This window comes from Adiantum capillus-veneris, chromosome 29 (assembly GCF_014529385.1).
Source record: "Adiantum capillus-veneris isolate H3 chromosome 29, ASM1452938v2, whole genome shotgun sequence".
Lineage (NCBI taxonomy): Eukaryota > Viridiplantae > Streptophyta > Polypodiopsida > Polypodiales > Pteridaceae > Adiantum > Adiantum capillus-veneris.
In genome coordinates this window covers 26,605,191-26,677,279 of record NC_140959.1, presented here as the reverse complement: position 1 = coordinate 26,677,279, position 72,089 = coordinate 26,605,191, and the positions used below count along the sequence as shown (strand labels likewise).

The following is a 72,089-nucleotide window of genomic DNA, read 5'->3' as shown; positions in this document are numbered from 1 at the left end:
AAATGATCAAAAAACGGCCGGCCAATAGCCGATGACCGGAATTCAACAGCGGGTTGCCAAGTTCTACTTGGACATGTCTACACAAGGGCAGCTACACATGGGCATATCTACACATGGAAGATTCCCTCTCATGAGAGAGGGCGGCCCATAGAGACTCTTTTTGGCCTATAAAAGGAGTTCTCTTCTACACATGAAATTACTTGAAATTACTGTGTGAATTGGTGGTGAAAGGGAGTGAAGCAAGGCACTGAGAGAATTAGATAGGAGGACAATTAAGGGTTTCCAATCCCTTTGTAATTACATCAAGTTTGAAGAGTAAAGCCATCAAGTGGCTGCTTTTTCGTGGATGTAGCTCACACTTGGGTGAAAACCACGTATATTGTGTGCTCTCTCAGTCTCTCTCTCTCTTATCTCTCTTGTGTGTGAATTATCTCTCTCAATTAATTAACCACTCCTCTATTTAGATGCTCATTAATTCCTAACATTCACAAGTTAAGCCTACGGCCTATTGTATGAATATATTACCCTTACTACCTACCAGAATTATACACCGATCAAACCAATTTTTGCTTTTTGTTTGTCTACTTCGGGGTCAAAGAAGGCGTACAAAAATGGTCTATGAAGGATTGATTTGTTGAATCACATATAATAAGAAGAGGATTTTTGGACAACCAATGCAATAAATCTATACACCCCTAAATTCTCGTTTTTTTCTATCAGAACAGCTATCTTAGTCCACTTAATTTGGGGAGAGAGAGAGAGAGAGAGAGAGAGAGAGAGAGAGAGAGACACACACACACACACACACACACACAGAGCGAGAGAGAGGGAACATTTTTGATCACTTAGAATTATCATTATAATTTTAGTCTTACAGAGACTACATTAGGTGTTGTAAAAGTCCAGCGTCAAACCCCTCTCAGTTTGAAGATACTCAATGACATAGTTCGATTTGGGTAAAAAGTCTCACTCAATATTGTCCATGACGACCTATCAAAGTGGGTGTTACATATATAGGTTGCCCAAAGCCTACAAACCAAAATGTGTCAAGAGTTGACCGTGTGTTGATAGTGCCAAGCAAAGGAGCACATGTGTTGTCTAGATTCTATGATAGTTATATCTTGTACATGAAAAAAAACATGAGGTAGTCTAAAACATTGCCTACTAATAGAGAAGGCTAATCAAATTGACCTTGCATACAAATAATCATATCCATGTAGTGATGCATTCCCATCCCTTTGCAATGAACTTACCAAAGACAATAAGTATAAGTTTTCCGGGAGTACATTTTTTGTGAAGTAGGACACGGTAAAATGTATAGCCTTGCTCAAACATTAAAAAGCTCACCAACAACCTATGATCACAAAATAGATGTATGAGTACACCCACAAAAGACATAAGCATTGTCTTGATAAGAGTATAAAGAGACTTATATAAGCATGGAGATAGCATATCATTTAATTTAAGATTTGTAGCACTTCCCTATAGGCACTGATGGGTGTTCTAGCCGTCAAAATTGCAGCCTCATGGTGTTGCTCTAGTTTTCTATCTTCAACCATAACTTTAATAGCGGTTGAACGTCTAACACAAGACATTGCCACATATAATTTCCCATGGTTGAACCTACGAGATGTTACAAATAGTTCCAAGATTCCAAGAGTTTGACATTGTCCCTTATTCATTGTCATTCCAAATGTAAGCTTTGTCAAAAAAATTGACTCATTGCAAATGGTGGTCTTAAAGACCTTGAAGGAATGGAATCAATTCATTGTATGATCATGTCGTCAAGCTCTTTGCATATAAGCCTTGCTCCATTAGACATGCCATGCTTAGGATCTAGATTATGAAGAAGCATGATTGAATCACTTTCTTCTTCCACCACACTATCAGGGGTGGAAATTGACCACCAAGAACCAAGTTGTTCAAAATTATAGGGTATATAAATGGTGAATCTAATCATCATAAGAAACATTTGAGTGTGCACTTAAATGCTCTTTGCATGAAACTAGAATTTTACACAAGGCTAAACTATTTTATCATGTCAACATCCTAGTTTTTTTGTGCAAGTGTGCCATGCTCTTTACATAAGACATCAAAGTGAAGTGTACGCATGAAAGTATTTGCATATGTAAAATCAATGAGGGACGGAACACAATGTCCCTTGAGAAGCATACTTGAAGGCAATTCAACATCATCAATGCAATTTTCTATTGAGATTATGGCGTATAATGGTAAAAATGCTTCATTGAACAAACCTCTTCTCACTTTTGCCATTCTTTGGTGACTCTTAAATAGGCAAGCTTATAGATTCTGATCGAGGTCATTTTCCAACGAGAGGAGAAAATACCACTAAACTAAAACCATGAAAACTCTACACACATAATCAAGCATCCCTTTAACGCTTTTTGGATTGGATATAGAAATGCCAGACACAAACTTACATACACAAAATCAATCAAATTTGACAACATACTAGGAAAAGAATAATTAAACCAATGTAGAAACAATCAATAGCATAAAAACAAAGAAGAGAAAATATGCACAACAATGACCTAATCTTAGCCCCAAAGTGCATGGCACAAAACTCTTTGCACTTGGGTATATGATAGTTTATTAAAGTAACTTATGCCAATTCTAGGTCCCTCTTTACAAGCATGCCATTCTCATCCACATTTTCATAAAAGGTCCTTTCCACGAGCATTATCATAAACTAACTTATTCTAATATGTACAAACTAATTCATTGAGCAATGTCCATGACAACTATTGTGACAAAAATGTAAGACTACTTCGTAAATCTCTTTCACCTCAAATTTACAAATCAATCATCGACACGTTAATCCAAACCACTAACCGCAAGAATAGCAAGCTGCGAGGAGTGGTAGCCAGAGTGGTGTGAGAGTGCAAAGGGGATAGAGACACAATGTATGGTGGAGCACAAGCTGTGCGGTGTGGTAGTGGGAGTGGTACATGAGTGCGTGCATGCGAGGGGGAAAAAGACACCATGTATGGTGGATAACTTGCTTCTCCTTATTCATATGTAGGGTTATGCGCCTTATGTTAGTAGTGGGTGTCCGTAGGTCAATTAGCACGAACCCCAACAATCTCCCACTTGAAGGCCAACATGGCCCACGTGGCCCATAAGTGTACAACATGTACAAGCATGAAGCATTCAAATGGCTTCACCCTACACCCATCATCTCCATGCAATGTGCAAACCGCTATGAGGATAGGCTCTTCGTGAGAGCGTCTGCAAGATTTTCATTTATATGAGCCTTGACTAGTTCAATGTGCTTGCTAGACAATATGTCACACATCACATGATAACAAACTTCTATGTGTTTTGACTTGGAGTGAAACATGGGGTTCTTTGCTAATGCAGTCACACTCTGACTATCACAATGCAACAGTGGAGTTTGAAGATCTCCCACTGGCAAGCTAATCACATTGCTTCCTTGCTACCGTAAAAAAATGCCACATAATTTGTCTCTATTATGAAAGATGATATATAATTTTGAAGATATGATATCCATGACATGGTCGCTTCAATAAATAGGAAAACATAGCCATACATGGATCTTTGACTCTCCACACAACCCGCACAATCTGCATCCATGTAACCTACAGTGGATGCATCAATATTATTCCTAAAGTGTAAGCACTTGTTTTCCATACCTTTCAAATTTCTCAAGACGTGCTTCACTACTTCCTAGTGCTTTCTCCTAGGATTCGCCATAAATCTACTAACCACTCTCACTACAAAAGCAATGTCCAGTCGCATGGCTACCATGACGTACATAAGATTGCTAATGCTGAAGAATATGGCACTTTGGCCATTTTTGCTTTCTCAGCATCAGACTTGTGAGCATCATTCTTGCTAAATTTTGTATATGCCTACATTGGGATACTCAATGTAGCCTTCCCTCTACATATTAAAACATTGCAAGACCTTGTGGATATACATTTCTTGAGACAACTCCAGTATTCCATGTTTTCTATCCCTCGTGATACGCACACCAAGAAAGTGACTTGCATCTCCCAAATCCTTCACACAAAATTATGTGCTAAGTGAATTTTTGGAAATATCGCCTTTAGACTTCCCAAACATAAGCATATCATTGACATAAAGTATTAAGATGATAAGTGAACCATTTTTCAACTTCTAGTATATAAGTAGTGATCTACTTGGCTCCTTTCATATCCTTGGGAATACATGTACTTGTCAAACTTCATGTACCATTGCCTTGAGCCTTGTTTTAGGCCATACAATGCCTTACGGAATCTATACACTAGTTCCACCCTCATAGGCTTCTCAAGTTTGACTTCAAAAACCTATGGCACCATTATCAAGATCCCCATGAATAAATGTCGTCTTCACATCCATCTGGACCAATTCCATGTCCTCAAGTGGATACTAGTGCAAACACAAGATGCGATGTAGTCATATTTACCACCGGAGAAAAGATTTCATCAATATCCATGTCTTTCTTTTGCTTGAAACCCTTAGCAACCAATCTAGCTTATACTTAGACTCGGGATCCTTTGGCGTGTACTTCTTCTTGTACACCCATTTGCAAGGCAAGGCTTGTTTAATCCTCTGGCAACTCTTTCAATTTCCAAGTTTCATTAGCCATAATCTAGTTGTACTTAATTTGCATTGCCTGCTCCCACTTCATGCTATCTTCCATCTCTATAGCCTCTTGGTACTAGGTAGGCTCTCCGCACTCAATGACCAATAGATAGTCTTATCCTAGCTAAAATCGCTTAGGGATACAATATACATATGTAGATTTCCTCAATGTTTGAGTGTTGGACTCTGCTCTTTCAAGAGCATCATGAGCTCTCTCTGGAGCATTACTAGAGATAGGTACATTGCTAGTAGATGGAACTATTTGTGCAACTAGATTTGAAGCTACGTCCTTGAATTTCACTCTACATTAATCAACCTCTTTTGTGGGTTGTCTGTGCATCTAAAGGCCATTAAATATCAATTGTGAGCTGCAAATAATTTTCTGAGATTTTGAGTGTCCAAGATGGTAACCCATCTCTCCATCTGCACCATAGCCAATGAAAATGCATTTATGTTACTTGGGCTCTAGCTTCTTTCTAAGCTCTTTAGGCACATGTGAGAATGCCTCACATCCAAACACACCTAATCTGTCATAATTACACTTCTTGCCCGTTCACATCTCGTGTGGAATCTTGTAGTTCAATGGTGTGCTAGGCGACCTATTGATTATATGCATCGCTATCATAATAGATTCTTCCCAAGAATATTGAGGTAAATTTTCCATAGATAGAATGGAAGTGACTCTCTCGTATATATTCCTATTCATTTACTCAACAACTCCGTTTTGAGCAAATGTGTATGTTGTAGTAAACTATCATCAAATTCTTGTTTTGCTATAGATGTCCTTAAACTTAGTCGAGATTTCGGAGAGGGGGAATGGGGGAACATGCCCGGAACAAACACAAGGGCCTCTCTATAGCTCAAGATATCCACAACACCCCTATCCTCTCGAAAAACACCTTCAAAAATACACTTTATGCTAGTAGACCACCGCCTGCCCAATTCTTATAGCTCACACACTCCACAAATCCACCACACAACGCACACCTGATGCCACGGTCTGTCTCCACCCTTACACACGCTCACAACCACTCAATCTCACTCCCTCACACAAAACACCGTCGGTCCGGGGAGGCACACACTTCCACACTGCCGGCACCGAGGGAAAACACCAGAGCAAGAGAAAGAGAAGGGGGGAAGGGAAAACAACAACAAAGTCGGGCAACAGTGGCTCGATTGCACTTCACAAAGCATGTGCACAGGCTTACAACGCCATCAACATGGCCATTTTCACGAGAAAATACAAAGGGCTTTGACAGGCACACTCCTCTGTCAGAGAGTTCCACTTTGTAGGCTTCAAACGGCACTAAAAAGCCCAGAAAAAAGCCCTTAATTTGATGAAAGTTTGACTTTTATAGGGGGGTCTTCAACTTTGGAAACTGCTCTTACATTTGAACATCTGGCATCTCAATTTTAGCATCTTTTGGAAGGGGTAACTGTCTTGATTTTTTACTCTGCTCTCTCTTCCTCACTTTGCACTTGGGGGGGATGCAATAGCGACCCCCTAGGCCTCTTTTAATTTATTCTTCATTTTTTATCCCTTCTGGGAGCTTAGCTTACACTGCCTCCTTGGCCCTACTTTGGTTCTCTTTGTTCGACTCCCACTTGCCTTCTCTCTCTCTCTCTCTCTCTCTCTCTCTCTCTCTCTCTCTCTCTCTCCTCCTTCCCTTTGGTCTGGCTTCCACCTTGCTCTTGCCTTGGCTTGTCCTTGCTCGGCAATGGTCCTTGACTTCTCCTTGTACACATGGCGGCCCTATGTAAGGTTTCCAGTTTTTGAAACCTTAAAGGTTGTATAAAGCTTAATCAAACTGATATGATTATTGAAAAATCAATGTAGAATTGTCCGACCATGGCAAATATTGGTATTTTTGGAATCTTAAGCACAACAAACCCCGGCCTAGAAATTTTCAGAATTGAATTCCGATAAAAACTGGCATAGTTATGACCCCTGGAAGTTTACACTGTGAATTGAGTAAAATAGGTAAAATTGAAGGGTTGCAGTAATCATTTCAGCATAGACTTTATTAAAGGCCTCCTAGATATTTACAAGATATTTACTAGTTAAGCAAAAATAGGTCAAAATATAACATAATTGATATTTTAAAAGCTGGCAGGTAATGGGAGGGTCATCACTGACCTGCCAGGGACTCATTTAGCAGCAGGGATCGTTTTTTGACCTGTAGGGGGGCTGCTTGAACTACAAGCAACTGCTTTTTTAAGCCTGTGAGAGCTTAAGAGTGCCAGAAAACTATAAATAGGACCCCTAGCTTCACATTTTACACAGACTCGGAGCCTTGATACACTCTCTCTCATCTAGAGAGACCGCTACGCAGAAATCATTAGAAATTAATCTCTAATTGATTAACCTAAACGGTAATTAGTCTAATCCTTCTTAATTAGCAAGGTTAGATTAAGCTATTTTGTTAATAAATCAAAGATTAGGTCTATGTATACTCATAAACCTCTCTTAATTAATTAATCTCTGCTGATTATTAGAATTAAGCTTAGTAATACTAAGCTAATTAATTATCCTATTATAATAGGGCCGAAATAGTTTTTGGACTTTTAAAAGGTTGTTCCGTTTCCGCTGCGAGTCAGGACTAGGTCTTCTTCTAAGGCTATAGACCCAAGCCATTGTCAATGGTAAAGGTCTATTCCTTGGATTTTTCCTGTTTAGAGACTCCGATTTTTATCAGACCTAGAGACCTGTCAAGGACCCCATCCCGATCTCGGTATAGGCAGGTTGGGGACCTTACACCCTCGGGCTCTCTCTCTCTCTCTCTCTCTCTCTCTCTCTCTCTCTCTCTCTCTCTCTCTCTCTCACATTGTGGGACTGGCCCCTTGGCACCTAATCTCCTGGCCCTTCGTAATCTCTGTGGGACTGTCCTCCTCTTTATGCTGGGGCGGGGGGCATTAGCGACATCGCTATTGCCTCCCCCCTTTTACCTTTCAAAAGGTAGGGCTAGTTCCAATGGCCACGGGCACAAGCGCCTGCCACGTCATCACTGTACTATAGCCACAGAATCACCACCGGATCCCCACGCGGGTGCGCACCGCCTATGCCGCCCCTCCTGGCCAAAATGCCACCGGGCTCCGCCCCCGCCGCTCGCGCATAGCACTGGAAGCGCCACCAAGCTCTCACGCCATAGCTCACGGGAGTCTAAGCTCCCCACACTCCACCTTGTGATTCAAGAGGGCCACATAGCCCTGCCCATATAGTGTGCGCAATTTATGCCGCCTTGCGCATGCGCGATTAACCCATGCCACGTGTCGGCCCCTCGTTCCACTGCACCCTCATGGGTTCCCAAGCCTTCACAAAAAATTTCAACAAGATCTCTCATCCCCTACTTCGGCAACACACCACCATTTCTCCTTCTCTTTGCTCCCATGCCCGATGGCCGAGCCAAAAAGCCATATCAAATCTACACCGTGTCAAGCACAAACCGTGAAAATCTCATCGCTTTTTGACTTCTTTGAGCTTGCTATCCGCGGCCATAAGAAACAAAGAAAATTATCTGCAAACTCTCCACCGCCAAATGCTCCCAACTTCAGCTTGCTGTATCTTTGCTCACCAAGCATCCGATTGACGGGCCGTTGATTTGTGCTACCTTCACATGATGCACACTATCTCCAAGAACCTTGGCGAGGCCAAAAAGATGCCAGATGGCGCATCCTCCAATGCGGTTGACTTGGCTTATAACTAGCCCCCGGAAAATCTTCAACTAATCATAACTTGCTAACCAGAGCTCCGATCTGCAATCCGAGAAAATAGCCACGCTCCATAATTGGAGCTCTATACATACGTCCACTCACACTTGCCTGGGCCACATGTACCCAGCTGCCCTGCCTGTCGGGGATCTGCTACACACTCTATCTTTGAACTACAATATCTTGAGCACCAGGGCTCCGTTTGAACAGCTGTTTGGACCATCTTCTAGAACACAATGAACACTACATTCCCGAGCACTAACCAGGCACTTCGGGCATCTTGTTATCTCATCCCATATGGACTGGGGGGAAGGGGAAACAACAACAAAGCGGCTTGATTGCACTTCACAAAGCATGTACACAGGCTTACAAAACCATCACCATGGCCATTTTCACAAGAAAATACAAAGGGATTTGATAGGCACACTCCTCTGGCAGAGAGTTCCACTTTGCTGGTTTCAAATGGCACCAAAAAGCCTAGAAAAAAGCCCCTAATTTGATGAAAATTTGACTTTTATAGGGGGGATCTTCAACTTTGGAAACCACTTTACATTTGAACATCTGGCATCTCAATTTTAGCATCTTTTGGAAGGGGTAGCCGCCTTGCTTTTTTCCTATGCTCTCTCTTCCTCTCTTTGCACTTGGGGGGGCGGGGGGGGGGGGGTGCAATAGCGAGGTTGCTATTGCCCCCAAGGCTTCTTTTTTATTTATTCTTCCTTCATTTTTTATTCCTTCTGGGGAGCTTAGCTTACATTGCCTCCTTGGCCCTGCTTTGGTTCTCCCACTTGCCTTCTCTCTCTCTCTCTCTCTCTCTCTATTTCTCTCTCCTCCTTCCCTTTGGTCTGGCTTCCACCTTGCTCTTGCCTTGTCTTATCCTTGCTCGACAATGGTCCTTGCCTTCTCCTTGTACACATGGCGGCCCTTGGGTTCTCTCTCTCTCTCTCTCTCTCTCTCTCTCTCTCTCTCTCTCTCTCTCTCTCTCTCTCTCTCTCTCTCTCTCTCGCACACTGCGGGACCGCCCCCTTGGCACCTAATCTCCCGGATACTATGGCCCTCTCTTCATCTCTGTGGGACTGTCCTCCTCTTTATGCCTGGGCAGGGGGCATTAGCGACATCGCTATTGCCTCCCCCCTTTTACCTTCAAAAAGTAGGGCTTCCAATTGCCGCGGGCACCCAATGGCCGCGGGCACACTGCCATGTCATCATTGTACTATAGCCATAGAATCACAACTGGCTCCCCCCACGTGGGCATGTACTGCCTTTGCTGTGCCTCCTGGCCAAAACGCCGCCAGGCTCCGCCCCCGCCGCTCGCACATAGCGCTGGAAGCGCCGCCAATCTCTCACGCCATAGCTCACGGGAGTCTAAGCTCCCCACACTCCACCTTGTGATTCAAGAGGGCCACATGGCCTTGCCCATATAATGTGAGCAATTTATGCCACCCTGCACACATGCGGGATTAACCCATGGAACATGTTGGCCCCTCGTTCCATTGCACCCTCATGGGTTCCCAAGCCTTCACAAAAAAATTCAACAAGATCTCTCATCCCCTACTTTGGCAACACACCACCATTGCTCCCTCTCTTTGCTCCCATGCCCGATGGCCGAGCCAAAAAGCCGTATCAAATCTACACCGTGTCAAGCACGGGCCGTGAAAATCTCATTGCTTTCTAACTTCTCTGAGCTTGCTATCCACGGCCATAAAAAACAAAGAAAATTATCTGCAAACTCTCCATCGCCAAATGCTCCCAACTTCATCCTGCTGTATCTTGCTCACCAAGCATCCGATTGACGTGCCGTCGATTTGTGCTACCTTCAAATGATGCACACTATCTCCAAGAACCTTGGCGAGGCCAAAAAGATTCCAGATGGTGCCTGCTCTAGTGCAGTTGACTTGGCTCATAACTGGCCCCTGAAAAATCTTCAACTGATCATAACTTGCTAACTAGAGCTCCCATCTGCAATCCGAGAGAACAAGCACGCTCCATAATCCTAGCTCTACACATGAGTCCACTGACACTTTCCTGGGCCACTTGTCCGCAGCTACCCTGCCCGTCGGGGATCTGCTACACACTATAATGCAATATCTTGAGCAGCGGGGCTACGTTTGACCAGCCGTCTGGACCATCTTCTAGAGAACACTGAACACTATATCCCCGAGCACTAACTTGGCATGTCGGGCACCTTGATCTCTCATCCCATATGGACTCATCTTGAAGATTTTTGGCCTAAAAAACCACTTTAGACATACATTTTCGCTGCCACTAGTCTGCCCAGCACCTTGGTTCCTGCCCTAGACTTCTGCAATGTACCTATCTGCTACCTCAGCCTGGCATAGACCATTTTATAGCTTAGACCAACTTTGGCTACACCAACGTACTTTGCCCCTTTGTTGTCAATGCGCAAAGCCTTCAACTTCTTGCCTGACTAGTTTTTTTCCGTAGCTAGGAACTTCTAGAAGCACTAAAGTCTTTGTCTTTCCCCTTCAAGAGGTAGACCCACATTGTTTGAGTAGAGTCATCTATGAAAGTCAGGAAATATAATGTCCCCCTAGAGACTTATGCGGCATAGGTCCACATAGATCACTATAAACCAAATCTAGGAGATTCTCTAACTCCGTGTTCAATGGCAAAGTGGTAAGCCTAGTCTTGTATATGCAATTCTCAGACAAACTAAAATCAGAATAGCTTAACACAATGATATAGCCAAAACGTTGTAAATGTTTCATTCCCTTCTCACTCATATGACTAAGCTGAGTATGCCACAACTCAGTAGAGGCTGCTCGCCTACATAGATAGAGTTCTCTTTCAAAGAAGAGACAATGACTTTTTGGCCTGTTAGTATGACCAAGTTATCTTTTTAATCATCCAGGGACCATTTCCAAACACTGTAGTGTATCCAAGATCATCAAGCTGTCCTACTGAAACCAAGCTCTTAGTTAGCTTTGGCACATGTCTAAGACGTCATAACATGAACTTAATACTGTTGCGTGTATGCAACTTCACGTCTCTAATTCCACATATCTCAAATTCATGAGAATCACCCAGCTTAACTGAACCATTTGTAGAAGCATAAATGGAGAACCACTCCTTGTGGGAGACATGAAAATGGAACTTGGGTCAATAATCCAATTATGTGAATAGAATTCATCAAGAGCTAACAACACTTCTGGGCTCAAATTCGAAGTGCAATAGGACATGTGATGACTGCAACACAGACTCAAGTAATGAGCTATCCCTTGTTCTTTGTATATGTACACAAGAATAAGGTGTCAGTGGCCTGAGCGATCGAGCAAGGCACAGATGCATGTACCCCAACAACATGCAGTCACTAAGCCAACGCACATGGCCCTTAAGAAAAAAAATTAATGCATACAAAGAAGTCTAACTAGTGACTAAACATAATCTAAAGTCACCATTTTGGAAATGTTTAATCGTAGGTAAATGATATATCATGATCGCACCCCAATCCCCTTGCACATAGAGCTCAGTTTGATCTAGAAGGGTGGAAAGCAGTATACACATGCACATGAGATATCCACATCTATCTGTGAGTTTTTATGTATCCCACAACATCATCAAAAACCCAATCATGATGCAAAACAACCCCACCACTTTGATCAACCATATGCCATAACTTCACATGTAGGTGCAAAACATTTTTTTTCTATTGCTAGATGCACACATGACATAAAAAAGAGAGTGTTTGAACTCATATAAATACATCAAGTGCATCCCTATACTAGAGACTATTGCCTTGTCACATCACTTTGCCCATATGAAACTCATGGTAACAACGTGACACAAAAAAAAGCCATTTATGCAAAACTACTCATACACTTTGGGTTAGATAGCCACATATAAGTTTATGGATGTTAAACACATGGAATCAACTAACCAAAACAAACCATAAAACATATAGGAAACTCACATTAAACCCACATCTCTATATGGTACCCCACCTAAGTAGCACCTTCACATGTATAGGTAATCTTGTACAAAGAATGATTCATAACTCACACTCATGAAGTGAAAATGGGGATCTAAAAACATTTATCAACATACCTAATCAAGATCTTGATTTGGCTTAGTGGGTTTGTCCATCAGACAAGTCTATATAGTGGCTCTCTAGGAGCCTGTGCAGTGGGCAATGGCAGTAAGATTTATTCTGATCATAAATCTTCACTCAAGCGGAATTTTCACATGGCTCATAGAGAAAAAACTTAATAGCAAATGAATCAATGATCTTCACTCAAGATTTATTCTGATCATAAATCTTCACTCAAGCGGAATTTTCACATGGCTCATAGAGATAAAACTTAATAGCAAATGAATCAAAGATTCTTTAAGATGGATTCAATAATTAGTTCGTCCAATAAGACTTGTAAATGATTGCACACGAACAAACTACAAGTTTGAGAAATGAATGGATGACCAAGCTTATGTAAAGTTACCTAAATGGTCACAAAAAAAGGTTTTCAATTCTAGAAAAATGAAAATGGTTAGCTTACAGGCTTGATATTTCCAACTCGTTGGTCAAAAGTTATGCCTATCAGATAAGCATATGACCACCTCTTATGGAGACACTTATTATTCACAGCATGAATTTGAGTAGCTTGAGGACATTACCAAGGTTCCTCAAATATGCGGATAAGTTGCTACCCAAAGATAAGGAACTCTGTACGCATATACATCATTTTTTTATGAATTTTGATAAGTAATGAATTGCAGCTATATGATCCAATGCATATGAGTATGCAAATGAATTTGCATACTCATCTGAGTTGAACACCAAAGAAGACACTGATGTACAAATGATTTCAAAAAGCAAGACTTTATCTTTATTTCTCTTATGTGATCATTAAAGTTTTAAATTTTGAAATTTTTTATGTAAGAAGACATGCTTGTGGCAGACTATGCCCCTCATGCACCACATAGACTAGCCATTTACGGTGGGAAAGCTCTATAAGCTACTGCATGGAAACGTGCTTGCCATGGACTATGTATCTCAAGTACTGAGTAGAGTAGCCACTTGCTACAGTAGAGGGTTGTTACCCAAATGAATTGTTGGGATTAAAGCCCAAGTGGCCTCTTATACGGATATGGCTGGCCGCCCGCTTAACTCACTTATCACTAACTCTTTGTATATACTCACTTATACTTGTGTGGATAATAAGGTTTTTGGAGATAACCCTTCAAACAGAAATCTCTGCGTACTGTGTAAGCTCTTTGTGTATCTGTGTGTGTGTGAGTCGATCCACGATGCGCTCCACGTCTTCAATTGGTATCAGAGCCAAGTTCAGTGCGTATTTGCGTAATCGCACGCGCGCGCACTTTTCGGGTAGATTCTGGATCTGAAGCTTGAAATTTCACACTCGGAGTTTCGGGAGTGTTTCCACAGGTGACCTGCGATTTTACCCCCATTTCGAAGCCGTTTATGCCCTCAGAATTTCGTTATGAGCACTACAGCAGAAGATAGATTTCAGTCGCATAGAAATCCGTCTTGTGTAGATTGGCAAGCAGGAGGTGGTCAGCATCGATATCGGCATCGACATACATCACTCATTTGTCTTCAAAGCATCATCTATAGACTAGGTACACATATATATCATTAGATATATATATTGCAGTCTGCATTGCTATTTCTTGTGTTTGCCAGGTTCCAGGGGAGGTGTGGCCATACGACGGCTTGACACCACTGGCATGTATTGCAGATTGATGTACTGTGATTGTGGGTCTGCTAGTTGTGAGTCACGCTAGCAGACAGACCGTCGCAGCGGTCATAGGACAATGATTGGTCTATTGTAGGATGTATGCTAGTTCTGGACAGTTTGCTGAGCCATCTGTGAGGGTCGTGTGTGAGGTTTTTTGAAGCCAAGCACTGGGGGCTGGGTTACCCAGTGTGAGGTGGATTAGGTTGCTGGAGTTCCCCTCTACACGCATCCTCTTCGGCGACTTTTATCCCATAGGATGTATGACTTTGTGTAGACACTGGATTGCATCTTATGCGTCAGGCCGTTGAGGCATTGTTTAGGGTTCAGTCTTGAGATAGATATAGGTTCTGTGATCGCCCAGATAGGAGATAGTTTATGCTTACAGGAGAGCATATTACAGGTATTCTTAGATTTGTCAGTGGTTAGCTATTTATGATTGTTTTTGAGCTATCTTTTGGTTTCCAGAGCTCAGTTTACAGGGGAGACTCTGTCAAAATTTTTCACAATACTGACAGTTCTTGAGGAGAGGTGTTCAGTTTGTTGTTTGCAGCTTGTTTACTGTGTACAAAGGCTAGTTTACAGGGGAAACTCTGTCGGATTTTTCCCAAAAGTAAACCGTTTGGCAGATATGCAATCTTCTCAAAGTGAGACTCTTTACAACATAAAGAAGCTGGATGGCACAAACTTTCCATTCTGGAAGAAGCAGATTTGACAGGTTTTGATGCAGAAAAAACAAGTGAAGCCACTGAAGCTCAAAGGGGAGAGACCAGAAGGTATGGCTGAAGATGAGTGGGAAGATCTCATTAGGAAAAATATGAACCCTCTAGGGGACCTTTGGGATTAAGGTTAATTAGAGGCCAGCCAATAGGAAGAGGGTGGTGGACACACTCTATACCCTCAAAAAAGTAGGGGGACAAGGTAGCCTTACACCTCTTAATGGCCTCTTACCTAGTGAGAAGGTAAGGGAGGTGGCTATGGGAAAGGGGGGGGGGGGGGGGGGGGGGGGACCACTTTGACCTTTTTTCCCCCACTTTTTGGCCTGGATTTAAAAATACACTAAAAATTTGAAATTTTCAAAAAATTTAAAATTTCAAGTTTTCCCTCCTTAAAAGGTCCCCTAACCTATTTCATGGTCAAAAAACTATTTTTGACCTCCAAAAGTAAAAAATGTGCACTAAAAAATTTCAAAACATTAAAATTTTTCAAATAAATTCAAAACATCATTTTCCATCTTCCAAAGTCTTTCCAAACCTATTCTATAGCTAAAAAGTGATTTTCTCTCTCTACAAACCCTTTTCCAAGCTCTCCATGGCTGCAACAACCACATGCACCCCCTATAGTCCAACATTATCTCTCTACTAGCTTTCTCCCATCTCCATTGTAGCACCAAGCAAGCTTCTCCCCCATCTCTTCCCCTTGCCCACCACATAGTTCCACACCAAGCTAGCTCTTCTCCCTTCTCTCACCTCCATTACAGCATGAAACAAGATTCTCCTCCTTCTACTTTCATTCACTCGCACTACATGGAAACCTCTACTCCCAAAGGTGGAAAAAGCATCAACTCACATGACTTGCATACCACAAGAACAGGAGGTGTGAATAGTGCATGGGCATTGCAAGGATTCATCTTCAACATAAAGATAGAATGGTGAGAAAACTACCCTTGTAGCTTACATTCAAAGCTTAAGATCATCTCCATCTTTAAGTTTATCATGCTGGAGGGAATTAACCTCTTTATGGCTTTCAATGTTTAGGCTTCACACCTCATAACATTGGGTGGTGCTATTTTGTTGATGGCTTTGGTGCGCCATCTATAGTTTTGTAGCATGTGATTGAGTCTCACAATGTAAGTAAGTTGTGTTATCTATGGAGAGTCATCAAAGATTTTTCTTATAATTTATTCTTTGTATAGTTGTCATTAGATTATTAGAATGATATCATTTTGTACTTTATAACTTTGTGCTCACATAATCTGTTGTTTACTTACAGAGTCAACTTGTTTTGGGAGGACATGAGCAAGCAACCATGTGCAGAGATGGAAATCACTTTATTTTTGTTCCGTGAGGAACCTTTCACTACCGTGTTAAAAGATTTTGATAAGAATAGTAGGATTTTTGTAGAATCTTGAACCAATAGGTACTCTCTAGGAGCTCTTAGAAAAGCCATCTCTATAGTACTACTATCTTCCCTAGTGTCATAGACACACAAATACTCGTGTATATGAATCTCTAGATGAGAAAGACAAATACTCGTAAGAGAAGCCTAACAGCAACATTATTGTCTCCATTTGTAATTATTTTTATGAGGCTGGATTCCTCTATAAATGCAATATAAATATTTCTTTTTGTTAAATGGTGTCGCATTGAGTGAGAATATTTAATTTAGATTACTGGAGTTTCATACAGATTTGAGAAATAATGTTGATTTTTATGGATATTCTGATTTGCTTGTAAGATGTTTGAAGTTTCAAGTCTTAATCATTCCACCATGAAGAAATTCATGCAATATTTTGATTTCAGTTTAATCACTAATGGTTATTCTTATTAAGTGGATCATAACCTTTGTCAAGATGTTCTCATTTGGTGATGTTGAATATATATCAATAGCAACATTTCAAAAGTTGAGAAAGCTAAATTCTTGCTTTCCAAAATGTTATTGTTTCCATACTATGCCTATGCCAAGCTTGACTTAGAGAAATGACAACTTGAGATGGAGGTGTAGATATATAGGGGTGACTTATTATTGATTCTTGTTTCATCATATATATTATAAAGACTTTGAGTTTCCACCTTTTTGAGTAGTGTTGAGAAGTTTTTGGTATCAAACCTTCTTAAATATCCCTATTCGTTCGCTATTGGTAGCTATTTATTTGGTATTGCTAAAGATCATACCAATAGCTATCACCTTGTGAACTTAATTGTTGAATTGCGGATTTGATTTTTACTATGTAGCTCATTTGGATAGAGAAAGTGTAAATATAAATTATAGATACATGCATTGTTAACATAGAAGATATGTATCACTCGAACCTATATAACTGCTAATCAAGAAACCTTTGGTTGGATACTATAACAATAGGGGTCACATGTGGTTTTAAATACCAAAGAAATGGCTTAACCAAAACATTCCCAAGAACACTAGGTGAACACAAGGAAGTAAAAATTGGCTCCTTGTTTGGTTGATTTCTAGTGCTAAATGTTCTGAGTGCACAAAATTTGTGAGGCCTTTGACCTTGGGAGTTCACTAAAGTATATGTAACATAGCACATGTGTTCAACAGAAGGGAATTTATATTCTTGTAAAGTTACAGAAACATGTGTAGGTAAGGTCTATAAGGGCTACTTTCAATCCATTGTGGTGAACGCACATAGTGAATACTCCGGACATCAAACACTACAACTCTATCTCATGGCCATACATTAAAACAAAGCCCCTATTTTTCATTTTGAAGCCCCAGGGACCCTCAACAAGAGGGACCACAACGGCGCGTAGAATGCCCATCCAGGCACAAATAGGGACCAAGATATTTCCAAGAACAGGGGATGGACACAAGGAAGTAAAAAATGGTTGATAAGTATGATACAAGGTTTAGGTATGTGCCATTTGGGGGGGGGGGGGGGGGGGGGAGTTTGCTATGAATACATTAATTTGCCCAATTCTATCTCATGGCTATGCATCAGAAAAAGCCTATACTTGTCATTTTAGGGCCCCATGGACCCTCAACATGAGGGGCCACAAGGGCGTGCAAATTTTGGATGGCCAATTTGCGCGCCCTTGTGGCCCCTCATGTTGAGGGTCCCTGGGGCCCTAAAATGACAAGTACAAGATTTTTTTTAATGCATGGCATGATACAATGTTTAGCTATTTGCCATTGGGGGGAGGGGAGAGTTTGCTATGAATACATTAATTTGCCCAATTCTATCTGCATCAGAAAGAGCCTATACTTGTCATTTTAGGGCCCCAGGGACCCTCAACATGAGGGGCCACAAGGGCGCGCAAATTGGCCATCCAAAAATTTGCGCGCCCTTGTGGCCCCTCATGTTGAGGGTCCCTGGGGCCCTAAAATGACAAGTACAAGATTTTTTTTAAATGCATGGCCATAATTCAAGTCGTCAGTTTTTTTTTTTTTTTTGGAAGTGTTGAACTTTTAGGCTGCTTTCAAGAGCCTCTAGCGTTCAATTGGCTCCGAACCTGTCTGGGCTTGTCTCACATAAATTTGTTCATCTCGTCGCGCTCTTCGACCATCGTGTGATGCAAAAAAATCATATCCTACTCGGTTTTTTCAAAAATCAACGTGCAAGTTGGCAATTTCTTAAAAAGTGATGTAAAACAGACATTTCTTACTTTTTCCTTAATCTACGGGCTCGAACGGGCATTAAAACCATGGAATCTGAAAATACTCAGAGAACCAATGTTTTTTATTGTGTTAAGGACTGCATTTCCTACATACAAAACTTTCTCAGAATCTCACCCTAACACCTTCAAAAGTGGTTTCTAAGGAGTGCCCTCGATCAAAAATTGAAACTGAAGGAAAACAATCAGAATGAACTCCTAGACTGTGTACAAACTTTAAAATAACCAAAATTTCATTTAAAAGAAAGTTATTGCTAAAAATTTGAAAATAGACCACCCTTGGACTTCCCACAATGATAGAAATCAAAGGGTTCAAGGAGAGGTCTGGTGTCACAAGTGCATGGTAGGAATCTAATCGAGGCTTATTCCGTCAAGATCTCTTATACTTTATTATGTCTTCTCATGTACAATCTTACCAAACAAAAACAAACTTACACTTTAAATGACTACAAATTTTATTTAACTTATCAAACAATATAAAATATGGTAGACCTAGAGTGCTCTTACACATCAACAAACAAAAAAGTCCAAATTTCTTCTCATTAACTTTGATAAATATACATCTGTGAACAACTTCCAAGGAGTAGTGCGGTCATAGTTCTTACATCCATTCCATGACATGGTATGCTCCTGGGGTGACCTATCACATAAAAATATCTTTGGTAGGAGTGCCCTCATGTTAGGAAAGGGTGTGTTGCTGCTGATGAAAAGTTTTTGCGTTGTCCTACTAGGGATCTCTCCATGTTAGCATAATGATTTTTGGTGTAGTGGGAGCCACATTGCCACTGAGGAGAGCTTTGTGCCACCGTAAAAGCTTCATGTTATGCCAGTTCCTTGAGCCATTCTTGCAAACAACGCCACTCAACTAGCATAGCAAGAGGTCACCTTGTAACAAAAACATGTATGAATTCAACATTTGCAAGCTATATAATGAAGACACTTGTTAAGTATATGTTGTACAAATTTGCAAGTATTTCTATCTAACTGGAAATAAACAATACAAAAATATACATTAGGATGAGATTACCACCCCTAATAAGCATGGATTTGAAGCACCTACCTGCAAGATGTAACAAAGAAGACTATTTTAGAGGAAAAGTGGTGACACTTGGCCTCTCTAACCTGTAGCCTTTCACTATTTGTGCATAAAAGCAACCTTTGTGCCAAGCACACAAAACAAGTAGAGGCAACACCTTAGACTTCAAAGTTTATGATAAGAAGAACACAATCAAAAGTAAGAAGTATATTGTTACCTTGCATAAAGGGGTGTTTTATTCAAATATGTGATGGTATTAGCAAGATATTGAAGAATCATCAACATTCATCTCACCGATGGTACGACGTTCCTGGGATGAGCTCTGCTCACTCTCACGTGCGGCCTTCGATGTAAACGTTGCGAACAAGAAAATATGTATGCATACGATTTGTGATGTCCTTGAGCACCATGGTAGCTGTTGCATGAGGAAGCAAAGGATGAAAAGAGAGAGGGGGGAGGGAGAGAGAGGAACATGGGAGAAGACAAGGGGGTAGTGGGGGAGAGAGAGAGAGAGAGAGTGGAGAAGGAGGAGAGAAGGGGGCAGGGAGGGAGAGGGAGGAACATGGGAGGAGAGAAGGGGACAGTGGGGGAGAGGGAGAGAGGGGAGGAGGAGGAGAGAAGGGGACAGGGAGGGAGAGGAGAGGGAGAAAGGAGGGAGGAGGAAGAGAGAAGAAAGGTTTTTTTTTTGGGGGAGTTTTTTTTTGAAAAATTGGACTTTTAGTGCTTGTAAGTTTAAAAAAAGGTCAAAAAATACTTTTTTGATATGGATATATATTGGGGGGGAGTTTTGAGTCAAAAATAAGTAAAACTAACTTTTAAAAAAAAAAGTCAAATTATGGCTCTTAGTGATCCACGTTTTTGATGATGTGGCCACACCTCTTTACTCCCTTCACTTTCAAAAAGCTAGAGAGAGAAGGTGACCTCCTAGGTCCACATCCTACATGTGTCTAAAAAAAAGGCTAGAAAAGCCTACTAAAAACTAGCTTCTTGAATGCCCTTGTCCCCTTAACCCTACACACCATTAGCCTTAATCCCTAAAAATTAAGATTCCTTACAAGGCCCATGCAAGGTTCATATTTCTCCTAATGTTGACGAGTTAGCTTGTTCCACAATCATGCTGACACTAGCAGAAAGTGTTTACTTCAACATAGCAGAAGAGACTACAGCGTATGGCGTATGGCAAAAGCTATGTGATATGTACGAGAAACAAAGTGCTGCTTCTCAGATTTACTGGCTCAAGAAATTGGTGGATTTGAAGATGAAGGAAGGGACAGCCATGTCAAATCATCTCAATGAATTTCACACAATTTTCAGTCAGTTAACAACACCGGAGATAGTCTTTCCAGATTCAGTGAAGGCTATGTTTCTCTTAATCACTTTGCCAGACAGTTGGGATACTTTTCGTACAGCGTTAAGTTATTCTGTCGCGCCAGAAGGTCTTACAAGTGCCAATGTAGAAGGCAGCTTGCTCATAGAGGAAGTGAATAGGAAGAACATTGACAAAGGAAAAGGCAATAGTGCTTTGGTCGTTCGAGGGAGACAACAGTCTAAAGAGAAGAAGGGTAAGAAGGCACAAAACCGAAGTAAGTCTCGTGACTCAAAGTCAAAGGATGACATAGAATGCTACCATTGTGGCAAGAAGGGTCACATGAAGAGAGACTGTACGAAGTGGAAATAAGAAAAAGGCAAAACAAAGAGTTCTGAGCAAGATGAAAAGAAGAGTTCAGTGAAGATTGAAGAGGTGAATGTCACAGGATCTGGTTCAGACAGTGATTCTGGTATAGCAGTTGGTGACATCTTCCTCACAAGCAATCTTGATTCTGTTTTCTTGACTGTAGAGGATGGACATGCTATGAGTGATTGGATTATAGACTCAGGGGCATCTTTACATGTTTCTCCACACAAAGAGTGGTTTACATCATATGTGACTACTAAAGATTATGTCAGACTTGGCAATGAGCAGGTTTGTGACATACTTGGAGTAGGAGATGTGCAGTTGAAGTTTCAGAATGGCTCTTCTTTATGGCTCAAGAATGTCAGACATGTTCCAGCAATTCGAAAGAGCTTGATCAGTACAGGGAAGTTGGATGATGCGGGTTATGTGACAGTCTTTGGGAACAATGCTTGGAAGATCTCCAAAGGTTCGATGACTGTAGCACATGGCATCAAGTCAGGAACTCTGTACACTTTTCATGTTTCAGAGGTTAAAAACCATGTAATCAATGTGATTGAGCAGCCAAGTGTGTCACTGTGGCATCGTAGGTTGGGACATATGTCAAAAAGAGGAATGGAAATACTTTCTCATTATGGTTATTTGCCTGGCTTTTCATTTCAAGATTTCGAGTTTTGTGAGCATTGTGTTTATGGTAAGCAAACACAGGAACCGCACAGATCAAAGAGGAATCATAGGGACGAACGGTTAGCTCTTGTGCACAGTGATCTATGCGGACCAATGCCTAGTGTGTCACTAGGGGGAGCAGTACTTTTGTACATTCATAGATGACTATTCTCGCAAAGTATGGGTTTACTTTTTGAAGCACAAGGATGAGGTGCTCAAGGTCTTTAAGAAATTCTTGTAGCTTGTGGAGAATCAAAGTGGTCAGAAGCTGAAGTGCTTGAGAATTGACAATGGTGGAGAGTACGTTTCCAAAGCTTTTCAAGACTTTTGTGAAGCAAAGTGGTCAGAAGCTGAAGTGCTTGAGAATTGACAATGGTGGAGAGTACGTTTCCAAAGCTTTTCAAGACTTTTGTGAAGCAAAAGGGATTAAGCGGGAACTTACTGCACCATATAATCCTTCACAAAATGGAGTTGCAGAACGTATGAATAGGACCATACAAGAGAAGTTCAGAAGCATGTTGTCAAATGCTGAGTTGCCTAATGGATTCTGGGCGGAAGGAGTGGCTACAACAGTCCATTTGATCAACAGGTCTCCTAGTAGGGTTCTTGATAAGAGTGCAGTGGCCGAGATGCTATGGACAGGCAAGGCACCTTTGTATAAGCATCTCAGAGTCTTTGGTTGTGAAGCTTATAGCCATATTCCTAAGGAGTTCAGGAATAAGTTAGAACCAAAGAGCAAGAAGTGTATATTTCTTGGCTACGGAGAATCGGGCTAGATGGGTTACCGGCTTTGGGATCCTAAGTCCAGAAAGCTTATTCGTAGAAATGATGTGCATTTCACCGAAGCCAAGTTTCACACTAAGCCAGAGAAGACAGAGGAGATCAGAAGAGTTGTCTTCAGGGAAGATGGACCTAGTGCTAGCACATCAAGACAGCATGGTCAGGCTCAGGAACAACCTATAGTGGCTAGAGAGGCAGAATCAGTTGTGGTGAGACGTTCTGAGCGTGTCTCCAAACCACCTGATCGTTATGTGCCATCTCTAAATTATGTCATGCTCACAGATTGCGGAGAACCATCTTGTTACAAGGAAGCATTACAAGTGGTTGACTCGAAAAAATGGCAGTTGGCCATGCAATCAGAGATGACGGCTCTGCATAAAAACCAGACATGGAAGCTAGTTAAATTACCATAGGGAAAAAAGGCTCTACCCTGTAAATGGGTTTACAGGTATAAGATCACCGCTCATGATAGTCAGCCAAAGTACAAAGCAAGGCTTGTTGCCAAGGGATTTAAGCAAGAACAAGGCATTGACTTTGATGAAGTCTTCTCTCCAGTGGTCAAAATGACTACATTGAGATGCTTTCTTGCATTGGTTGCTATATTGGATTTGGTGTTGCACCAAATGGATGTCAAGACAATGTTCTTGCATGGTGATTTAGATGTGGAAATTTACATGCAGCAGCCAGAAGGGTTTGTTGAGAAAGGAAAGGAAGATTTGGTATGCCAATTGTTAAAGAGTCTTTATGGCTTAAAACAATCACCGAGGGCATGGTACCATAAGTTCCACCAGTTTATGCTTTCTCAAGGCTACAAACGTAGTGAGTACGATCACTTTCTATATACAAAGAAGGCTAAGGATGGTAGTTTGCTGATCCTTATTTTTTATGTGGATGACATGTTGATTGCTGGCAAACACTTGGAAGAAATTTCAGCTTTGAAGTCAAAGATGACAAAACGTTTGACATGAAAGACATGGGTGAGGCAAGTCATATACTTGGTATACGCATTGAGAGAGACAGATCAAAGAAGTTGATTTGGTTATCTCAAACATAGTATATTGACAAGGTTTTGCAACGTTTCAATATGGAGAAGGGAAAGGCATTGAGTGTTCCATTGCCACCATATGTGAAACTTAGCAAACAAGATTGTCCTGTGTCTGAGGAAGAAAAGGCTGAAATGGATAAGATTCCATATGCGTCTGCAGTGGGTAGTTTGATGTATGCAATGATTGCTACACGTCCGGATATTGCATTTGTAGTGGGAGTGATTAGTAGATATATGTCAAATCCCGGCAAGAAACATTGGGAGGCAGTGAAAGGTATCATGAGATACTTAAAACATACAAAGAGTATGCGCATATGCTATGGTAGTCAGGATTTGAGTGTCAGAGGATACACTGATTCATATTATGTAGGAGACTTGGATAAGAGGAGATCTATATCAGGCTATGTCTTTACATTGGCTGGAGGTGCCATATCATGGCGATCTCGATTACAAGATTGTGTTACACATTCTACTACAGAAGCTGAGTATGTTGCAACAAATGAGGCATGCAAAGAGGCTATTTGGCTTGGTAGATTGGTAGCAGACTTGGGAATCAAAGTAGATATGCCAGAGTTATATTGTGATAGTCAAAGTGCTATACAATTGGCAAAGAATCCAGTGTTCCATTCAAAGACTAAGCATATTGATGTGAAATATCACTTCATTAGGGAAGTACTTGAAGACAAGTAGATACAACTGCTGAAGATCCACACCAAGGACAATCCTGCTGATCTACTCACAAAAGGACTTCCAGGAGAGGGCTTTGTGCATTGTCGTGAGTTATTGGGCATTGGATAGATGGCAGCCATGTAAATCTTTGTACATTTATGTTCATAGATTTACAGTTACTTAAAGTGGCACATTGGACTTTAAGTGGGAGGTTGTTGGGATTAAAGCCCAAGTGGCCTCTTATACGGATATGGCCGGCCGCCCACCTAACTCACTTATCACTAACTCTTTGTATATTCTCACTTATACTTGTGTGGATAATAAAGTTTTGGGAGATAACCCGTCAAACAGAAATCTCTGCTACTGTGTAAGCTCTTTGTGTATCTCTGTGTGTGTGTGTGAGTCGATCCACGCTCCGCTCCGCGACTTCATGAATATCTACAAGCACTATCCCTAATTTCCTTTAGATGACTTATACTTGAGGATGATTACGATGTAAAGGTAGGGTGATGTCACCAAAATCGATAAGAACCCCATCAAAGTTTAGCTATTGGATTTCATTTTCTAACATTCTACAATGTTTTGAGAAAATAAAAACAAAGTTTGAGGCTTAAAACGTGATTTTCTCTTTTTAGGCTAGAGGAAGAAAATAATTCGTAATGCCTAAATTAGAGATGCAAATGTACTGGGAATGGTCATGCCAGACTCTAGATGAGGTATATGTTTTTTAAACATTCAAGAGTCATTAAGGATATATCTATGAGACTTAAAGATAATTTTAGTTGATTCTCTCTCTCTCTCTCTCTCTCTCTCTCACACACACACACACACACACACACACACACACACACACACACACACACACACACACACACACACACACACACAATATTAGTGAAACTTATATTCAAAGGTACACAATAAGTGAGAAGGATCATGCAAAAGCATGGAGAAACCATAAAACTTTGGAACATTCATGAGGGATTTAAATATTTCCAAGAAATAGTCAAGGATGACTATGATTTCAAGGGAGAGGTAATGTCATCAATTATGATTTTTATGGTATATTTTAATGATTTATGAATGCATTTTATGAAATTTATGCTTAGAACATACTTTAGAAGTCATTTTTCTTGTATAACACAAAGTGTTTCCAAAAATCAAAAAGTGATTTTTGATGTTTTCCTAAAGAGGACAATTTCACAATCGAGAATCTATCCTTGGATTTGAAATTTGGGAAGGTTAATTGCTTGATTTCTAAGGTTAAATACTATGCATGTCTTTTGTAGCTAATGATAGCATGTAGTCTAAGTGTAGTGTTGTATGCTTTTAACTTGAAAAAATTATATCTAAAAGATTACGCAGATACTCTTTTGTTAAAGATCTTTTGTTGCCATATTGAGATGATGTCTTTTACATTTACTAAATCAGGTCCAACATCACACCCGCACTTGTTTGCAGTGAAGTTTGTATACTTTGTGATTGTTCACATATTGAGAACCATATTTAAAAATATGTATTGCTCTCAAGTATTGCAAGTTGAAAGATTGTCATCCTAACATGAAATGTAGCTTAAATACCATATTACCCTTTAGTAAGGCATAGGCTTTAAGCACAATTTTTTCTCATCATTCTTGCAACAACAAAAAGGCTTGTGTGTGATTTAGTAGTAGCATCTACAATATCTACCATGCTTGGTAGCCATTGAGATATGCAACTGAAATAATTTGAATTCTTGTGCATTATGAAACCGTAATTTATATAGCTTTTCTTGGAAAATATCAGCAACATGAAAAATCAGATACATAATAAAAAAATGATTGTACCTTATTCAATGGAAGAAGATATTCCCCAACAATTCTTCCTTTTTCAAGAGAAGAGCTAGTATGAGTGCTTGAATTGTCTCCTTGACTTTATCTTCATGCATAGAGAACACCCGACTCCTTGAGAGCAATTCATTGATGAGATGCTCAAGTTGATGCTTATAATTCTCTTCTTTGGATTCTATCTTGCGAGTATGGATGCTTTGTCGCACATTCTCTTGGTGTTTATGTTGTTACTCTTGTATCTTGATTGCTTAGACACAACATTCAAAGAGGAAATGTGTCACCAAATTTAATTTTGGTTTGCTTTTCTCTTTTTAAAATTTGGCCATTTAAAAGAGAGAAAATAAAAAGAGTGGAAGGACCAAGATTACAAACATGGTTGTAAGGTGTATCTCAAGTCTTTTTGGTACTAAAAGGGTGAATAAATTTTTAAAAATGTCAATGCAATTAATTTGAGGTGCATCTTAGGACCTTAAGGTGCCAAAAGAATGATGCAACCTTTAGGAGTGCCAATGGAATTCTTTTCAAAATCAAATGTGCTTTTATAGCACTAAGATTAATTAAAATGGGCCTTGAATGCTTCGAAAGTGTGCGAGAATGCCAGCTAAACACTTACAGCTTGATGTGACTAGCTCCTCCACTTTAGAACCCTCAAAATAAGATAACAATGCTTATGGGTGAAAGCATGTTAACATGTCATGATTTTTGCTATCTCGGATAGTGCTAGTTAGCACATTTTTGACATATGCTAACTAGTACAATAACACGAGCTAAATCTGTAAGATCTATGACGTATGATATATCAATAGAAAGCTCCTGAAACAAGGAATCCAAATGTACAAACTCTGACAAATTTTGATATTATTTGTGAGAATTTTACCGTGCGCCCAATTTTTTTTACATGCTAAATTGGATATGCTAGCTAGCACAAAAAGCGTGTCATGTTAACATGCTTTTACCCTTATTTATCATAATGGGATTTAAAAAGTAGGGTTCACACTTCACAAGACAAATCCGGTTAAATAAACTCCCTACATCTAGTTTTGAGCTCAATGAGAGTCACATAATTACAAGAAAGAACACCAAGCTTCTCCATCAACTCCTAAGGCTATATAGCTATACCAAAAAATAGGGGTTTACATTTTCAAAATTACATGGGGCTTTAATAAACAATAGGAATTCGTTACAATCACATAGTGGCTTTTGAGAAAAAGGGTATTAAATCCATGCAGACCTTTATCGTCCTCTAGATCCCTTCATCTTCCCTTTGGGTAGACAAGTTTGCCTAGAATGTGGCCACCGAGACAAAGAACATGGGCCACTGGCCATGGGACGGCCATTTTTTATTGTCTTTCGGCCGCCGGTCAACCAATATATTCCGGCAAAAGGAATATTTTGGAAAAAAAAAGTAAACTTAGAATCCACCAAATATATGTGCACTAATGGCTTCTCCTCATATGGGGGCCTTACAAAGTGTGCAACATATATTGTGGTGGCAAAACTGAGAGAGGTGGGCATTGCAAGTATACCAAAAGGAGATTTATGTATATGGATATGCACGATTAGCACATTGTGTGTGCTTGTGCTCTATTGAGAGTAGTTTACTTCCAGCAGGAAGCCCACTTTGGTCCAAATTTTGCTTGCATCTCATTGGCATCTGTTTGAGGGTGTGTCCTATGGTTTTTGTAGTGATAGTTTCACATTTTGGATGTATGTTGTGTTGCGGATACTACCATTTTGTCTCATTGTAGAGCCAATGTTGGCTTGTTTTGGTAGTCCTTGCCATTTTTGAGACTTGATGCAGAAGAACCCTTTCTGAGACTATGGCTAGTCATGTTTGCATAACCTTTTGTGAGGGTTGTTGCGTGATGTCTTTTTGAAGCCAAACACTGGGGGACGGGTTAACAATGTGAGGTGAATTAGGTTGTTGGAGATATCCATTTGTGGCTTTGCCCATAGGACATGTATACACAGGCATAGGTGCTTTGACGCCAAGTTGGTAGTCTTTCGAACATTTTCTTTGAGCAGTATATGTCTAATTATGCCCAGAGAGAACTCTTGATATTTTATGCGTTGATTGTGTTTTGAGTGTTTTTTGAGATTTTCATCTCTGTACAAAGGAGACTCTATTGGATTTTTCCCGCGCAACCTCTAGTTTGCCTACAACACTCTTTGGCATTGGCATTGCAATGATTTGCCCAATTTCTCGTTGAGATTCTGGTCTTTGTGCAGAGGAGACTATCCTAAAAATTTTTGTTTGCAAATTTTTTTTCATAAGTTCTTAGCGTTACTCTCTTGCACTTAGCTCTTGTCAGTATGGCTAGATCTTCTGACAAAAAAGATTACTACATTAATAAACTTGATGGTACAAATTGCACTATATGGAAGCAAAGAATGCTTGATGTCCTAATCAACAAAGGACTTGCAACATCATTGAAAGAGCTCAAAGAGGGTTTGTACATTGATGATCAATGGGAGGATCTTGATGCTTGTGCCATGGCAACTATTAGGTTGCATCTTGGTGAGTCTATACTCTTTACCATTATGGACAAGAATAATGCTAAAGATTTGTAAGAGTCTTTATGCTCAGCATGGGATGGTAAGAGTGCATTGAACAAAGTCTTTCTAATGAAAAAGAGTATATTTCTTACCATGAAAGAAGGTAGCAGTGCCAGTTCACACTTATACAAGTTTCATAGTGTGTTTACTTAATTGACATCAAAGGAACTTAATTTTGATAATGAAATGAAAGCCATTTTCTTGCTATGTTTTTTGCTTGAATCATTGGATACATTTAACACTGCCATTAGTAACTCTGTCCCTAAATGCGAGATTGTTTTTGGTAAAGTTGCTAGTGCTTGCTCATGAACAAGATTCAACATCAGTCCCTTGACACTATTGGGCATGGTGATGCATACATGCTAGTGGAAGTTAGCTACAGAAAAAATCAAAGGTAGAGAGGTCACAGTTGTAGCCATGGTTGATCTCAAAGTTCACAAGAATGCACATAGCAAGGTTCATGGATGCAAAACAAGGAACATTGAATGCTACCATTGTCACAAGGAAAGACATATGAAAAAGGATTCCATTTGTCGCAAAGAGAGAAGGGTAAATCCATTTCTACACCTCCTAAGAGGAGTGTGAAGATATAGGAGCTCAATGTCATTGAATCTCCACATCTTGATGTTGTCTCCACCCACACGGTCTACTCTATTCTTCTCCCCTTCCCACATGCACATCGCACTGCGCACGCATGCATCCATGCACACTCACTCTTCAACTGATATCAGAGCTTCGGTGATGACACGATTGGCGTGTGCATGAAGGCTTTCTAATGATTGACATAGAAGCAACGGAGCTCGTCGGCTATGGCGGAGCTGGAAGCTCAAACCTAAGATTGATGACTCGGCAGATCTGGTGCAGATCAAAGACGCATCGAAGTGGATCAGCGAGATCTCGGATCTCGGCTTCCTCGATGTGCGTAGCCCCTCTTGCGGAGAGGGATCTTGAGAGAGAATCAAGGAATCTTAGCAAAAAAGGGATCTCTATAGAGCTTTGGAGAGTAGGTAAAATCTTAACCAGTGTATACTCGGTGTAGAAAGCAAAGCAATAGAGAAGCTTTGCACTGTATGCATCTTGAGGCAAATAATCAGGCAGTAAAGAAAATCGAGCATATTGAGTTAGCAGCACTGCGCCAAGAGGAGGGTAGCCAAACTTGCAAGCTTGGTGTGAGAAGCATTGATAAATCAAGCATAGTGGGGTAGCAGCCCTCATATGAGTAGGGAGCTCATGTGTGGAAGCAAATCAAGCAACAAGCTTGTCAGATATCTACAGGAGACAATCGACAAGTGATTGGAGTTTTGTGACTAGGAATTGGGATGCAATAGACTTACTTGAAGGCAAGCTTGTAGAGCATGGGATTTTGCAAAAGGTCTAATCGATAGCAAGCTATCGAGCAACCTTGGTGAGAGGCACTAAACAAGAACACTAAATTTCAAGGCTTGTGTGATTAGGAAAGAAAAGGCACCGAGTAGAGGCAATTAAGTCAAAGGGAATCAAAATTAACAAGTGCAATTTGGGGGTAAACTGCATCTCAGAACTGCACAACAAATGGGCCGATTTTCAAGGGTAACCGATGCAAACTTTGTGAGCAGGGTAATGAAAGCAACAATAAACATTGTTGGTCTTAGCTTGGAGATCTCAGGCAACACTGAATCGGGCAAGTAGGGCTCTCACATTTTTTCTTGTACATACTAGTAGTTTAGCTAGTAGTACCTACTTATCGGCACATTTGCCTTTCAGTGGGAGATTGTTGGGGTACAGGTGTTTGTGTCTTGCCCGTCTGCCCTGGCCATGTGCACTTGCCCACTGACCACATTATTTATTGTACATATACACAACAATAAGGAGGAGCTTATTTGAGCCCTACTCCACCCACACACTCTCTACTCTCTCCTTATCTCCTTCTCGCATGCACACCGCACCGTGCACACACGCATCCGTGCACATGCACTCTTCACATGTGAGTGTAACCAAAACTCTAGTGTGGAAAATGGTTCAATGAGGAATACGGTTTATGGTTTAAGGGCTGAAGATCCCTTATGGTTTTGGTTGTGATTTTTTGGTTTTGGAAGCCGACCTAGTTCTTGGGTTTTTTTTTTTGCTTATAGTTATGCTGCCAAATTTTTTGTAGCCATGTTATGTACTAAAGTGGTTTTGCAGGATGGATGTGCATCACCTAGAGTAGGATGGAGTGCTCACCCATGTGATAAGGATTGGATTATGGTTTATGATTTTGGGTTGGATTATGAAGTGGTTTTGATGTATTATGTCAGACATGTAAGGGTAGAGACCATATACGACCTCATTTCTTTAGAAAGGATTGTTTGTGCAAATGCAAGATGATATTTTGGCAGGACTCTCATGTTATGTTTCTCATGATAATGTTGATATAGATTAGGCCACCTACATTGCTTAGGATTAGACAAAAGGTTTGATGACCTAGGGCTTTTCTGGATCGGGGATGTGGAGCTTAAATCTACTTATTATTTTGTTAGGCTCATCCAACATGGTTAGTTCATTGTAGGTTGAATGACCTACATGGATAATGTATTGGGAATCTTGTCTTGGTTTGTTCTAAACACCTAGTGTGGCATCAACAAGGGGTGGTGCCTAAATTGGTATGGTTGGTGTTAATATTCTTCCACTTGATGATATGTGGAATCCTTTTAGAGCTCGTGTTCATGGAGGGAGGAAAAGAGGCGTCTTATGTTTGGCTTAGATAAGTTGAGGGTATTCTAGCTCATTCCTAGCAAAGGGAAACTCCCCTAAATTTCTCTCTATCTATAGTGGGAGTGGATATGGGGGGATGGGTGGACTGATCAATCCCACACAGGGTGCAATGATTTTACATTCTCCCGTGTCATCTATGCACTCTATGTCACCCTCCACTCTCTCTCTCTCTCTCTCTCTCTCTCTCTCTCTCCTCCCACATGTGATGTACATACATATTCACCCTCCCCTTGTTCATTTTCTTAAGCACGCCTTCATCATACACATTCAGGGGTAGCACTTCCTAGGTACCTCTAGATGTAGTTTTGGCTCATGGCTTAAACTCCATGGATGCTCGGTTGGGTGTTGAGAACTTCCCTATGTTATCACTTCAGCACTTTGATGCATATTGAAATTTTTATTTAAAAGTATAAACTATATAATTTATGCATAGACACCCAGGGAGGGGCATCTCTCATAGGTGTAGCTGTGATTCTAGGAGCTATGTGAGCAAGTTTCTATTGATTGGACAAGTTGAGGGATCTTGAAGGATTTTTCATTGACACTTGATTGGATCAAAGAGAGATGAGTCCAACCGTGCAATGAGAAAGTAATCATTAGAATAGAGGAAACCTATGGTCCTACGAATAGGGGTGGCCTATGTGTCAGTGTAAAATCTCTCAAAGAGCATTTAGGCAATTCAGGTTGGAATAATGGCTGCAAGAAAAGACACCTCGCGCGCGCGCGGGGGGGGGGGGGGGGCACTTAATGATTATGTGACTATCACGTGAGTACAACAGAAGGGGCTATTAAATTTTTTTCTCACAATTTCACATACAAAAGGGTACTATAAAATGAAATTGGAAACAAAATGTACAGATTGAATAGAAAAAACGTGTGTTTTATTTGTAAAAAATTCACAGATGAGGATTTTTATAAATAGTCCTAGAACACATGTGATATACACAATCTATATATAGTGACCCCCCGAGAAACACACACAGCTTGGAGAAGAAGAAGGAATCTCAATGCACACAGTAGAGAGTATATTGCTTAGTGTGCAATGGAAAGATAAGATAGTCGTAGTGTGATGGGCTTATATACAATGCACGGGAAAAAAACCTCCTATTGAGGGAGAAAATATCCCAGCAGTCCTAAGTGTGTTCACACACATCACTACCACATGTATATGGTAACAAATCCCCCCTGGGAGTGATGCAATGAGCGAGAGCTAACATATAGAGTATAGGGAAGTGCAGTGCTCTATGAGGACATGATCAGTTCACAAAGGGGAGTAAGCCCAAAGCTTTGCAGAAAGCTTCGAACTTCTCATGAGACACTGCCTTTGTGAAAAGATCTGCAAGGCTCTCCTGTGTTGGCACATAAGCCAAGCTAATCTCTCCTACTGAGAGCCTCTTCCAGACATAGTGGTAATGCACCTCAATGTGCTTTGTGCGAGTATGAAAAATTGGGTTCCTTGCAATTGCCAGTGCTTTGGCTGCCAATGTAGATATTGTTGGTAGTGCCCTGCCCAACACCTAAATCAGCCATAAGGCATCTGAGTCATACACACTCAACTGTAGCTATGAAGACTACCCTGTACTCAGCCTCACAACTACAAGTGGCCATAGTAGATTGCTTCTTTCTCAACCATGATATGCATGAACTACCGAGCATGAAACAAAAACCACTTGTGGACACTCTCATGTCCAAACGACCAGCCCAATTTGAGTCCGGAAAAGAATGTAAATATGATGGCAATGATCCCCCCTTGGGATAAAACAATCCAAGATGTAAAGTGCCACTCAAGTAGCAAAAAATCGTCTTGACAGCTTGCCAATGCTTAGACCCTAGGTTGTGCAAGCATGAATTTGCTGATCTGTGAGACTACAAATTGCATATCCAACATGATGTTGCATACATTGTTAGCAGATTGCCGCAACGGATGTCTATCACATAGTTTTTTGGCACTAACATACTGTCAATACATGGGGAAGAAACTCGTATGTGGCACGAAGACTCTTGATGATGTCAATCTTGAGAAGTGAACCGATGGAATAACTCTATCTCTAACACATGCAAATCTCTCGCTCTCAGTCCGGGAAATGTACCTATGTCCTACGTCATCGCACTCAGTCATCAACTTGTTTTGGCACTCAAATGGAGTCCAAATTCTACAAAACTTTAGGAAGAGGTCAAGGACACTTAGAGGCACTAACCTACCAAGTTCATGGGCATTTTGAGGAGGTACCAAAATCACGATCCATCATAATTTAGGTCTCAAAAACTGCAATAGAACACATAAAAAAGGTCTCCCTAAGGTCTAGGAACACTTTCCTATAGTCAAAATTTCATAAAACACTCATTAACACACTCATAGTGTTTTATGAAATTTCTAGGAACACTCTATGAAAATTTAATGAGTGGTAATTTGATTCTAGGCACACTCTCCTATAGTCGGAATTTCTTGAGTCAAAATTTAGCCTACTAACTCGTAGTAAAAAATCATAGTAGAATCAACAATGAGCATACTTGAATGAAAGAGCATCAAAGAAAGAACACGTTGAAAGTTTCAAAATTGAAATGTCATTACTAGAGCTCAAGATATGAGGATTACAAGTTGTAGGAAAGTAGTCACTCTAGCCGTTCGCTCAAACTCTTCAAAACTTGATAATAATCATAATGTGTGTATACTTTGGCAGTGATTTTGTGTTTGGATTCATGGTCTTTGCGGATGGTTTGAATATGGTTATGGCGCATGGTTGATGCCCATTATACATGCATTTTGGCGAGCACTTTCAAGTGCCGGTAAGCTCTTTTGAGAGCATTGTTTTCGCATTGATCAAGTTTTCGGATTGCAACTCTTTTGGCGCTTGCTTATGCGCGGTCACTCCGTTGATATACGTTGAGTGAGGATTGCCATTGTATGTGAAAATGTGGAGCCATTTTGGCATTGAGTAGTGTTATGGTATATGGTAGAGATTGTACTTGAGTTTTTGCTCAGTTTTCAGGGGAAACTTTGCCAGATTTTTCCCAGATTCTCGCCATAGTTTGTGATCAAGTGTTTACTCTCACTTTGGCAGGTTTTGTCAGTTTGGACACAATTTTGTATTTTTGTATCCACTCTCGCAAGAGTGAGGAGTTGTGTATCCTTTGCTTGAGACAGTGGTTAGCTCTCGGGTGGGAGAGTCTTGTGATCTCGAGCATTGTTTGCCATAGTTTTGGCATGGAGACGCTTCAGGTTAGAGACAGTTCTGGTTCACGATCGCGAACTGACATGTTGGCACTGTGGCCACAAGGGGCATATTAGGCGTCGTTGCTTCAGGAGTATGAGGCAGCGGAAGAGGCAGATGCATGGTACTACTATGAGAATAGATGCTAGAGAGTATGCATGTGACGGGCATGTCACTTTTGAGTTTAGCTTGCCTTCAGACTACTTTGTGTCTTGGGATAGCACATTGTCTACGCGTTTTCTACTAGACGAGCATGCAGCTTTTTATGTGACGCCACGTCGTGATTTGTTTTGCTCTTTCTCTAGTGGAAGACTTGGTTTTGTGTAGTTTGCTAATGGTTCAACATACGACGTAGAGGGTGCTGGAGATGTATGCATGTCTTTACCTAGCGGTGCATTGCTTACGCTATGAGATATACGTTATGTACCAGGACTTAGTCAGAGTCTCATTTCAGTGCGTCAGTTGTGCAGAGTAGTGGACATTGTGTACTACTTGGAGAGCGGCCATTTCAGATGCATAGGGGATCACTGGTGATAGCCAGAGATGCTGGGAGTGGTCTGGTATACCCTTTGCATATTTTTGACACACGAGGTGGTGTAGTCTCTATGTATTTGCAGCCATGTTTGGAGTGAGAGATGAGGCATGTCTCTTTTGCAGATGTGCTGCATGGAGAGTAGGTTGTGCATTTGTCTTGTGGTGACGTTCACACAGACAGTGGTATCTCTGGGAATGCACAACTTTGTCATTCATCAGTTGAGGTGACATTAGTTGAGCCAGAGATCTGAGCCAGGGATCGATGCATTGTTCTATGATGCGTCTGATACGTTTGAGGGCGACAGTGTCCTTCAAACAGCTGTGTGTGATTGTAGCGGTGCTGATTTTTCAATTTTGCAGTCATTCTCAGCAGATATGCCTTTGCCAGAGGATGCTGACATAGTGATGCATAGTCAGGTGGTTTCTGATGAGGATGCATATGGCACTGAGGTTGCTGACAGGGATAGGTTGGCACATGTAGTGCATGTTTCGTCGGCTTTCGGGTCTCTCATGTCTGACCTTTTGGTCTTGAGACCTGATCTTGCTTATGCGGTTAGTGCATTTGCAGTGGGAGTTGTTAGTCGTGCGATGAATGACACTGGCGGAGCCATGCAGGTCGTCACTCGATACCTGTATCATGAGTATCATTGTAGCTCTAGCCCTAGTGGTATGCATGTTGCATGTACACTAGAGCATGTTTGGAGTGAGCCAGTGGGCATAGGTTGAGAGTCGTCTTCTCTCACCTCTTGTATATACTAGTTGTAGGCTAGTTTTCTCGCCACTTATCGGCACACAACCTTTAGTGGGAGAATGCTAGGTAAAGGCGGTGTGCCTCACCATGCTTTGCTCGTGTCCATCGGGAAGTGTCCGACCGCCCACATTTATCTCCTTATTCTTTATACATACAAAGAATAAGGAGCTCTCACTCACATTCTCACATGGTACTCATACCGTGAGATTTGGGAGCTCCACCCACATCCTGCTCTCTGTCTCCCTCTCTCTCCTTCTCACTCTCCGCACACACCGCATCCATGCACTCACATCTTTGACATTGAAACTATAGCTTGATTTGTTTCAGATGGTCGTCAATGTCAAAAGAGTCTATTAACTCCTTTCCTTTTTCTATTATGGCTTGTAAGCGGGGTGACCTCGGCTTTAGTCGTGTCATTTGAGGTTAACCAGAGGTGCCGGATTTTGTCTTGTCTTTGGCCTCCTCTTCCTTGTACTCATCACTTTTTTCTTGAGGTGCTCGTGGAGCCTACTCCGTCTCTTGGCCTTTAGCTTCATCCGTCTCTTGATTTGTAGGTGGTGTTGGGAACACTTGGTCGGCTGTTTTCTTTGGCATCTCTATTGTCTGCTCAACCTTCTCTCTATCAACTTTCTGGTGGTCAGTTGATTCTTGAGTAGGAAGAGGGGTGGTTGTCAATTTGAGGTGGATGGGATGTTTTTTGGTATGGAATTCCAAAGGATCCACACCACCCTCCTCTTATGTCTCTTTCCCTTCAATGTAAGTCCCGTCAACCTCCTTGGGCTCGGTAAATTCTTCAAATGATTCGAGATCATCGATGTGTTGTCGCTTGGACTCTTGTTGTTTCCTTTGCTTTTGCTTTGCGTTTGAGCTCCTCTCTAATCCTTTGCCACATTTTGCTGACAGCTTCTAAATATGCTTTAGCCGCTCATCTTTTGTATTACTTGATTTTCTGTAGTCTTTCTGCTTTTCTTTGCTCAAGCGACTTATCTTGGTCACTTTCTCCTTCATCGTCTACATCTCCCCGCTCCCTCTTTTCTTCTGTTCTCTTTTTGTGGAGCTCCACTCTTAGTTCTTGAACTTCTTCCATCGACCTTCGCACTTGAGAGATCGAAATGTGATCTCTATGCTTTAGTTGAACCTTGCGGATTGTATAATCTTCTTTTTCTTCCACCTTATTTGAAAGTTATATCTTCGCTCAATTTTACATATGACTCAGTTTCTTCACTATCGAACTTCTTTCTCCTTGAGCTTTGTCCGATGGATTTCTTCTTTGGAGGTTGTACTACAGAAGGTCTCCCCACTACTTTAACTGCACGTTTGGATTTAAGGATCAACTCCAATTGCATCTCTACAGGTGGTAGCTCATCGATCATGCCTAATGCTTGATGGACAAGCCTTGTCAAATATGGTCCATCATTCATGTATGTTTTGTTGCGGTAGCTGTTTTTTTGATTTCTTCCACCAAGTTTTCTAGAATATATGTGCATAGGTTGCACTTTATGGTCCTTTTCTTTGATAGCCCTATTGCCATCACCACCACAATGTGTAGGTTGGGGGATCTGTTTGTGTATCTTGGCAGCTTCTGTACTTTGAGATGCTGAGAAATTAGCCTTAATGGCAGCTCTATCACTGAATACACGAGGTCTTCATAGGTGAACTTGTGCCCCTGTTACTTCACAAAAGCTTTGTCATTATCAGTAGGCTTTGTCTTTAAGAACAAGTTATGGTTTCCTAGTGGAAAGTGCAATGCCTAATTTGTCATATCCAAAGTGATTCGGACCTTGAATCTTTGTCCACAAGTATGGCTTCCCCTTTGTATTGGATATCAAACCTTTTTGGATCCATGTTTACCCGCTGGAAGACTGTTCCCCATGGCTATAGTTGGAAAAAAGTGTCCATTTGGAGGCATCTTGATCCTTTGATCACTTCTTGTTGCCGATGCAAGAGCTCCTTAGGGAATATGGCTTACTTTACTTTTGTTCCATCGGCATCTTCAAACATTCCAACAAAGATATTTGCTAGGTTTTGTGCCAACTTCTCATATGATACATGTGCTTTTTCATTTGATGCAATCTCTATGACCTGGTAGGGTGGGGCTTCCCATTGCTTTCTAGATCATTTGCGAGGCATTTTGTGATCAAACATTCCAAAAATTAGCTCCAGAAGCTAGCCAACAAGTTGTCGAGAAAAGTCAAAAAATGCAAACTTTGATCATAAATTGAAAAATGAGTATAACTTGATCAAAACAAGCCCAGTTGGGTCCAAAATTCACTAGTGCATCTAGGCTAGCTACAGGCGCTAGGGCAAATTGCTACAAGCAAAATTTGGCTCAAAAGGTCATGGATCACGATCCATGTTCAACAACATTTTGGAGTTTTGGTGATACCATCTCATTGAGCATGAGTTGGGGATGCTATGGTTCACTTCCCTTTGGATTTGGATCACTGGTTGAAATTTTATGCCAAATTTTGAAATTTTCTCAAACTTAGAGACTTTTGACATTTTTGCAAGGGTTTTGAAAGCCAAATGACTTTGAAACTTTAGGGTTGAGTTATCCTTGATGTTTGGGATCAGGTGATGTGGTTTGTTCTTGGTCACCCATTAGGGGGTCATGGATCATGATCCATGTTGGGTAGCATTATGGGATGAAACTTTGGGCACTTGTTGTTATAGTCTATCCTAACACACTGGTGAAGCTCTTTTCAAATTTAGAGAAGTTTATCTCTTGTTTCTCTAGTTTCCCAAGTTATGGCCTGATTTGGTCCACTTTGTCATAAGTATTTTTGGTTGGCATCTTTGATCTCTGATGATGATCAATTTGTTTGACATTTTTCCCATGTGATGATTTGGGGTTGAAGACGTTCACAAATCCAAGATGTCGGTTGAATTTCATTTTAACTGAAGTCTATGTGGAATTTCCAAGCCTTCTAAGAAGTTTGACCGATTTGACAAGGATTTCTTAGTATTCCTTAAGTTACAACAAGTTCATAATTCCAATGGATTTCAAAACTCTATTCAAGATCACAAATTTTGTACTTGAAACTCCAAAACCTCTAATTTTAACAAGTGAACCCATTGACATGTCCAAATACTGAAAAGTGAACGTATTTCACAACCATTGACCACTGCATACATTCTGAACCCAGTCTTTGCCAAATCTGTTCCAAGGGGTCATAGATCTCGATCCATGATCTGATACCATTTTTGACCAAACTTTGGGTTAGCTTCTTGGCATGTTTCATAAGCTTATGGTCCACTTTTTATTGATTTTAGGTCAATTTTCCCAGCTATGGGTGATCATGACCCTTTGGAGATTGAAATCCAAATTTTGCTTGGATTTTGGTTAATTTTATGACCATTTTATCCCAATTTGTAGGGTACACTCCCCAAGGCACTATCAAACTTTATTTTAACAACTGAACCCATTGACATGTCCAAATAAAAAGTTGTCGTATTTCACAACCATTGGCCAGTGCATACCTTGCCCTATTTGCCTATATGTGCCTGACTTGTCCTGAATGCAATTTGCATACTTACCTCAAATGGTAACCTTTTCCATGACATACCACTTGCGACTCAGAAGGCTCGTCGTTTGGACATTTGGTCATCATTAGGTCCTGGTTTTGTGATTTTGGTCAGTTTGAAGTTAGCCCAAAATTTGATTTGTGCCAAATCCTTCTATATTTGACATGCTCAAAGCTCTTGCTTTGCAAATTTGGTGTTTGCTTTTAGAACTTGAGATTTCTGTCTCTATTTGTTAATTTTTGATCATTATTAGGTTAAAAAGGTAAAATTATGAAAAATTATTATTATTTGACCAAAAATTTGGCCAAAATTATTCCTCAAACTTGTATGCACACACTTTCACTCTAAATAATTGGCCCATAAAAAATTGTCAATATATCTCAATACTTTTTAAAATAAGAGTCAAATTCTGCTAAAAACTATTAAAAAATAAAAATTTAAAGCATCAAACTCACTTTATACACTGTTCACATAGTCTCTCATCATTTTGCATCCTGTTATCTTGGTTTGTGTTGCATCGGCTATTGTAGCCACTATTGCTACTCCCCCCTTCCCATTTTGAATCGTCGGAGGCGAAGATTTATGCGATGTGCATGGGCGATAACAACGTTCTCGTGCCGTGACATGTGCATGGTGGCAACGGAAGCTAAGCCCTACAATATCATGGATTTTATGTGTATACTTTAAGTGTGCATAAGTATATGCATTTTCCATTTAGCATGCAAAAAGCTAGTCGAAGTCTGATGTGTCACTCTTGTTGGGAATGGGGCTTCGACCCCGGGCTTCTTTGTGCACCTCTTCTTGGAGCCATGATGAAATGAGCCTATAAAACATACCTCCTATCTACCAGGCATCCTAGGTGGCATATGACATGTATAGCATGGCCAAAAGTGGCCTTAGTCATAGTATACCCCATGAGGTGTCATTATATACATAGTAGGTGCACTTTGGAGTGATTATGGACCTAGAAAAATCCCTTAGAAAAGTGGTTACAAGTTTGTTTGATGTCATCCATGATGTATGCCAAGCTCTCTCTCAAATTTTTATGAATCTACTTTATGCACATGTTCCCACCATAGCTCAACAACTCTTGACATGTGGCGGCAAGGAGAAGATATTTGGAGAAAGATCTAGAAGAACCTCTAGATATTTCTTGAAGAGAAAGATCTAAAAACTTAAAAGATAATTTTGAGATATTTTGAAAAGAAAGACACTTGTCACACAATTCCCTTGGATATTTCTAAGAAAATATCTTCTTCAAGAGGCAACTTCACCTATAAATAGATCCTCTTGACCCTCACTTGGGCATCAAGCAAACCATCAAGCAATCAAGCGCTGAAGCAATCCCATAATCAAACCGCTCTATCAAGCCATCACCCAACCTCCTAGCCATTTCCTTGAGTGAAACTATCTCTCAATCTCAGCCCAACACATCTTGAGCTTGCTACTTCATGCCTCAAGCCTTGTATCTCCTCACTTGTAAGACTCATACACTCTATGTAACCTTCTTTCATCAATAAAGACGCATTGTTGGTGGCTTGCAAACGGTGTTGGGGACTACTACTCATCTTCTACTTCATCAAGTTGGCTACAATACCACAAAGTCTTGAGGTGTGCTTCACTTCTTTGGCTTGAGCTTGTGTGGGTCTTTGTGTGTTGGTTGTCTCTCTTATCTCTTTCCTCCATTGTTTGACTGCTTTCTAAACTTTCTTAGATGAATAACCCCAATGGTGTAACTTCTCAACCCTTTCACTTTGTGCAACTGTTGAAGCCCAACTTGTCCAACTGTTGTAATGAGCCCACCTTGTAAAGCCTATCAAATTCCCATTTTTAAGTCGAAGACGTCTTATCATTTTGATCCACTTGTCTGGGTTATGTAAATATTAATCAGTCAGTCAAGACCCAGAATTGTTCCCACTTTGTAATTATGAGGAAGAGAACCCCATGTACATTTTTGAGCTAAGGTGACTAAAGTATAAAAGTCACCTTAGAACCATTTTTTGGATAACATTTTTGAATATTTATCCTATGTCGTACGAGTCTGAGAGAGAGAGAGAGAGAGAGAGAGAGAGAGAGAGAGAGAGAGAGAGAGAGAGAGAGAGAGAGAGAGAGAGAGAGAGAGAGAGAGAGAGAGAGAGTTTTATCAGAGCCTATACGGCATACACACCAAATTTCAAGGCATTTAGATCACTGAAAGTCAATCTAAGGCCCAGATAGAGAATCAGGCTCTGACCAAAATACTAAAATGGGACCAAAACCCAAACCAAGTGTCCAAACTTCATAAAAATTGAGGGATAGGCTATAGAGGGTAACTAGAACTCAAGGGTGAAGTCACAATTTTAAATTGACTTATGCTGAGCAAATTGTCAGTCTATCGCGATAGACTAGGAAAGTAGTGATTCAGACATATTTTGCAATTTGTGACTATACTGCTAGGACATACTCTCCACATATATCCCAACCATCATTTCATATTTGAAATTGGACCACCAGAAGACTGACTAAGTGGTTGCTGTACATACTTGAAAGATTTTTCGTGGTTCAAGGAAAACCCTTGTGAACAGACTAACCATACTTGTGTAGATCCCAGAAGGAGATCATCACAGAGCCGCACAGGTAGAAGGAGTCCAGGTAAGCTTTAAGTTTGCAACCCAACTTTCATTCTTATGCATTTAATGTCGGGAGTCTTTGTTAAGTCAGTAGCTAAAAGTGTCAAAAGTCAAGTAAGCACCACGTCCACCGAAGAGAGTGTAACTCAGACGAGACCAGACCCATTAGCACCGATCATTGAAGAGGGTAGTGATACTGACTTCATTGGAAAAGTCCTTCTTCATGATGGGGAGTCAACAACCAAGAGGTTTCAACGGTGAAGGACCAATGCCAGGGGGAAGCACCTCCCTACATCCTTTAAACAAAACCAAGTTCACTATAATCTTCTTGGAAGGAACAAACTCGAGGGGAGCCTTAGTTTATTCTGACTATCAAGGACGAAAGTGTATTTGTATTGAAGAAAGACCGGCTCAAAGACTGGAGATAATTCGAGTCTATGATGATGGAGATAGATTCCGAGATAAAAAGGGGAACCACTATCTGATAGTTAGTAACCCTGAGGATTACAACAGATATGGAGATAACGTGGCAAAAGGGAAAATGGTTTCGGAAACCAAAGAACCGCCTCCTAACATTGATCGACCTGGAGCGCTTTTTATGTATGATAAGAAAACAACTAGGGTCCCAACCTATAATGAGAATGTGGGGATTTACAAGCATGAAAGCGAGGGAATAGTCTCTTACTTTTGATGCAAGGAACCCTGCCCAAACGAATTAAGCAAAGACAAGGTTCTTTACTTATTCTCTTATGAAACTGCTATGGGGAAGGATATTGTTTTGTTGATAGGTACGGGCGAGAATACAAACGTATTCTCCCAGAAGAGGTTGAAAAAGCAACAGTTCCGGGAGCGTCAACCTATGGCCCCGACGAAATACCAAGAGCAACCTACACCCCTAGCAAGTTGAAAAATCCCTTTTCAGAAGATTATGACACTACCTCACATTCTACTTGACAAGCGACGTTCAACTACCAGGACCAACCGGCTACTTAGCCATCATTGCAGGCATGTCTTCGACAGAGTGCTACATTAGAACAAGACCGAACCAGAGAGGGTTATTAAACCGCACGAGGGCTAAGGGATTTACAAGAACCACCACTCTATGCACAATATCAAGGAGAGAGTAAGCCAAAGACTCAGGGGTCAACTGAGCCTGGAAGACCACCCCTAGAATGAGTTCGGAGAGATGAACCATCTCTTGCAAGAACTGTTAGAAACTATGGCTTAGGAGCACCATTGGGAGAGGAACCTGGCCACTACAGAAGACCAGAGGAGGTATATCGACTAGGACAGGGAGATCCCATGATGAGATTTGTAGACCATCGTAGAATTAGACCTTCTCAAGTGCAAAAATGGGTAAACAAGAAGTACACGAGAAGCAGGGATCCGAGAGATCATGTAGCAGCCTTTGTGCGTGTAGTTAGAGCTGAAGAGGTGTTAGACTTCCCTACCCAATTTGCAGGATTTGGTTTAACCTTAGAGGATGATGATGATACTTGGTTTGACTCAGTGGAGCGAAGAGACTTTTGAGTCTATGGAAGAAGTGTTTGACGAGTTTATTGAGGAATTCTCACAAAGGGGAATCACTCATAATACAGTCTCACAAATCCATAAATTCAAACAGAAAGATGGAGAGTCTGTGCGAAAGGCAGCCCTCCGATTAAAAAGATATGTTAAGTTCTGCCCTGTGGAAGAACTGCCAACTCAGTCCAGACTTATGCTTATATTTATCCAAGGACTAAGGAATGGAGATCTCCAGAAGGACTTACATATGAAAAGGAGCACGACGTTGAATGAGTTAACCAAGGAGGCTCTATACCTTGTGGACAATTGTGCAGTCTACAAAGAGGGCGAGTTCAAGGATCTTGACGATGATTCCTCCTCGCAACAAAGCGGAAGCAAATCTGCTAAGACAACACCGAAAGGAGAAGCAGCGGTGAACCAAGAGCAGCTTGTAGAGGAAGTGCTTAAAAATATTAACTTGTATTCCAAACCACAAGCTAAACAACCAAAATGGTGTGCGATTGAACAAAAATGGACAAACCATGGGACAGAGGAGTGTTATTATAACAAGGGATATGTGAGAGAATGACCATATGCTCCACAAGCTCAGGCGACATCCCCTCAAGTCCCACCGATGCCTAGATATCAGACAGGCAACCTACTAGGACCTATAGGTGTAGAAAGACCACAACCAGTGTTGGAACAACAACCACCCCTACCAGGATTACGACCAGTCGGCATAAGATACACACCAACAGTAACTGAATCGGATGAGAAGGCTTTGGTACCTATGCATGCATACTACGACGAGCCCAATGGATATGCGGAAAACTCTATCTATTATCCACTAGAAGAACCCTCTACACCAGAACCATGGAGCATGATAGGAAATACAGGACCACCAACTGCTGCACAGGCAGCGGGGGAAGGAAGATATAGCTTGGATGAAAGAACACTGTTGTTCATAGCCAACGGAGGCATGAGCGAGCAGAGGTTTGCACACCAATAAAGAGGAGCTCAAGGAGCACCTCAACAACCTAAGGGACCATGCTACAAGTGTGGTGGAGACCATTGGCTGAGGGACTGTCCTCATGATGAAATCATTAGGATCAATGCATATTTCACTGAGTGTGGAATTACTCACTTGATCCCTGATTGCCCTAAAAACCCGAGCAAAGAAGCAACAAATACTTTGAATATGCTGGGAGCACTGCCTTCTAGTGGAGGGTCAGAAAACAAAACTCCGATTCCTGTTAAGGTTTTGACGAGAGTCCAAACAAGGAAAAATGACAATCAGCCCAAGAGTAACGATGAAAATCAAGAAGAAATCAAGACTGACAAGTCTAGCGTCAGTCGTGATAATCCTTGGAAAGAACAAAGAGCGAAAATGAAAGCTAGACGTGAGTGAAAACAGAAAGATGTAGAACCTGAGCTAACAATAGCTCGGGAGAAACTTAAACAGCAAAGAGAGTCCGACTCTCTAAAATCAACGGCGGGACCAAGAAGCGCAAGCTCAGGAGGGTCTGTATTGGTAGATAAGGTCAATGAACCCTTAGATGCAATCTTGCAAGCATATGAAGCAAGATTGAAGAATAGACAGACTCTAGAGCAAAGGTGGATGACATACCCATATCTAGAGATAGAAAAACAGAGACTAGAGATGTGCAAACAGCTGATTGAAACTGCACAAGCTTTACTAGAGCCTCCACCTATGGAAGTGGGAGATAGAATAATCAAACCACCAAACAATGAAACACCTCACAAAACCGAACAAAAGGTACATGACAAAATAGAAAACTTTAAATCCTTGCCTGATATAGAGGATGCAAGAATCGTGCCTAATAGCACTGATGAATCACATAAAGATTTTTCACCATATACCCCTATTGTGGAAGAAAATTGGCCTGAAGAGCTATGGGAAACGGTGAGAAAAGCTCAAGAAAAATATGAGACAAAAACAGTCGAGTCACTGCCTTTCTTGGAGTTGAACTTGAATAAGCCTCCATGGGATTTAGATGCTAAATCATTTCAAGGGGATAATGGTTTAGTCGCATCCGAAGATAGTAGACCAGCATCACTCAGAACTCTGCCACCATACATGGGAGACTACGAGGCAAGGTCAGAAATTCGAAGAGTACCTTCTCAAAGAATAGGAGGGTCGAATCAATTGGACACTAAAATCTTGACAGACTTGTTGACCACTCCGGTCAAGTGTACGATCACATTGGCAAAATTGTTAATAATTAGGCCAAGCATGTGGACGGAAGTGGGCAAATGTCTTGAAAAATTTGGTATAAGGACGCCTCTTAAGTTCTTCGAAACTAAGCTTAATGACACATAACCAAAGAAAGCCAACACTAGACCAGTGCCACTCAACAAGGTCGGAGAGTATTGTGAGGGTGAAGACGGCAACACAACTCTACCAGTTGAGTATAAAGGCATAGAAACTAAGGCCATACTTGATAGCAGAGCTGGCATTGCCATTGCGACCAAAATGCTATGGGAAAATGGGAAAAACCAGCAATACGAACAACTAGAATGAAATTGCAACTGGCGGATGGGCACATAGAAAGGCCTATAGGATTGCTTGAGGCAATTGTGGTATCTTCATGTGGCATAGAGTACGAACATACATTTGCCATATTAGATTTTGGCAAGAAGAACAATTATGAAATTATCCTTGGTAGGCCGTTCATGAGGCAACTCAAGATGGTGCAGGACTGGGGGTATGATTATTTGTATCTAAGACATGCTGAAACCACTACACGTGTAAACATGAAAAATCATAGCTACCATGATGTCATGAGAACACCTCTGGAAGAATTTGACTTAGCCACCATTAGTGGATCAGAAGTCCCAATGTGGCTCTGTAAGAAAAAGGAGATATGGATGTGCGGAGCATCTCGATGTAGTGAATTTGACCACAATGAAAGGACACTAGAGAGGGTCTTGGAAGACGATGCCTATATAAGAGAACCCTTTCCTGAAGAGAAGCTCGAACCCCTAGAATGGTCAAATTTTGACTACATTGGATGTATGTGTCAATGAAGTCACTCCCACCAAATTTTGTGACGAGAATGGCTACGATATCATACCATACTACATGTTGAGCAAAATTGTGGAGGAAGACGAGAACGATGGAGATACTGAGCATACGAGGATCTATAAAACGAAAACGAAACTTGAGATGAAGATAGTGGGCTATGTGGACATCCCCACTAAAGAAATCGAGCAGGAGGGAGGAGAATTTTATGATTCTTCTGATCAATGTGAAAACAAGGATAATGCGGATGACGAGAAGTCGAAAAATACGGAGGAAGACGACCATCAAGATCAAGACAATGACATCTTCTACAATTTCTCAAACCAAAGTGAGAGACGCCAAAAAAGATACAAGAGTAGGCGACACCATAACAGTCTACAAACTAGGATAAGAGCTATGCCAGAGTTCAGGAGTAAGACACATTTCCTTATGAACATTCATGCTGTTGATTGTGCTAAGGACAAAGTTTCAGGAAGATTTCTTAAGGTTGCTGGAGGAAACAATATCTCTTTTCTCACCTATGATGGAACCTTTGGTGCTACCGACAAAGTATTGGCCTTCATCCAATAATTTGATGCGGCCTTTGGAGACGAGGGCTTCACGGAGTCCTCCATGCTACACAATGTAGCTATGCACTTCCAAAAATTGGATCGTCAATGGTGGGCTAGTCTTTGTGGCAATGGCAAAGCCCCAGAGACATGGAGAACTCTACGAGTTTTCATCATGAATCATTTCCTTGCAAACGACGCGAAGGACAAAGTGATCACCGAATGGAGGATTTTGAGGCTTCTCTCAAAATTAATGCCCAAAATTCTTCCCAAGGCCATTCCAACAACAACAACAACAATCGGTCCAAGGAGAAAGGAGTTTACAAAGGTAAAAATAAACTCTCCCCTGAAGAGCTTGAAACTTTTCCCAAGGATCACAAATGTTTTAAGTGTGGGGAGCAAGGACATGGTTATCGTTCTTGCCCCAAAAGAAATGTTCGCAATGAGACTCCTAGAGCTTCCACTATTGAAGCTCCAAAAGAGGATGCTCATTGCAAAGGATCACCTCTCTCCTATGCTTAGGGAAAGGTAACGGAGCATGATTCCTTCATCTTGTTTGACCCTAGTTCTACTCACAACCCCCATTCAACAGAGTTGGCCACCAAGTTGGACATTCAAGATTTTCAGATGGGAGATATTGTAACTACCGCAACCGCTTTCAAGGGACAACAAGCCTCCGTTACTCCCTTGATTGGGAAGTTGAGGCTTCATTTCCAAAGCTATGTCGACAAAGAATACTTCTTCATCTCTCCTCTCCAACATGAGGATGCTATCCTAGGGGCACCATGGTTTAGCCGCATGGCTGCCAACATGAAGTTCCCTGAAAGGAGAATCTACTTCACCTACAGGGGCTGAGAATATGTATATAGATGCTAATGATTTTGGTCATACTATACCACTTGTAAATCCTCTTACCCTTGATAAATCAATCAAGAGCTCAGATTTTGCATACATTATTTTTGTCAAAGAGTCCCTAAAAGGTCCTAATGTTTCATTAAAGGTGAATGGTAGGAATCAAGAAGAGTTAGACTTGTCTAACTTTCTAAAAGGATTCCAAGATTTTCTCATCGATGACATCCCTATGGACTTACCTCCAGAACGAGGGGATGATGACCATAGAATTGAGCTCCTATGAGGAAGCTCACTACCTAACAAACCTCCTTATCGAGATTCCCAATCTCAACAAGAGGAGATAATGAGGCAAGTACAAGACTTGGTAGACAAAGGGATGGTGAGGCCTAGCTCCTCTCCCTTTTGTTCTCCAGTCCTTTTAGTGCAAAAGAAAGATGGTACATACCGCATGTGTGTGGACTATCGCGCACTAAATCATATCACTATCAAAAATGGATTTTCCGTACCTCGGGTAGAAGATATGTTTGATAAGATACAAAGATCTACCTACTTTAGTAGGATTGACCTTAAAAGTGGCTACCATCAAATAAGGATAGTGAATGAAGATATCCTAAAGACCTCGTTTCGTACAATGTTTGGCCTTTATGAATATCTGGTCATGCCTTTTGGCTTGACTAATGCACCGGCTACATCCAATTAATTAATGGAGAAAATTTTTAGACCCTACCGCAAATTCAGTAGAGTGTTCTTTGATGATATCATCATCTACTCTAATTCCTTGGAGGAGCACAAGAAACATCTCCAAGTGATTTTTCAAGCATTAAGGGAGAATAAGCTTTTTCTTAATCAAATGAAAAGAGAATTTTTCCTTCAAGAGATTCAATACTTAGGTCATATTATCTCTCAAGATGGTATCCGTATGGATCCATCAAAGTTGGAGGTAATAAAAGCATGGCCTAATCCAAGGAATCTACATGAGCTAAGAAGCTTTATTGGTATGTGTGCATACTATAGATGCTTCATAGGAAAATTCTCTCAAATAGCAGGACCATTACATGACTTAATAAAGAAAAACGTTAAGTATTCGTGGACTGCTAAGGAGCAAAGTGCTTTTGACAAGCTCAAAGAGAATCTTACCTCCCAACCATTCCTTATGCTTCCGGATCTCTCAAAACCATTTGAGGGTGTGATGCTTGTGGTGATTGCCTTGGAGCAGTCTTGCTTCAAGAAGGGCATGCCATAGAATTTATGAACGGATCTTAGGCATTTATGAAAAAGAGTTGTTAGTTGTTCTACATGCCCTAGACACATGGAAGCACTATCGGGGACTCCATTCATTTAACGAACAGACCATCAAAGTTTTAAGTACTTCATGACACAAACAAAGCTTTCCAACAAACAAATGAGATGGGAAAATTTTCTTCTGCAATTTAATTTCCACATTGCTCACATTGCTGGTAAGCACAATCATGCACTTTCATGATGACCAAAAGTTAATGTTGCATCACTAGCAATTCGCAATGATCTATCTTCTATGATAGATGATTATGCTACTGACCCTGACTTTAAAGACATAATGCCAGCCCTTGCTTTGGGGAAGAAAGAGGAACCATTCACCTTGTAGGATGGTTATCTTCTCCATGGCAATAGACTATGTGTTACCCACTCCCTTCGTGAGAAAGTCATGTATGAATCCCATGCTCCTCCCTATGCAGGCCATAGAGGCATTCAACCTACTCTTCGAGGAGTAGAGACGTGCTTTTATTGGCCTACCATGAAAGTGGACATACAACAGTATGTTTCAAAATGTGTGGTATGCCAAAGAACCAAGTATGATAGAGGGAAGCAACCTGGATTACTCCAACCATTGTCAATCCCTAATTCACCATGGGAGAGTATATCCCTGGATTTTATCTTTGGATTACCCAAGTCTATCCATGGGAATACGGGAATATGGCCAATAGTCAACAGGTTTAGCAAGCAAGCACACTTGATCCCTGTCTAGAAGAGTATTAAGGTACACCAAATGGCAACTCTCTTCATATCCCAGATTTTCAAACACCATGGATTGCCAACATCCATCGTGTCAAATAGAGATCCTAGAATGACCATTAAATTTTGGAAAGGTCTCTTCCAAAATCTAGGTACAAGATTGAATTTCTCTTCGGACTATCACCCACAAATAGATGGCCAAACTGAGATAGCCAATCTTACGATTCTTGATCTACTAAAGACCTATGTTACAGAAGTAGATCAATGCTGACAATGAAAAAATTACTTATCTCTTGTAGAGTATGCGTATAATAATACTATCCATACTTCTACGAAAAAAGCACCTTTTGAAATCATAGAGGGAAGATCTAAAAGTCCCTTGCTACTTAAAGTACATGGAAAGATCTTCGCTGCCGATGAGTATAGCCGTGACCTGCAAGCATCTTTTCAAAAGATTAAGGAGGCTATATCCATCTCACAACTAAGGCAAAAAGTTGTTGCTAACAAGCACAGAAGGGCCTTAACATTCAAAGAAAATGATTGGGTCTTACTTAAGTTTCCTAAGGTTCGATTGAGACAAATAACGGGCAAAAATCCTACGGGCCATCAAAAGTATTATGCTAAACTAGCAAAAAGATACTATGGTCCTTTTCAAATTTTGAAGCCAATCAATGAGATGGCTTATCAACTCAAGTTGCCTAACCATTGTCTCATAGACAATGATTTTCATGTGAACCTACTTAAGCCCTACAAAGGAGAGCCTCCAAATGAACCAATTATTGAAGACCCTCCCGAAATCGAGGCCAAGAAAAGGTGCGCCTACTACCCGAAGTTATCCTTCGGCATGAAGACAAGATACTACGACATGGTAAGATTATCCGACGGTATCTTATTAAGTTCAAAAATTATCCTTTTGAAGATGCTAGATAGATGCAAGGAATCCAGGTTAAGGATAGTTTGAACCTTGTCAACACTTACAATGCTACATTAGAGCCCGGGGCAGTCACTTATCAAAAGACCCCTATATCACGTGCGTTCAAGAGGTAATTAATAATACCCCGATATACATACTATACTTACACTGTGAGCCTATTTAAAAAAACCCCACCCCCCTCTGTATGTATACATTTTTATACATTTTGGTATTTTAATAATCCTCTCCGGTTAACTCACGTGATATCATACACATTCTAAAAAGTGACCGCCCCGGGCATTAGAGTAAGCAAATGTATATGTTTCTTTTAAATTATCAATGTTTTTGGCTTATAAGACTACTTCTCTCTTTATTGTGCACAAATTTAAGTAGTATGCATACTAAGAATCATGTTTGTGATTATGACGTTGGAAAGGGGAAAGGGGGAACAAACCCAGCACACTCCAAGGTTGCCTCTCTATAGCCCAGGAGAAATTCCGCACCCCTAACCACTCACAAACTCATACACACACTTTCTACCAACCTTCACAGCACAGACTCACCTTCGGGCATTCTCAGCTGTACACATTCACACATAAACACCTCGACATAACCGGTCTGACAGTTTACCATCATACACAACCATTCCTACACCAAATAAGTAAACACACAATCCCTGGGAGGCGACACAAGCCTCGACCACACACAGAATAGCTTACGCAATCATTCTCTCCCTCCCTCTCTGCACATACACATACACAAAACCCAAAGCCAATGCTATCACAGGTGTGGGACACGAGACGAGATAGACAAGATGATTGATGGCAAATTCAACACGAAAAATAATCCAACTAAATTGCGAGCTCACTTATCCATAGCACTAAAAAAACAATCCCCATACAATGATGGTGGCTTCTCTGATTGATCTCCTTCACAAGCCCATGGCGACCTTCTCTCCTGCTTCACAAGCCCATGGCGGCTTCTTCTTCATGTGATGGCACCCTTGTCCACCCTCTACCATGCAATCACCTTTGTCAGGCAAGCCCTTCGGTATACAGTGCAACCCCGTTGCTTCCTTCTCTCCCCAAAAACTGCAGCTCACGGCCCTGGTCTTCAAAACCTCCTCCCCATGCAATGGTATCCCATTTTGCGTTTGCAACACCCGCCTTTTAATGGCGCCTCTTGGCTGCAGCCAACCTCCTCTGGCAATCCTTAGCAAGCCTTAAATGGCACCCTCTATCCTTCTTGGGCAACCGACTCCTTGGTTTCCTCTATTGGGTCCCGCCCTGGTGCAGTCCCGTGAGCCCCCAAACTGACCGACCCCCTCTTGGTCCCACCCTCCTCTGCGAGTAGGCCCACTCTCCTCCCGCTTTTTCTTGTTCGTATCATGCAGCCTGCTGTAGGTCGTTTTTTTCTGTGGCAACCTTTAAAACTTCTTTTTTTTTTTAACTCCTGACTTGGGCAATGTTCCCACAAGCAAAAAAACCATTTGACCATGATGATGCCGAACGTCACCCGTAGGTGCAAAAATCCAAGCTTCCGTATGGCGAGCATCCAAGATCCTGCTCCTCTTCATGAAAGTAGACCTTAGAATGGTGGCATTCTCGAGAGGAGACCTTGTCAAAAACAATTGCGATCATAACGACCGCCATCCAATTTTCCTTGAATCCAATTTACACTTGACGGCCTACTTGGCATACACGCCGTTAATCTTTTCGCTAGAGTAGATCTTCAAAAACCACGTCTTGACCTGCAAAATGTCACATATGGCATACATATCCTGACAGTAGTGTATCCTGCAGACATCTCGATCATATCATAAACCTCATAGCACCTGTATCCAACATCCCTTGTCTTGCTAACAACCTTATGGTATAAACATTTGATCATGTCACCTGTGATAGCAAAAAACACTTGCAGTTTCTACTAGAGAGTGCTCCATCCCTGTGTACCTATCCCCTAGCCGCACCAAATACCTACTCAATGTCCCTGCCATTTTCTTGCAAACTGCCATGTCTGGGCTTCTTGCACTTCCATAGGCTGACCATTTTCAGTTGTACCATCATTGCCCAACCCTTGATTGAGCATTCATGCTCAATCATAGCATTATTTAGATAAGAGATGATTGCATGTTAGAAAACTGACACTTAGTATGTACATAGGTAGTAGATAAATAGAGAGAGATTTTATCACCTGTAGAACCCTCCCGGATCAAATGGAAAGCCATAGGCTCTCCCAACTATGATGCAAACTCTGCTAGGATTAAATACATGGCATTGAGCACAGCCATGCGTCCGTAGTACATGCATAATCAACCATTTTTTTGCACGTGTAAACCCAAAAATAAACCTCTTGTGCAGCTTGGCATCACATCGATCTTCAACAACCTGTATCCATACGCAGGCTTCATACACTGAATGAACATGTACACCAACCTGCAAAGCATCTGCACCGGCCATACATAATTATACTCTCACCTATTAGGGCGCTCACCATAGCAGACCCCTCATTAAGAGAGCTTTGAAAACCATGCAAAACTTCGTGTGAAGAAACTTTCAAAAGCATGTCCATCAATAGCATAACACCCACCTTTGGCAACCTGTCTTTCAATGGTGATTCTTCTTGGAGAACCAAGCCTACCTGCGTTCCAATCATACCTTCTGTTGTAGGTCCTTCAAATGGCATACACTCCATAACTGACTCACCATGCCAATCTTCATCCATCATAGCCTTTGATGCTTCATCTTCAACCACTTCATGCGAGAGAAAAAATCGGATTGCTCAACCACCGCTGCTTGCTCTTCAATGACTTCTATGGCCACCTTATCTGCTAAGTGAAAAAGAAACCCATGATATATTACCTCATTCTTTGGTATGTTGACATCATCCACACCTTCTGGAATGCATTGCCGCTCTTCAACACAATCGGTAGGGCCAGGTTGCTCAACCCCCTGGATAGCTTCTTCTTGCACAGCTTTGACCATTGCTTTGTCAACAACTTCAAGCTTGTCCTGTGAGCTTTTCACATCTTCATTTGCTTCTTCATGCATACACACTTCGGCTAGGACCGCATCCTTGCTAGCTAGACTAACAAACTCTTGTACATCATCACACCAAATTGGAGGTACAAATTGAAATGAATGACCAAAATGGCATACCAATGGCAAAGCAACTATCTCTTTGACCCTTAATCTTTCTTTTGACACATGATCAAGCTCCGTTGTTGAGCTATACCCATAAACTGTAGGCTTCAACAAGCCTATCTCCAGCTTCCTCTTTGCTTTCGTGCTCTTTACCTTTGCAAGGAAAACCATTTGCGCATAGTCCTCAGCACCACCACACTCGACCTTCTCCTTGATTCGCGGATGTAAGAAGGCTAGAAACTACTCTTGCTTGAAATGATCTCCATTTCACACACATGTAGCAGCAGCCAGTCTCTCCCAAATAGACTCAAATTTATCCAAAAACAAAGCAAAATATTCACTTACATCCTGCTTCAGCTTGCTCAATTGTTCACCCAAGTCTGATGGAGAATCCCGCTTCTGAATGCTTCAACAAACAGCTTTCAAATCTCGTGCATCGATTGTCGATCTGCAACCTTCAATTTTTCAAACTAATCTTTGGCTCGTCCTTGTAGAACCAATGGTAGTGCCCTCAATTTGGCTTCGTCTCCACAAACTCTCATCTGCAATAGGTATAGCTCCAGATCAAAAAACCAATCTGAAGCCTCTTCTTCCCCAGCAAGCAGTAATTCAATATCATGCATCATCTTCAGACTTTAAAACTTCACCGAGGAGCAATCAATAGGTCCTCTGTGGGGGCACCACATATGGAAAGGGGGAACAAACCTAGCACACTCCAAGCTTGCCTCTCTATAGCCCAGGAGAAATTATGCACCCCTAACCATGCAGAAACTCACACATACGCACACTTTCTGCCAATCTTCAGAGCGCAGACTCACCTTCGAGCATTCTTAGCTCTACACATTCACACATAAACATCTCGACATAACCGGCTTGACAATACACCATCATACACAACCATTCCTACACCAAATAAGTAAACACACAATCCCTGGGAGGCGACACATACCTCGACCACACACAAAATAGCTTACTCAATCATTCTCTCCCTTCCTCTCTGCACACACACATACACAAAACCCGGAGCCAATGCTACCATGGGCGTGGGGCACGAGACGAGATAGACGAGATGATTGATGGGAAATTCAAGACGAAAAATAATTCCAACGAACTGCGAACTCACTTTTCCATAGCACTAAAAAAACAACCCCCATACAATGATGGCGGCTTCTCTGATTGATCTCCTTCAAGCCCTTGGTGACCTTCTCTCCTGCTTCACAAGCCCATGGCGGCTTCTTCTTCATGTGATGGCACCTTTGTCCACCCTCTACCATGCAATCACCTTTGTCAGGGAGGCCCTTTGGTATACAGTGCCACCCCGTGGCTTCCTTCTCTCCCCAAAAACTGCAACTCACGGCCCTAGTCTTCAAAACCTCCTCCCCATGCAATGGTACCCCACTTTGCTCCCGCAACACGCACCCTTTAATGGTGCCTCTTGGCTGCAACCAACCTCCTCTGAAAATCCTTGGTGGGCCTTAAATGGCGCCCTCTGTCCTGCTTGGCCAATCCACTCCTTGGTTTCCTCTATCGGGTCCCGCCGTCCTGCAGTCCCGTGAGCCCCCAAACTGACCGACCCCCTCTTGGTCCCGCCCTCCTCTGCGACTAGGCCCACTCTCCTCCTGCTTTTGGCAACCACCCAAATGGCGCCTTTCTTTTTCGTGTCATGCAGCCGGCCACACCAAACACATGGCAGCTACTTTCCTGTTTTGCTGCTTGTTTTTTTGCATGGTGGCCAACTGGCCTACACCAAGTTGTCGACCCTCTACCATAGTGCACACAGCTACACATGGCGCTACCTTTCACCGCATTGACTAGCAGTCCCCCCACCTTCTCTGCATGGCGCCCTCAACCAGCTGCAACTCGTTTTTTTCTGCGGCAACCTTTAAAACTTCTTTTTTTTTTCGCTCCTGACTTGGGAAATGTTCCCACAAGCAAAAAAAACCTTTGACCATGACGATGCTGAACGTCACCCATTGGTGCAAAAATCCAAGCTTCCGTATGGCGAGCATCCAAGATCCTGCTCCTCTTCATGAAAGTAGACCTTAGAATGGTGGCATTCTTGCGGGAAGACCTCGCCAAAAACAATTGCGATCATCATGACCGCCATCTAATTTTCCTTGAATCCGATTTACACTTGACTGCCTACTTGGCATACATGCCGCTACGCTTTCAGCTAGCAGAGCTTCAAAAACCACGTCTTGACCTGCAAAACATCACATATGGCATACATATCCTGGCAGTAGAGTGTCTTGCAGGCATCTCGATCAAAATCTTAATTCATAAACCTCATAGCACTGGTATTGAGCATCCCTTGTCTCGCTCACAACCTTATGATATAAACATTTGCTCCTGTCACTTGTGATAGCAAAAAACACTTGTAGTTTCTACTAAAGATTGGTCCATCCCTATGTACCTGTCCCCTAGCCGTACCAAATACCTGCTCAATGTCCTTGCCATTTGCTTGCAAACTGTCATGCCTGGGCTTCTTGCACTTCCATAGCTAGGCTGACCATCTTCAACTGTACCAACGTCTCTGAAACACCATGTAGAATTTGGCACTCTACTTGGGAGGATGAAATGGACTAAAGAGCAGACATGCTTGCGGCAGCTATGTCTCCCAAGCACCAAATGGAATAGTCATCCATCACCTCTTTTAATCCAAGTGTCTGAATCCCCCCTTAATATTTTTACCAGTTTATAAGTTATGATAATTCCATCATATGAAGCTCAAAGAATCTTTTAAAAAGCATTAAAGCTCATTTAAAGTTTGTTTTTAGGTCAGACGCCCATAATGGTATATGGACTCCAAATCATCCCACAGTTTGTATATCACTTACCTTATACATCTCTTTAGCAAACCAAGTAGCAAGGAGCCTTAGCGAATACAACCCAGGTCTTGAGTCCAACCATGAAGTTAAAGAAAAAATATACAATGCTTAAGTGCTAGTACCAAATCAATTTCCAAAGTTACAAAAGGAGCTACATCTGCCTATATGAATGTAGATAGTGCAATGCATATCCTATCCCAATCAATAGAGTAATGAGTAAGTACAGCGACAGTGTGCAACCACGCCAAACACCCCTATGAACCAGTGCGCAATAGGACAAAAAACACCACCCCCATGTATGCACATATAACCGATCAATACATAGGGCCTATCTAGGCTACTTGATGTCGTAGGGTAAAAAGGGATCCTCTACCCGCTAAGACAAATTGACTAAGGACTATGGCTTTATCTGTTTTACCTCATAGTCGAGGAAAACTATGATTTCAAGAGAGAGGTAATGTCATAAAATCTAAAATCTAACCAGCCCAAATGATTTTCTCGTATTAAACTAATCATTTAATGTGGGATAATAAACGGGAACAAGAGTTAGAATATAGACATGTGCTTATGGATCTATCTCAACACCGGGCCAATGGTAAAGGGGTCCAAATGAGAGATGGTGTGTCAAAGAACAAGGTTAACTAATGGAGCTTAAAATAACTCAGGGTTAGCTTCATTAAAGACCTCCAATGGTTAGTGTTAAAAGTTCTTTGACCTTAAGCAAGATAGGGCTGAGCTTCAGGTGGTAACCTGACCTAATCTTGAGGTGCTTGTGGTGCTTGATGGGGCTAAGGTGCTTGAGGTCCTTGTCGTGCTTGATGACTAAGGTGCTTGAGGTGCTTGTCATGCTTGATGGATAAGGTACTTAAGGTGCTTGGCATACTTAATGAGGAAGGTGCTTGAGAAGCTTCCCATGCATGGAGGGTAAGGTGCTTGAGTCAAAAAGAGACCCTACAAACTTAATGAGGAAGGTGCTTCAGAAGCTTCCCATGCATTGGGGGTAAGGTGCTTGAGTCAAAAAGAGACCCTACAAAGGAGGGGCAAACTCCCAAAGTTAGGGGAATCTTTGATTTAACCTCCCACTCACCCAATGGGCACCCCTTTGCCCAAGAGGCACATGGGACACATGTCAGACTCTCCCTATGCTTAGCCACATGGTGTGCTTGAATGTTGTTGGCTGGGCTAAAGAGGGGTCCAATGAGCTTCTAGTTCCATCCAACAAATATTTAGATATTTTCAAGGTCTCTCTCTCTCTAAGGGGTAAGGAGGACACTTGTCCAAAGACTACCCACGTACTTGAATGCATGTTGCATGTGATTGGCTAGGGGCAGAGGGGTCCAATGAGCTTGAAGCATGTGGAAAGGCTAGAGCTCACCCCAAGAAAGCAAGGGGGGTGTTGGGGGTATACACCACACACACACACTCATTTTGTGGATCATTCTCTCTTGGTGAAAGTTGAGGAATTCCACTTCCTTCTCCAAGCTTGTGAGAAGTGAGAGCCTACATCAACACTCTTGGCTATGGAATGCCAATCCAACCAAGAGCCATGCTTCAGACCTTAAGCTTGCCATCTTCTCCATCTTCATTACTATGCTATTATGTATGCTAGCAAGAAGAGTGATGATAAGTGAGGAACTATTTCTTTCTCCTATGGAATGTTTCTTCTTCCTCTTCCCTATCCTCATTCCCCTGCTAGCTCTCTCCACCTTCAAAGGTGTTTGAGGCCTTGGGACTGCGGCTTGGGATAGTCAATGCTTTCTACAAAGTTTATGTTATGCTTGTGATGCATGAAGATTTCCATCTTCATTGCATCACCAATGTCACAAGGAACACACAGATTGTATTGTACCAAGTCTCTCTTAATGGGAGAAACTATAATACAAATGCCTATTGAAAGGGGGACCGGCTCCGTATGAATCCGGTCCACAACTGTTGTCATGTTCTCTAACACTCCCTCTCTTGCAAAAGTATTATTCATGCCAAGTTAACTAAGTACCATGTTTTATGTTTCTACCATCAACTAAGTTCACCCGCTATGCTGACAAAGTAATCTCACAAAAGTGCTTCATCTAATATCCTAATTCCGCTACTCTCAAAGTTCATAGGCCAGTTCCATTACAAGAGGGTTGTGAGTGAGATAGCCAAAAGCATTGCATTCTCCAATTTTTTCTTTACTTTCAGAGTGTTGTACCGTTTTTTGTTTTGACTTCAATTTGTATTGTTTTGTCTATTTTTCTTTCTTGTTTCATTTTAGTACTTAGGAGTAGGGTAAGTAGAAACTATCACCATCAACTTTGGGCTGAAAGATTAGGGGCAAAACTATCAAAAACCATACTTGGCCGAACTAACCATAAACTCTGAACTATTAAAACTTTGATGGTCATAACTCCAAAGTTGATCAAAACTCAAAAAGAAGTGCAGAAAAAGGTATAACTAAACCACAAAGGGTGAATCTGAAGAACACGGATCACTATCCCTGGTAGATTTTGGGACTGTGCGAGTATGTCGCATGTGTCAATGCAAGGAACTTGCCCATACACCGTGTGCGATCCACAAATGGCTCCAAGAACACAACAAGCCTAAACTAGTAAGCTCAAAGAAGGCGATGGTGTGTCACTCACCGCTCTACGCTTGCTTCGTGGAGGATTCCTCGCCGCGAAGAAGAAGGAGACGTCGCTACGCCGCGCTCAACCGCTTCACCGCCGTCGTGCCTTTGTAATGCTCGATCGCCCACACACTCCCTCTCTCTCCCTCTCTCCCTCTCTCTCTCTCTCTCACACACACACACACACACAAAGAGATGAAGAAGAAGAAGAAGGAGATGGAGCAAGAGCACTCTTCAATTGCACAAATGAGAGAATGAGTGAATTTTAGGTTTAGTTGACTTTTATATGAGCTCACCCCATTCACACTTGGGCGCCCATGCTTAGCCAACTACTCCCTTGAATGTTCTAGTTAGAGTGCGCCTCTCATCGGCGATCACTCTTACCCTTTTCCTATTGGACCGACAAGCCCGATACCTGACTCTACCAAATAAATAATACAATGTCCGCCGTAGGTTATAGGGTGTCCGTGAGCCGTGAGGGTTAACATGCCCCCCTTCCTGATGCAGATTCCGTCCTCGGAAGCTATTGAGTTGAAGCTCGTTCGTCGAGGTGGAAGAGCATTTGAGATGAATGTCCTTAGCCTTCTTCAGTCACTGCAAAATCAAACAACATTGGCACAGTAATTGCATTCTCATAAGCGATTAAAAAGCATATGCAGTTTTAGGCAGACAAATTGATTGGTAACATAATTTTAAACCATTTGTCAGCAATAAACATTAAATTGCAATATAATCAAATGCATAAACAGATGTAAAGGTAAAAAATTAAACAAGTCTGGGGTCGCTAATTTAACGATCGAAAGGCACTAGAGATCGACTATTAATACCATGGGTAAGCTTCTTAATTTTCTCTGGTCAATTAAGTTGTTTAATCACGAGAGCCAAGTATTTCATGTTCGAGGGCTGACTAGAGGCTATACCTAGAAGACCTTGTAGTTAAGCTACGATAAAAGGAATTTCTCATAAAATCATCGCCTGCCTGATTACCTTTTCTTTGATCCCCCAAAGTCTTTTCACAGTGATTCAATTTTGATGTGTGTGCTTATATTTGTATGCCTTGGGTTTTTTGCTTTTCAAGGAAAAGCGCCCACACTGGGAACCTCTAGGGCTCTAGTACCATAGGCGATACATGTGAGTGAAGTACCCAATCAAGCTAAGATATATTTCTCTTCCATTTTAAGATTTTACATCGTGGCACTTTGATTTTTTGTTTGTTCATTTTCAACATTTTAATTTTGTAACTTTGGGGGGTCATATAACACTGATACAACTCCCCAGGCTCATTACACAAGTAAACTCCCTTTATAATACTTAAGCTAAAGGTCAATAGGGTCTAAGCCCACTAGAAAGCCCTAGTACATTTCACACAATGCTGCCTAAATCGGATTAAGAGCCTAAGTAACCATTGATTATTAGGAAGGCATTCCCCATGGCATTAAGAGAAGATCTCTAACACCTAACTTGGTCAAACTAGCTTAGTCGGACTGCTTGATTTTTAAATCTAGACAAGTGATTATGACAAAAAATTACATTGAATTTAATGTTTGATACTAAGCAAATGCGTTGAATATTATGCTAGTCACAATCAAAGCAGACAAACATGGATGCAAAAAAGATAAGGGGCAATGCTAATGGACAAGAAACACCTGTTTGTGTTGATGGTCGCGCTTGATTTGAAGTGTGAACAAGAGAAAGATTCCATGAAGGTCCAAATCCTAACCACAGCAACACGTTCCTGTACACACTAGGAAACACAAAGAATACCTCTAGGAGGCACATCAGTGGGAAAAAGGAACTTTTCTAATCACTCAAATCTAAAACAGAAACACTCTTATCGTACTAATTCTACCTACCCTCCATCCCTTGAGTGATGAGGATCAAAGGTGTTTTATGGCATAAGTTTTTGTTTCAATGTACCGGATGTGAATGTGTAGGTCTGGGTCAATGTTTTGACTTTTATTGTGCATACTCGTTTGCTAATTGCTCTTGCTCTTTATTTTTTTTGTTTTTTGTAAGTATAAGGCTATATATATACATTCCCTAAGATTGGTGATTGAGAGGTCAGGGAGGAAGGTTGAGAGGGAAGCAAGTGAATGATGGATGTCAGCAAACACTCCCCCCTTCCTTGGGTAGATCATGCCGTTTGAAATGAGCTTGTCACCCTTTGAAACCAATTGTTCTAGTTGGTAATAGGTGGGGATTTTTGCCAGTAGTTTTATATTACCTTAGGTGCCTCGTCGAGTTGCAAGGGTGGTAAGGTACTCTCCCAGGATCGAACTTGAAATGGTTCATCAGGTGATTCTTGAACACTGGGAGGTGTGGATTCTTTTGTAGCTTCATGGAGGTCCACTACTATAGATGGAGAGTGTAGAGAAGCTTTTACCTCTATGGATGCATTATATGAGGAGCTAGAAGCTTCATGGGACTCCCCCCTTGCTGAGCTAGGTGGAACAAATCGTTCTTTCTTTGGTACCCAAACTAGCTCTGGAGCGGGTGTGTAGCATTCTGTGATTTTTTTCTTTCCGCGATTTTCGATTTGTTTTGGAGCTACATGAGTGGGTTCATATGGATCAGGTGACAGGTAAGAACACAATCTACGTTTTGGCACCCAAATTTGATCATTTCCTCGATTGTAGCCTTGGGCTTCCAATAGTCGTTTAGGGATCCACTGCAAAATTTTCTTACTTTTCTTGGAGCGAGTGGTACGTTTCTTACAAGGCTTCTATTTTTTAGCACTAGCTATGGTCGCTAAAGAAGCTTTAGGGACCCACTTGTATGTTTTCTTCGTTACATTAGGATGAGTCTTGTCAGAAGCTATATGCATTGCTTGTAGCATATTTAAGGGTATGGGCATTTCATCCCCCTCAGGTGTTACCCAGGTCGTCCCTCTATTTCCCCAAGTGTCTATGGTTGCTGCTAGGTGGACCCAATCCACATTGTCCGACTCAGTCATCCCAGGTAGTACATCCATATAAGGAGAATCTTCCCCAGCATCAGTGTCTGCTTTACATGTGTAACAATACTGCAATGGGGCCGAGTGAACTGTGGTGTTAGATCTATGATCAATTATAAACCTATTTCCTAGGGGATGTGCTCGACCAGTAACAAGATCCACTCGAATGATAGAATCTTGGAACTGCAAGTAGAAATGGTTTTTAGACCAGTCATGCACCATTTTTGCTTTCCTCATGAAAGGACGTCCTAAGATCATCTCCGATGCCATAGTGTGTTTGGAGAAATCCATAATAATAAAGGTAATCCTTATTTTATGTCCAAAGACCTTGATCTTGAGATCTTCTAGCATACCAATAGGTTTAACAATAGACCCATTGGCCATCTTCACTACTATGGTTGTGGTCGCAAGGTGAGGTCTTCCCATAGTTTCCCAACAATTTTTAGTCACAATGCTAACCCTAGTGCCACCATCAAGGATTCCCTTCACAGTTAATCCCTTAGTAGTGATTGGTATGGTCGCATTGGATTCATCACCCTCAAAGTATTGCCCCAACTTGTTAACAGGTATTTCTATAACAAGGTTCTCATCTAGGTTGGGTTGTGGATCTATGTATTCCTCCTCTATTGGCATCTCCCCAGATCCATCCATCTGCGCAAATTGTGGTAGCCCAAACTTCAGTTCTCCATTGAGGAAGGCTCGAAGAGCTGAGACTAGCTCGGGGTCTTTATATAGTTTGGACATGATGGTGGTTCTAACTTCTGAAGACATGAAATCCATCAATTTGGCAATGTTTAACGGCACCTTTTGGCCTTGAGTCCCTTGACGTGGAGAAGATGGGATCTCCATTTCTTCGATAGGATCATGTAGTCCCTCTGTAAACATTCTTTCCATCAAAAAGTGAGTACGCCCACTTTCCCATGACTTTAAGTCACTTTCTTCTTGGATGACACTAGGTATTTCCAAGGGTCTATGGACTTGGTGAGGTTGCTGTTGCGTAGGGATCTTCCTAGGTGCTGGTTCTAGATCCCTTTGGGTATCTTCTACCAAACTCCTTAATTGCTTGACTTGCTTAATCTCCTCTGTAGGGTTTGGGTAAGTTCCTATCTTCTTTTTGGATCTCGGCCATTGTGGCTCATGAACATCTTCCTTGTTGGTTTCTATGTTAGTGGTCGTTTTGGTCTCCATGGTTTCACCTGAATCAGAATCTTCTTCAGCGTCGTTCATGTATACGGGGTCGTCACCAGTCCCTATGTTGGTCTTTGAAGTGGGGTCTGACTTCGCTACTTTTTGCGATCTCTTTCTTCGTGTTTTCTTCTTTTCCTGACATTGGGCAATTGATGCCGTGTCTCTTTCCTCAAGAATATAATTTTGTTTTTGGAGCATCGATCATGTGAGTACATTTACTGGTACCACGGGTGTACTTGGTGATGGATCCTCAGTAACTTCAATCAAGTTTAATGGCGTGATCTTCGGTGCATTTGGATTATTTGGACATTGGGCAATCAAATGATCTATGCCACATCGATTACACATGAGTATCGGCATTGTAGACGTGCTCGCTTGATTGGTTTGCATAAGAGTGGCATTCTTTTGTAGCCTAATAGGACACTCGGCTACACGATGTGGACCTCCACACTCATAGCATTGAAGAGGTGGTCTCTTAGCGGTGTAATTGATATTTTGGCCTCTTGCCGCAAGAGCATCTACTTGATATACAGGTTTGACTTGTCCCCAATTGTCCTCCATGTAGTATTGTGGACTTTCTTCAAGCACATCCATCCCATAGGCGATATTAGGATCTATATCTTCCTCATAGCCTTCGAAACAAGAAATAGATGACTCACAACCCACTTGATTCACATAAGTGATTCTCGGATGTGGTGGTTGCGGTCCTAGCACTGGAGGTGGTAAGGGTGTTGTTTGAACAACATTTTGGGCCCTAGGGACCATGTGTTGTGCTGTTTGTTCAAGAGGTGGGGCCGGCATCAAGGCAGGCACTCGAGGTGTGTCTGTCCATGCTAAGGTTGGTCTATTGGCCATCGCACACTTAAATACTATGCAATCCTTAGCTTGATGACTATACATCCCACATGCATTGCAGTTCCCATTGAATTTTACTCTAAAAGTAGGGCATTCACTGGTACTATGCGGTCCATAGCATACTGAGCACCATTGCTGCTCCCTTCTTGGATACATATGATTGTTTTGCGGAGCACGATTGTCTCTAAGACTCTCTTGAATAGCCTTGGTGAGATCTGCTAAAGTCATCTCAGATATCTTTGGCTCCTTAGCAATAGGCTTTAGGGTCATTGGCTGATGCCTTGATGCTTGCGAGCTAATAGATTTAGGCTCAGCAGACACTCTTTCTCCTTGAATCATTAAATTATTCTCCAATTGGATCGCATTGGTGGTGACTGCTTCCCAAGTGGTGATACCTCTAATGACTAGGCCATTGTAGATATCCTCATGTCGTAACCCCCTAATGAATCTATCAAGCAATTGGTTATTGTTGAAGCGCTCATTTGGATTACAACGAGAATTCAAATGCTTCAAGCGACTTATAAAGTCTCTCACCGACTCTTCTTCCTCTCGTTGGGCTTTCTGGAGCTGAGAGGCTACACCCCAAAGCACTCCCTCTCATATGTATTCCTTTAAGAACAGTCTCCTAAGAGTAGGGTAAATCATTTTTTCTTCCACCCTTAGGGTTCTATACCAATCCCCAGCCTTTCCACTTAAGGTTAGGCTTAAAGCATTGCTCTTATGTAGGTCATTGTGTTCTCCTAGAGAATCGCATATTTGTTCAAACACTTCGATATGATTTCTCACATCCCCGTCTCCACTAAATTTTTGTGTGAGCTTGGCTATTTGTACTGCCTTACTTCTAGGCTCTGTGTCAGGCATGTTACGCATATTCTCAGCAATAGATCGACCAATAGCTTGAGAAAATGTTCCCAAGTCACCTAAGTGAGCATGTACCGTGGGTGAAGGCGCTCCAGAGACTACATGTGGAGTAGGTATTGGCATTGGTCTTGGCGCATAGGAAGCCCTTGGGTTCCACGTTGGGTACGATGTTGTGCCATGTGGTGGTCCATAGTTCATCTGAGTGGCCCTAGGCATAGCAGACGTCGGATGTGACATGCTAATGCTAGCCGGTATAGTCCCATGGAAATAAGAACTTGAGTATTGTGGTTGTGGAGCATAGGTAGTTGAAACAATGGGAGGGGTAGAGACTACATGAGTACGATGACCCAGAGGTGCATACGATTGGTACACACTTGTAGGTACTATTGCAGGCATTGAGCTACCATGTAGCGGTGCTTTACTAACAAACGAGGTCCATGGTGTGTTTCTTGGCATGCCCATCATTGGGGTAGACATGGTATCTGTGGTGTCATCCAGGGAAAGATGAGCTATACTTGGAAAAGTAAAGCTATCACTTGTGGGATCACATTGCATTGAGACCCTTGGCGAAACAACATATGGGGGATCGATGGGACTCTCTGGGGGAGTCTCCATTTGTGATAGAGTGGGTTGTTTCCCTTTGCTTGTGTCTAAAAATTGCATAGGACCCATCGAAGGTATGTTTATTCCTCGATTTTGCCTCTCGGATTGGATAATCCTATGGATGACATTGCAGATCATGTGTTGTTGTTCCTCTAGACTAGTGGCACTAGATGTAGATTGTACAACTTCTAACCAACCCACATGGTATGTGTAGCCCATGTATAGGTCGGTCAAAGTCTCCGTGTGTAGGTCATATTCCCAATTTTCATTGAGAAATACCCCATCCAAACTTGGTGTACTAGAGGGTTGCCGTGAGGTGGATGCAATGTTGCTTCCCGTGTTTTGACTTTTAGTCACCGCTACCTTAGAGGTGACTTTGTAAGGTGGTAGCTCGGTAGGGCCCTCATTAAATGAGGTAGGTAGAATGTCCACGTGGACACTCTGAGGGAGTGTGGGGTCTACAGAAGATGTGAATGGTGATTCTACTTCCCCACCCCCTTCGTTTACTTCACTAGCCGTAGGTTCAGAGCGCGTAGCTCTACTAAAAGTTTCCATCAAACGGCTAAAAACACTAGTTCCAGGTTGTTGGGCCCAGCTAGGTATGGTTTCATTTGTTCCCCCGGGGCTTTGTGTAAGATGCTCTTCCATAATATCATAGTCAGAGGAAGAGTCACTAGCTGCTATATTTGGGTCTTGGGTTGCACTACCTTGGGTCCCCGCCGAGGGCATAGACCCTAGCGTGGAAGGATAGTGAGTACCCCCATAAATCGAAGCACTAGCTAGTTGTTCAGACTCTAGCACACGACCAGAGCGTAGATACATGTGCTTTGGGTGCCCTACAAGTATCGGCAAGTATCCTCAAAGGTTACTTGCTTTGTTTTGTGGGTGTTTTGCATCTCGTTTTCTACTTGATTTTTTCTTGTTTTTGATGTTTTTTTAATGTTTAATTTTTTTTTTTTGAAGTGTGTGATAGCTTGAAACGAGGGTATCACTTAAAGGGTCACTGTGTGCTTTACACCACAATTTTCGGGCATCTGACGTTCCGTTGGTCCTCAAAAATCAATTTTAGCTACGTGTGAAGCTAAAATTTGTTTTTTTTAAAAGGCGACTGAGGTCTAGGCCTGAGCGTGAGCTCGGGCTTGGGTCTGGGAGATATTCCCGATCCCGGTCCTACCTTTAATTTTTTTTTTACATTTAAAAGAAAAAAGAAAAAAGGATAAGGCCGCCGCGGTCTGCGCGAGAGCACACACACACTCTCTCTACCTACTTCTAACTAATACACCTACTCTTACACACTAACACACTCTATTAACTCTCACTAATCTACTTCCTACTTACTATACATAGAAAACTAACTACCTTAATACATAGAGAATAAACACAGAACCTTTGAAAACTCCATTAATAAGAAAAACACACAGTATAGCACCAAATCCCTCTTCTCAACACACACACACACTCCTTCCTTACCCTTCCTACAATAGAAATTGCACCACGGAGAAGCACAGAGTGCTACTCGAGCTTGGTGTATGGCATTCCCCGGCAACGGCACCAAAAATGTGCGTGTATGTCGCACGTGTCAATGCAAGGAACTTGCCGATACACCGTGTGCGAGCCACAAATGGCTCCAAGCACACAACAAGCCTAAACTAGTAAGCTCAAAGAAGGTGATGGTGTGTCACTCACCGCTCTACGCTTGCATCGTGGAGGATTCCTCGCCGCGAAGAAGAAGGAGATGCCGCTACGCCGCGCTCAACCGCTTCACCGCCGTCGTGCCTTCGTAATGCTCGATCGCCCACACACTCCCTCTCTCTCCCTCTCTCACACTCTCTCTCTCTCACACTCACACAAAGAGATGAAGAAGAAGAAGAAGGAGATGGAACAAGAGCACTCTTCAATTGCACAAATGAGAGAATGAGTGAATTTTAGGTTTAGTTGACTTTTATATGAGCTCACCCCATTCACACTTGGGCGCCCATGCTTAGCCAACTAATCCCTTGAATGTTCTAGTTAGAGTGCGCCTCTCATCGGCTATCACTCTTATCCTTTTCCCATTGGACCGACAAGCCCGGTACCTGACTCTACCAAATAAATAATACAATGTCCGCCGTAGGTTATAGGGTGTCCGTGAGCCGTGAGGGTTAACATGGGACTATAACTTCATAGATTTGTAGCACTCATCAAAATAAACATTCTTAGCAAGAAGCACTCAAAGGAGGCTCAAAACAAGCCAGAGAAAATCAAGACTAAAATCCACAAAACAGACTGATCAAGAGACTAGTGGGGGTGCTAAAGGTCATCAACTCATCTAAAAGTCACCAAGCAATTGTCAAGACACTGTGAACACCTTGTGAATCAGAATTCAAGAAATTCTATCCTGAGGTATATGGATCACGATCCACGACCCCCTAACACAAAAAATTCTTAGATTGATACGCCCTAGTCTTGATAAGCACATTGGAATTTTCAAGATTCAATTTGGAATTGTATTGTGCAAATTGCAAGCTGCTAAATAGGAGTGTGTCAAAAGTTCAACAAAACTTTAATTTTTGTAGATTTTGACTAACCCAACGGCTGTAAGGTTATAGACACCAAGTAAATTTTGAACAAGTTCAGTAAATCAGAGTTTTGTGGAGTTGCCTTTAGTCGAGAGACTAAATGCACCATAAAAGGTAAAAGGTTAGGGTTTTGTAAGCTTTGTTTTCTTGATGTATTTACGATTAGGCAAATTGTATTAGAATAGAAGCCCTAACAATAGATACCAAGTGAGCCATGTTTCCATTGAGGGTAGTGTTAACCAAGTGACAATACCCACTTTAGAGTCGATCTCAGAAGAGAGTCTTTTTGACACTTTATTGAAGAGATCATACCACTACATGGTTGAGGGAACCAGAATTGTGAGTTTTAATGAAGAGACCAAAATGGGAGTGGGATCATCTAATCTTGTACCAACCTAGACACTTTTGCACCTACAATATCTCTTTGGGAATGAAAAAGGTACTCAAATCTATGAAGATGGTATGGATCGATACTGTGTGAAAATTGAAGAGACGCCAAGTGAGCTTAAGTTCATAGTGTTAGTAAATTACAGTGGCGATCAATACTTCAACGAAGATGGAAACATGTATATTGTTGTGCTTAATCCTTTCATTGTGGACAAATTGAGATTAGCAGGCACCAAAGAGAAAGTTGATGCAGAGCTTGAAGAGAATCCGCCACAACACTCTAAACATTCCAAACGCCAAGCTTAGGCAAGTAAATGTGGCTACACATGTCAACACCGATAACACCCAATTGGGCTTATACAAGTATGACAATGGAGAGAAAATGCTCTACTATAGATGTCAGGAGCTCAATGTGAGGGAGTTAACTGAGCAGAAATGCTTGTATGTGTTTTCATTTGAAATTGAGAGGGACACACAAATTACTATGTTGGACAAGTATGGTTGGAAGTATTCTTGAATGAGTCATAATGAGCTCAAGGGCTATATGTACTTTGGAGGACCACTCCATTAGTACTACTTCACCCCTACCTTGCATAGACCTACTATTTTAGAAACAAGAAATCCAGCAACTACGAGAGTGAGTCCTTTGAAGTCTCATGTGGAAGATTCATTCATGTGTCTGCACCTAAACCAATGGGATCCATGGATTCCTAGGTTCCTATGTCAACACATCAAGGTAGTGCCATTGTAGACACTATCTTTAGTACAAGAATGCTAGATATTAGAGCAAAAAGTTGGAACATAAGACCTGAGGGAAGGGTACTCGAATGAACCTCTTATAGAGCACCTATCAGTGCTCATGAAATGAAGGATTCTATGGGTGGATAACCTAGAGTGATAAGAATGGTTGTAGAAAATCAAAAAATACAAACTTCCCAAGTGACTAAATGCATATCGAAGAGATCTATACGCACATGTTTTCATCTTTAAGCAAGTCTTAAGAGTGGAACAAGTAGCAGATTTACATACACGATACAAGGGATTCGGGTTAACACTAGAGGGAATTGCGCTAACTTGATCAACTCTTACAAGGGTTTGTTGAGAAATTCTCCAAAAAAGGAATCAAGCGCAACACGGTTTCTCAGATCTATTCTTCTAGCCAAAAGGGGAATGAAAAAGTGAAGGAAGCTTCCCTTCGCTTCAAGCAGTACATTGAAAGATGTCCAGTGCAAGAGTTACCACAGGACCATCACTCATCGGTTTTCTTTATTGAGGGCTTGAGAAATGAAACTCTCAAAAAGGACTTGCATCTAAAATCATGCACCACATTTGAACAAGTCACCAGGGAAGCTTTGTACTTGGTTGACAATTGCAAGACTTATGGTGAGGTAACGGAAGACGCAGAGATCAATCATTGCAATGCATCTTCTACATCCAGTGCGATTATGGCAAAGCAAAATCCTCCAACTGCAAACACACCAAATGTGGAACAATTAGTCCAAGAAGTGGTCCACAAGATGAATCAGACCTACATGCAAAATACTAATTTGAGACCGCAGTAGTCACAATAGTTAATGCTCCACGAATGTTGAAATGGTGTACCATAGAGAAAAAATAAATGAACCATGATACCATTGAGTGTTTTTATAACCGTAACTACACAAGGGAAAGGCTGTATGGACTGTCTACAATACATAATTGCCATCATCTCTAAGGTACCAGATGGGACATAACAACGCGATATAGGGACGGGACAAACCGCAACCAGTATTGGGGCAACATCTACCTTTATTGCAAGATAATCAAGCCATTATGCATTATGCGCATCCTGTAGAGTCATTTGTAACGCAATTGTTGATTCCACCAGTTGTCTATTATGAAGAGCTAGTCAAAAGTCATGTGAGAGAGACGGGGGGAGCAGCTTATGCTCTAGAAGAAAGACCATATTAGACTAGTGCTGAGGAAATTCTTGAACCTTGTGTGTGGCTCAAACATCTAGAAACCAATTCATGATGGATGAAAACATACTCATGTTCATAGCAAACTAGAACTACAAGCGTAGGGATTATCCACCTAGAGTAGGCCAACCAACGGGAGCACCATCGACATCCAAACCTAAGGGTCCATGCTAAGAATGTGGAGGTGACCGAGAGGTGACCATTGGGCAAGGGGATGCCCCTTTAAAGTCAACAGAAAAAAATCTTTGGATTTTGCGACGAGTGTGAGAGAGGGTGTGAGAGAGACCATTTTATTCAAAACTGTGCAAAAAACCCGGACAATCCTGGGAAGGCAACTATTAATGCCATTGGGATGTTACCATGCACGAGCGGATCAGAGTCTGAGCCAACAATTCCTGTCAAAGTGGTGACTAGAGCTCAAGCTCAAGAAGCTGCAAAAAATTGACCGATAGCATAGCATATGATCCAAAACATCCAAACCAAACCAAATTTGATAACATATAAGTTAGAACTCAAAGAAAACCTTGGAAAGACAAACGGGATAGAATGAAAGCAAGGAGGCTGCAAGAGAAAACTGCTTTGAAAATTGAACTGAACCAAATCAAAGAACGACTTAAACATGAGCAAGAAAGAAAGAAATATGCAAATGAAGCAGAAGAGTCAAAGAATGACTCAGGTGATTCGATCTTGGTGGAGAAGTTAACGAGGTCTTGGATGCAATATTGAAAGCATATGCTACAATGCTCAATAACAGCTAAACTCTGGAGAAAAGATTATTGACATACCCACATCCAGAAGATGAAACCAAGAGAATGGAATTATATAAGAGACTTGTCAAAGCTGCTCAAGTTATACTGTAGCTTGAAGTTCCAAAAACTTTTGAGCCTGTAAGCAGGAGCTGAGAAAAAAAAACACAGGAAGACAAAGAGAAACCAACACAATTGAGGGAAAAAAAATTCAAGGATTATGTGATTGATACAAAAAAGATCACTTACTCCTAAATGAAGCTCAGAATCTAGATAATAAAATAAGACCCGAGGAATCAGACAAAGAGGGGCCACTTACTACGGGAATTATTGCAAACACAACAGACGAAGATAGATCTTTAGAGATGCAACCAATTTTGAGACTAGACGAACCATGGCCAGAATCATTATGGGAAATGATCCAAAATAGAAAGACAAGAGTGCCACTCTTATATCAACACCAATCCTTGAAATAAATATGGATCATGAAATCTATCTAGGAGATATTCAGTCATTGTATGGAGACGCATGAATGG

General features: G+C 41.5%; 1 protein-coding gene across 1 annotated transcript; it reads right to left on the bottom strand.

Moving 5' to 3' along the window:
* Positions 1-51,674: 51,674 nt before the first annotated feature.
* On the bottom strand, positions 51,675-55,651 carry LOC147418935 (uncharacterized). The gene is made up of 4 exons (XM_086506073.1): positions 55,135-55,651; positions 54,548-54,553; positions 52,619-52,763; positions 51,675-52,070 (listed from the first exon to the last, which is right to left on the bottom strand). The coding sequence occupies exons 1-4, from the start codon at positions 55,283-55,285 to the stop codon at positions 51,800-51,802; spliced, it is 573 nt and encodes a 190-aa protein (XP_086362199.1). The 5' UTR covers positions 55,286-55,651; the 3' UTR covers positions 51,675-51,799.
* Positions 55,652-72,089: the final 16,438 nt, after the last annotated feature.

What these genes read in the sequence shown, in the direction of transcription:
- LOC147418935 (XM_086506073.1), bottom strand. Translation starts at nt 55,285, where the DNA reads ATGGTAGAGGGTGGACAAAGGTGCCATCACATGAAGAAGAAGCCGCCA. An exon ending in CCATATGTGACATTTTGCAG is followed by an intron (nt 52,071 to 52,618) that starts GTCAAGACGTGG and finishes AAGGATTGCCAG; the next exon opens with AGGAGGTTGGCTGCAGCCAA.